Source organism: Nelumbo nucifera, chromosome 6, assembly GCF_055504915.1.
Source record: "Nelumbo nucifera cultivar China Antique chromosome 6, China Antique-T2T, whole genome shotgun sequence".
Classification (NCBI taxonomy): Eukaryota; Viridiplantae; Streptophyta; class Magnoliopsida; order Proteales; family Nelumbonaceae; genus Nelumbo; species Nelumbo nucifera.
In genome coordinates this window covers 25,077,063-25,144,047 of record NC_142654.1, presented here as the reverse complement: position 1 = coordinate 25,144,047, position 66,985 = coordinate 25,077,063, and the positions used below count along the sequence as shown (strand labels likewise).

At 36.1% G+C, this 66,985-nt stretch overlaps 4 protein-coding genes across 6 annotated transcripts in view; all 4 read left to right on the top strand.

The window, feature by feature from the left end:
* SIC (hydroxyproline-rich glycoprotein family protein) overlaps positions 1-3,385 on the top strand; it is a 9,206-nt gene extending 5,821 nt beyond the window's left edge. Inside the window, exons 3-4 of one of the 2 annotated variants that reach the window (XM_010260850.3) lie at positions 1,201-1,513; positions 2,118-3,385. In XM_010260850.3, the coding sequence (XP_010259152.1) occupies positions 1,201-1,513; positions 2,118-2,827 (1,023 nt within the window). In that variant the 3' untranslated portion in view covers positions 2,828-3,385. Of the gene's footprint in view, positions 1-1,200; positions 1,514-2,114 lie in introns of both variants that reach the window. The other variant, XM_010260849.3, reaches the window with a different exon arrangement.
* Positions 3,386-6,384: 2,999 nt separating this feature from the next.
* Positions 6,385-21,716, top strand: LOC104598671 (transmembrane emp24 domain-containing protein p24beta3-like). Its single transcript, XM_010260851.3, has 4 exons — positions 6,385-6,799; positions 19,789-19,975; positions 20,117-20,224; positions 21,216-21,716. Exons 1-4 carry the CDS (start codon positions 6,584-6,586, stop codon positions 21,347-21,349), a joined length of 645 nt encoding a protein of 214 aa, XP_010259153.1. The 5' UTR covers positions 6,385-6,583; the 3' UTR covers positions 21,350-21,716.
* Positions 21,717-27,911: 6,195 nt separating this feature from the next.
* Positions 27,912-30,205, top strand: LOC104598672 (stem-specific protein TSJT1). The gene is made up of 4 exons (XM_010260852.3): positions 27,912-28,190; positions 28,951-29,191; positions 29,407-29,527; positions 29,773-30,205. Exons 1-4 carry the CDS (start codon positions 27,991-27,993, stop codon positions 29,958-29,960), a joined length of 750 nt encoding a protein of 249 aa, XP_010259154.1. The 5' UTR covers positions 27,912-27,990; the 3' UTR covers positions 29,961-30,205.
* A 14,295-nt stretch (positions 30,206-44,500) lies between these two features.
* Positions 44,501-53,539, top strand: LOC104598673 (Leucine-rich repeat protein kinase family protein). Of its 2 annotated transcripts, none has more exons than XM_010260853.3 (11): positions 44,501-45,351; positions 47,244-47,508; positions 47,971-48,133; positions 48,242-48,881; positions 49,022-49,448; positions 49,548-49,729; positions 50,831-50,990; positions 51,275-51,505; positions 51,593-51,943; positions 52,305-52,406; positions 52,717-53,539. In XM_010260853.3, the coding sequence occupies exons 1-11, from the start codon at positions 44,849-44,851 to the stop codon at positions 52,954-52,956; spliced, it is 3,264 nt and encodes a 1,087-aa protein (XP_010259155.1). In that variant the 5' UTR covers positions 44,501-44,848; the 3' UTR covers positions 52,957-53,539. The 2 variants fall into 2 exon arrangements, with proteins under 2 accessions (XP_010259155.1, XP_088746724.1); XM_088890598.1 differs by having other exon boundaries at positions 51,593-51,947; positions 52,309-52,406.
* The last annotated feature ends 13,446 nt before the right edge of the window (positions 53,540-66,985 follow it).

The following is a 66,985-nucleotide window of genomic DNA, read 5'->3' as shown; positions in this document are numbered from 1 at the left end:
GATAGTTGGTGACTTTTTCATGTGCCTTGCTAACTCCCTTGTGCTTTTCTGCCTGGCTGCAACTTTCCCTGATATCAACCTCCAACCTGAATGTTGCAACAAAAAAAAAGTCATTGAACAGAGATACAACTCTGTGTGTGTGTGTGTGTGTGTGTTTGTAAATCACGTAATTCTAAATGAAATATTCCAATCTTGCACCAGATATGTCAAACCAGGTTGTTCTAGTTCATTTTTCCCTTTTATTTCCAAGTTTGTTCTATTAGCAATTTATCTTATTTTCAAGTGGAGATGATAGAACCTATCTATCTTTTGGGTTCCATCTAGTTAAGGGCTGATCCGGGAATTGTTTGTTTTTGTATTTTTTGTCAAGACCTCTAATTTGGTTCGATGACATAGATTAGCATTTGCTTGATATGTTTGAACTCGCCAAATATTTGTTAATCTATTTCTATTTGTGATTGTTGGATGTGGTCTTACTCTGTGTTGTTTTTATGCAATTAATGTAATCAAGGTAGAAAATATCTCAATTTTTAATAATTCTTGTTTGGTAATCATTCTTCAAAGAATTTATGTTGCATAACAATTTTGAGATCATGCAAATTTGCATTTTTTTCTTTTGTGTCTGTGGAAGTTGGGATACTTATTTTTGGTCCAAAATCATGCAGATAATACTAATTACTGGTTTTGATTAATTGTTTGATGCCCCATGAGCTTACAATTGAAACAAGCAACTTACATTGGTTGAGTGCTACTTATTGTTTTGAGAAGAATATTTTTTATTAGCCGCAAATGAGATATAGTAACCTTCCTTCCTTAATGATTATAAGATGGAATTTTTATCTCCTTACACAGGCAGGAATGTGGGCAAGGGCAAAGTTTGCTCTTTATCTTTCTTTGAGAAAACTAGAAGGGTTTTAGCTACAAAACATATCATGTATGATTCTTGATTTCATGTATAGCCTTTGTAAAATAAGAAATAAATAAAAGGACAGAAAAAAATCTACATTTTTTGCAAAATCTTCATATGATGCATCCCTACTTTTTATTAAGAACTCAAGTATGTCTTATTTTCTTTGAGATAACTATGGCCATTACCAAGATATTTCTAATTTACATGTGTGGTTGAACATGGATACACAAACTGATGCCTGCTTTGACTTTTTTTTTCCTATTCTTTCTTTTTGGCAACCTTGAAATCAGATGGAGGAAGCAGAGAAGAGAAGAGAAAGGCTGAAAGCAATGCGCCTAGAGGCTGCTCAGTCTGAAGATTCTTGTAAGGTTGACAGTTCTACAGCACAGGGGTACCTATCCAATCCATTAATTGAACCAACTGCAACTCCACTGGCCAAGGAAAATTCACATGTTGTTTCGAGGTTTGATTATTACACAGACCCTATGTCAGCTTTCTCTGGTAACAAGAGAAGGAGCAACAGCAACCAGATGTCACAAAGTTATACCTCACCTTCTATTAGCAGTGGTTCTCCTATGACTAGGCCATCATTATCTCCTTCAGGTATAACAAAGTTGCCAACAATGCAGAAAGCTGATTTGCTAGATTGATTGTCAATGCAGAAAGTTGCCTGTTAATTTTTTGGCTTCTTCATAAATCTGATAGCGATTGTTTTATGACCAGACTTTTAGCTTTTTGTTGCCTTGTAATTTACTGAAAATCTGACAATATCTTACAAGATACCTGTTACTCAGAAAGTCTTGGGCCAAAGGCCTTCAAAAAGTTGATGGAATGTTATTTTGGGAAATGGGGAATCAGGATGTCTTGTCTAATTAATGTATAAGGGATTTGTCATTATAACAGAAAGGTATGAACATTTACAAGCATGAAAGTTAGAGACCTAAGAACATGGTTACTGAGGTGATTTTTCTAGTTCTGTAGACTATGCATTAACAAAATAGTGGCATATAAGTTGTGTTTTAAACAGATTTGCTGGGATCTTCCCATTTAGTCCTTCAGAACGTGCAGCACCATAGTCACATTCTATGAACTATAAGTTTAATTTATTTTGTTCATTAATATGTAATTTTTTTTTTTATTTGTATAGTTTAAGATGGAAAGAAGTTGTTAACACCCGAGTCTGAATGTCATTCTTCTGTTTCAGCAGGTCCGAGGAGCCCATTCATGTCTGTGTCTCCTGCTCATCAGTTCCAGGCTAATAATTCCCCTGATCATAGGACAAATGAAACACATATGGCCTTTCATGGTCCTGATTCTTGGAGAAGCCCAATGGGAATGACTAGTCCTTTCCCTGGTTACCGAGAAACTCCTGGGCCCCGGAACAGATCTCCTGGCATGCCTGGTTATGGCTTTCCCTTCAACTCACCAAGGGGTGGTGGTTTCCCCAGTCCTGGTCTTGGACGGGGTGGTAGCCCTAGTCCTGGTTCAGGCATAGGTGGTAGTTACCGCTTTGGCAACAGTCCCAGAAATCGAGCAGGATGGGGAGGTAACCCAAACGTTAGCTCAGGAAGAGGCTGCAATTACCATTTCAACAGTCCTCGTAATGGTTCAGGACGGGGTAGAGGAAGAGGGCGAGGCTCCCATGCTTATGTATCAGCACGGGATAGGCCAGAGCTGTTCTACAACAAATCCATGATGGATGATCCGTGGAAGTTCTTGAAGCCTGTGATTAGGAGACCAATTCTATCCAATTGTCAAGATACACCCGACTCTCTAAGATCTTGGCTTCCAAAATCAATTAATATGAAAAAGGCCAGAATTTCAGAAACTAGCAATGAATTCAGTTCGCAGTCTAGCCTTGCTGAATGCCTGTCTGCCTCTTTCGAGGAGGCGGCCAATGATGCAACTGGAATATAAGAGAGGTGGGTGTGAAGTTGTTTTTAGTGCAATCCTGTATGGTGAAAATATTGAAGCTCAACCAAATTTGATCTACTGGTAAGTGGTAACGTTCTTACCCTGTTCAATTTACCTGGGCAACCTCTTTTGTCCCTCTCTCTGGCCTTTGCCCCCCCTGGCCCATCTGAGGGTAAAGGTTCAGGATTCCATGGAGAAACCATTGCTTCTCAACATTGGCGTTGCGTTATGGAAAGGAGAGTTTTGGGAGAACCAAGAATGCCACTCTCTGGACGGAGATCCTTTACAAATTTTTAAGGGTGAAGAACATTTACTACGGAGTCAGTGGACCATGGTACCGATTCCTCCAAGAAGCACTGTACAGTGTACACCTTCGGTGTGAGGTTTCAAGTAATTAGAATTATGGGCAAGACTATGAATTTCAGGTTTCCGTCTTTATGAGAATGAATGCTCCCTAAATTGACTTGATTGGGTATCTCCAATCCTCTTTATAGTTGAAATTGGCTGTATTTTTGTCGTGCTCAGAAAGAGTGAATTAGGATTGATGTTTTCTGAAACAAATTATCCAACTATGGTTTATGATCCAAGTTTTCTGCTTGACAATTTGACATAAAGATCAAACACTGTTACAATGTAACGATGTGGTAGATTGCATGAAGATCAAATCCTCCAACTCTGGTTTTTATGATCCTAAGTTTTCCACGGTTTTAGCAGGAGACATGGGCAAGTGGACTTGGGATGGCCTGATTGCCTGATGTTGGAGGTCTGAATCTTCTTTTGACAGAAGCGGTAAGCCTGTCACTACACTAGAACAAAATGGTTATTAACATAGGTTTGCCTTTGAGGTTCAACAACCATTGAGGGAAAACATCACTGGAAGAGACGTTAGATTTGAATTGATTATGCAAGTAAAAATTGCCAGGGGTTTCTTGGCTGGTTCTATATCATTAGTGAATGGTGCATTGGGGAAATTGCGAAGAGCATTGGGAAACAATTTTAATATGCAGGGATAGATGGTCATTGCATTGAAATTGCCTTAATATACAAATTGGGAAAGTAATACCTATGTTGTGATACTTGGACGGGACACAGAACCGGTTGCGACATAGGTCAAACAGGCCTGACCACTGGGTTGATCCAGTGGTCTTGATATAATGAATAAAAACGTTACTAAAATATAAAAATACAAAAAAAAAACAAAGCACAAAATCTGAAATTACATATTATTGTATAACAATAAAACAAAACAATGTGTTGGCTCAGGTAGAGTTTCTTTCTTCATATTCATGTAGAACTCGGATAATTTATATGGCAGAAAAAGATGCAACAAAGACCAAGAAAACGCCATTATATTTATTTACGATATATCTATTTATACCATGTAGAGGTGTCAATCCGGCTCTGCTTTCCACCCTTGCGATATTTTGGGGTGTCAGCCTGGCATGGGCCCGTGCCATTGGCCAGGCTGGTCCGCAGGTTGAGCCTTAGGCCAGGCCAGGCAGTGGATCAAGTCAAGCCATATTTTTTTAAAAATGTTGAAGAAATATTGAAAATTTTAATATAAATTAAAAATAGACAAAAATAAAAAAAAAAAGATCTTAAATTTTTATTTTTTATGAATTTTTATGTATACAATTGTTTATATATGCAATAATAAAATTATATATATTTTATAAGTTGGGATGGGCCACGGGAGGCACGGCCTGCTCGGTCGTGTTGTGCCATGCCAGCCCATAGACCTACAACCCCAGGCCTAACATGACCCATACAATTGTGTTGTGCCGGGCCGGCTCAAAATCGTATTGGTTGGGGGCAGCATGACCCAATTTACACCTCTAATACCATGTTATCTATGCCATATGAAGTACATATTTTATTGTGAACGCCGTACAAATTAAGGCGGTGTTTTGTATGGCTTTCATTTATTTGATAAACAGTGTCATGTCATTGCTAAAACATCATTTATTCCATCATATTGATTTATGTGCGCATCAACCATTGGGGGACATTTCATTTTAAAGCTTTTTCCAACAACTGAGCGTTTATTCACTGTTCTTCTGATGTGGCGCCTAATGGCGCTCAGTTGTCAATAAATGGTTTATCAAATACTTTTCTCGGTTTTGAAGACAAATAAAGTACAAAAATTTATTTAATAAACGGAAGCTATACCAAATACATACTAAATCACTTATTTTGTTTTATCCTTTTATTGCTCTTACACTATTTTACCAAGACAAATACTCAGTTGTAACCTAAAATAGTATATCGGTTAAGGAAACAAAAATTCAAAGAAAAAATCAAAATATTTTAAACCAACAAGATACAAACAACTAAAATAATTAATTTGAATAATAAAACATATTCTACAACAAAATCAAAAAACATATAAAATAACATATCAATAAACCATCTTATCATGGCTTAAAAAAAAAACATAAAAATAATAATAATAACCATCGTATCATGTAGATGAGTCTCATGACCTAGTTTCTCCGTTCCAATGCTTAGGATGGCGTTTGATTCCATTGTTGTTATCTGAAAATCAGTGCTAGTCTCATGACCACATTGTTGAAATGCCGTTTGGTTCAATCGTTTGTTTCAGTTTGTGTGAGAGCCATTATTGGGGAAACTTCTTTTTAACAATCCTCAACACCAAGGCATTTTTTTCTTTGAGCTTACGTGACATTTAACTATGTTTGGTTTGAAGGAAAAAGTAGGGAAAGACAAGGAAACCTTTACAAACTTTGTATAGATTTTCATACCTCTCCTTTCCTTTCCCTACCTTTTCCTTCAAACCAAACATAGCAATAGTGCCCAATTGTGAAAAACATTGAAAAACATTTTTCAATCGTTTTTCTCATTTTTCAAGATGAATGTTGTAGAAAACATTATTAAATAAATAGCAATCGAACTAAACAACTCATAAATTATAAGGCATGCTTCTACTAATTCATTAATAGAAAGAAAATTTTGTCATTTCATACAACATTTGCAACAATTTCACCTTGGTTGTGTTTGGTTGCATTGCACTAATACAAATGCAAAATCTTGTTTTGGATTTTACTTTATTCTGCTTCATGTCTTAATTTACTTCATTTGTATTGCAATCAAACAAAATATTAAAACAAAAACAGGTCAGAATTTATACTAAAATCATTTGCACTATCATAATTTTGTATCAGTACAAATTTATTTGCATTGAAACTAAACACAGCCTTAGGCTCAATTTAAAAAGAGTAAGAATGCAAAACCTTGAATTTTGTATATATGTGCACTATACAATTTGTATGTATACTCTTTCCAAATTAATACAAATACAAATATAAATATGCAGTATAAATACATACAAAAATACAAGATTTTTCACTCTACATATTTTTATTTATTCTCCTTCCTTATAGTTTTGATCGGAATATAAGTTGTTATTTGTTTAGTTTTTCACTCTTTTGAAAAGAGAGGAACCCCATCCATATGTACTCGTGTATTTTAACAGGGGTATTTTTTGTATTTTCACAAGGGATGTGCCCCGTTTAAATTTGGATTTGCCCTAAACAACCCTCATTCTCTTTATTTTGGTTTCTATTTCTATTTTGTAACCTGACTTTTCTGACTCAACGTAGGAAGAGGAGGAGCTCTCCAATTAGAACCTTAAGAAATTTGTAACAGATCGAAATAACAGTTGGTTCTCTCTCTCTCTCTCTCTCTCTCTCTCCATATTCGTTTCAGAGCTCGAAGAGGTATCAGATTAACGTGAAATCGATGGGGCGGAGGAGGTTCGGATCCGTGGAGATGTTTCTGTTTCTAGGGCTTCTGCTTAGCTTTTTTCGCCATCTTTCCGCTCTTTCAATTACTGTAAATGACGTTGAGTGCGTGTACGAGTACGTGCTCTACGAAGGTGATTCTGTTTCCGGAAACTTTGTTGTTGTGGATCACGAGATCTTCTGGAGCTCGGATCACCCCGGCATCGATTTTACTGTACGCATTTCAATTTCCCTGATCTTTTTATGTATATATTTAACTGGTTTATTCGCTAGGGGTCATGTTGAATATCAGTTTCTATTTTTCCTTTTTAATAGTATGAAACAATCCATGTTCGTTGCTGATTTGCTATCGCGTCGAGTTGGAACTATTTATCCCCATGTCAATTCTTTTGCTTCCCCTTTTTTCTTCGTTTTTCTTCTTGAATTATTATACTGAAAATTTCATGCCTTATTAGGTTGTTAGTAATTATGTTTTGAGTTTTTTTAGCTTTTCCTTAGGCGTTAGTCTTTCTGGTTGAAATCTTATTACAATTATACTGCTCTACTTTGATTCCTGAAAATTCAATTTAAGAAAGATGAAGGGTTATAATAGGAATCGTAGAATGGCACAGTCATCAATAGCAATTTTAAAATTCTGAAAATTTGGAGTACAACCCCCCAAAAAGGGGCTATTACTTGGTGTTCAGCTAAAATCTCGGCAAGCGTGAGAACGCTGGTTCGAGTTTGGGACCAGCCGCTTTCTTTGTGCAACCAAGTGCCAAAAGGTTAGGTTTGTATTCAGTCCACCTCTCCCTAGACCACCCAGATGGCTATGACCAACATCGTGTAATGGACTTTTAACTGTCCCCCCTCCCCCGGCAAAAAAGAAAAAAAAGAAAGGAAAAATGACACAAAAACTTGGGGTAATATCTTTCCCCTTAATGGTACCTGGCATGTTTGCATACAACAAATCCCAGAGGCGCCATCTTTTTTTGGTTGAAAAGTTTAAAGTATTGAATTGAATAACTGAAAAGATAAAATTACAAATGTCCCTGTATACAGTACTGAATCATTGTATACAGGGATATACAACTTGATCTATGAGATGTTATGCACTCTGTTTAACTTATGTTTTGAAAAAGAGTTTACTTAATCCCCCTAAAAGTTTTATAAACAAGTGGCCATGAGTATAACCTACCAAACATTTTCCCCTTTGGATTCAATTTATGATCGAATATTCAACTGTTCCATTCGGTCCAAAGGGTCCAAAATACTCCTACCTCAAATAAACCCAAACACACCTGCTATCTCCTTGTCAGCGTAGGAAAATGCGATTCCCTGATTCTGGATGTGAATCATAAGGCACACATACATCATTGTCCGCTCCCTTGATTCTTTCCATGTTAAAAAGGCAACCTTTCAGTGTTGCATGGACATAGAAATGGGATTTGGAATCCGATGTGTGTCCAAGAGTCTGACTTAGCAAGAGATGAAAACATGGACTTGCAGACTTGTCCATGGAAAAGTTTATAATATTTAAACAATTCATGTTCTTGATTCTAACATTAAATACCTATACATACATCATTATCTACCCCCATGATTCTTCTGCTGATATTGCCCTTTGTTACTAAGTGACATTTGAATTTTGATACAAAAATGGATTCATCTTGCAGATCATCTGTTCTTTTATGTCAAATAAGCTAGGAGATAAAAAGGAAATGTCATGTAGAAGTGCCCTCAAGAATCCATGGAGTGTTGGACTTGGATGTATGTCCGACATGTTAGGTTGTCAATTTAGGAGAGTCCATGCAACACTGCCTTGGATGACACTCCCACCTTCCAGACTTTATGGCTGGGATACAGCCCAACTTCCATTGGTTCCAACATCCTAAACATTGACCTCACAGAAAATGTCCCCGAGTTCTCCAAAGCTCAAATTCTTCTGTTGCCTACCGCTGGTTGGGGTTGTAACAATTTGGATAAGCTGCAAACTCCACTAAAGACTCAATTGTTCAATCACTTAAACTCCTTCTGAACTCAGGACATGATGTTGCTTCATCATTGTGTATCTTATAGCACTCCACCACCCTCACTTCGTTGTCTTGTGCTATTGCAAAAAGAGAAGAAAGAGGTACTAAAACGCTACTCTCCAACCCACACATCCTTCCAAAACCTCACCCTTTCTCCATTTTCAACCTCAAACTTGACTCCACTTTGAAAAAGCTGATGATCCTTCTGTACTCCCCTCCACTGCACTGCCATATGAGGTGTTCACCTCACCAGGGTCGCATTCCAAATCATAGTTTTCAAGGCCCCAAGGTGTGACTAGGTGAGAAGGTGGCACACCCTAAATCCTAGGGTAATTCCCTAAGTTCCATAGCAACTGGTAAACTTTCATTAGTAATTATCAATAATCTTCATAAAAAAGGTATAAAGTTCATATTAAAACATAGAAAATCAACAAATTCGTGAGAAGAAAAAGAAGAAAGAAAAGAAAATTCAGAAAATATTGTGGTGAAGAATGCATTGATTGGACAAAATCTTAAGTTCTTCCTTGCCTATCAGTTCAAGTTTTGAAGTCTCCAAGGGTTCAAGACAGCATACACCAATGTGTGTGTTGATTGAACCCTAATGAATAAGAAAATAATAAAAAGAAAACACTTTATTAAGCCACAAAATGAATAATTTAGTGTAATAATGTCTATTTTATTATTATAATCTGAAAAATAAAGAATACAAAAATATTTTATAGTGCCATATAAGAAATAGCTAGGCGCTTAAGTGAGGTGACCCTCCATGGGCCTCATCAACTAGGTGCCTGCCTAGTTGTTGTCTTGACTATGTTCCATATTTGCTTGATATAATCTGTTTCTACAGACTTTCCAGTTCAGTACTGAAATGTCAGAACCATTTGCCCAAGGAGAGTTATGTTAACCTTTTGAACTGTCCTAACCCCCAACCCTCAGCCAGTGTGAATGCTTTTTAAGTTTAGACTCTTTGATTTCTGAGCTACAAGAATACCCCATATCATATTCTATTTTGATGAAATTATTTTTCTTAGCAGCTTGAAGCCATTTGACCTTTTCTGTTGTTATCTTCATGATTTCAATTGCTTAGTTATTGTCAGTTGTTCAACTTTACTTTCAAGGTTCTGTTCATTTTAGGTGCATGTCAGCCAATTCTGTGACTATTTTATTTGTCATTGCAATTCTAGCCTGACAAGCCACTTCAGTTTTTGTTCCTTGTTCAACAAAAGAAGCTACTGTAGGTGGAATTAGTTACAGGATTTTTGCATTAACTTTGTTTTTAGATAGGTGATTTTTGCATTAACTTAATCTGGGTATTCTGCCTTAATCTGATTGAACTCTGAATAACTAGCATTCTGACTTAGTTACTTTTGATCTGGTTTTGGAATAATTATCTAGACAGCTTAGTCATTAGTCAAAACAGTTATAGACCAAAACGGTATGGAACTTGTCATTAAATCTAAGTGCTTCCAACACTTATCACCTATCTATGTTGTACCAAGGTGGTTGGTAGTCCTAAATACCATACTAGTGTGGGACTTGAATGACTGAAAGATGAGTTTAGGGTAGATTGGGATGAGCCTAGAGGTGATTTTAGGACTAAAAGCAAGGATTGGTTAGGTTAAGAGAAGTCTTGGAGCTTATGCAATAATTACAGATTTGTCGCCATTTACAAAATTGTGAAAAGTTTCAAATTAGAGAAAATAGGTTCAGCATTGGAATTTTCAATGAAACTGTATATGTAGGTTTGTCTAGGGTGACCGAGTTTGGTATGATTTGAATTGCATTTTGTACAAGAGGACAGAAATTCTGTGGTATGAAAAAAAAACTCAAAATTTAGGTAATCTAGAGTTTCAGGTGGAGATTTGGGATAAATTTTGGTAGACTTAACATTATGAAGATCTATATGGGGTGTCCAAATACGAGGGCAGTTGGAAGTAATTTGGCAAAAAAAGGATGAAAACTGCCAAAGCAAGATTTTTTTTGGTTTTGGTGTAAATTGAAGATTAAATGTACCTGGATCAATTTCAATCCTTTAGAGATGCTGAATCAACTCCTTGGTTGAAGAATTTGATAGCTGTCAATGATTTTTTTTTTGGTAATTAAGAGCTGTCAACGATTGTAATGGTTGTTTGCAAAATTAGAGAGAAGAACTAGGAAATACAGACTCATTCCAAGATCAATCATCACATGTTTTACTCAAAATACATACATATACTGATATTTTGTTACACACCTTTATATAGACACTTTAGAACTAGGAAACATTGAAATTAAGGAAACATATTAACTTCCAAATGGCTAGCCAATGGATTTGAAACTTTAAATACAACTAACTATAGCTAGACAAATCAAGCTACAAAACTGGACCCCGCAGACATTTAAAATGACCTAAATGTCCTGCTGTCTAAACATACAGAAAATACATGAACACCCAAAAAATTGAAAATTTGACTATTTGGCTCCTTTATCAAGATGCTTATGAATAAGTTGATTGCCTGGGAAAATGCATCATGTGTACTGGCTTTTTAATTGGCTCCTGTTTACATCTTCTTTTGCTAATGCATCAGCTACACTGTTGGCAGATCTTGGGGTCCAATAAAAGATGCCCTTAATTCCCAAGGTTATCCAAGCTGCATCAATCAAAAATTATTTTGATGACATCTCTGTATTGGACCAGAGGCTGTTTTATAGATGCTTGTTAATTTTTCTTGTAGATTTATAGTGTGAATGTATTAATTTAGAAGAGAAAAAGGAAGAAAAGTAGAAGAAAGAAAAGAAAACACAAGTTTTGAGAGGGAAAAAGTGTGGGGCATGCAGCCTCCTATTATTTATATTACCTCATAATACACCAAAAAGATGAGCATACCCCTAGTCATGTACAGCAAGGAAAATACTCCTATAACTTCCCACTAAAACATGGAAAACAGTAATAAAATCTGCCCCCAAAACTGAAAAATAACATATAGCTTCCCCCTCAAGCTGAGCAGAGATGGTAATCATACCCAGCTTGTCTAGAGTATGCTCTAGCTTAGACTTTTGTAACACCTTTAATGAACAAATCTTCAAGCTGCTGATCAGTCTTAATGCAAATTTCATCAGACAATGCCTAATTATCACAGTCTAATACTAGTGACTTGTCAAATGATGCCTAACTCTTCAAGCAAAGATTATGATTAAAAAAAAACTTCTGAGTTCTGAAGTGTCATGTGACATTGGCTCTCTATGCTCGGCTTCTGCATTGGATATAGACTATTTCTTTACACTTTCATGATACCAAATTTCCACCCATGAAAGCACAATACTTGGAAGTGGATTATCTTTCATCAAGTGACCTTGCCCAGTATATGCATGTTCAAAGAGGAAATCAAATGTTTTTTTTTTATCAGTAACTCAGAAAATCGATTTCAATAAAATTAAATAAAGCAGTACAACCAGAAGTTGTGAAGGAAACAAAGAGGACACCAGATGTCCAAACCCACAAATATTCATATAGGCCCAAAACATATACTGTCTTCGTACCCCTTGTCTAGCCAAACTATCTGCCAAACTGTTGGCAGATCTTCTAACCCAATTAATTTGAATCAGCATATCCCTGGAGAGACTTTTGAATCTTCTAAGGCCATTCCTTAGGTGCCAAGAGACTCCTTCCCCGTTTCTTTAATTAGTCCACAACTGTTGTGGAGTCACCTTATTAGCCTTTCTAAGCCCAACCGTTTTGAGAGAAAATCAAATGTTCTTGATAAAAAGAATTGTTTTTTTTTTTCAATTAATATGCATGCTGAATGGTATATAAAACCAGGGAACTAGGCAAAGCTAGTTTTTTTTCCATGAAATTCTTATGACCTAGGCAACTAGGCACTCCACTGTTGCCCAAATTTGCATAGACACCTTGACAACTATGCCTCGCTCAAAGTAGTCATCATGTCCATTAGGTGGGCAATAATACTGTTGCTCCACATATTTGCAATATTATTATCAACTCATATGTTTCTTTTTTTGATAAATAATATCACATTTCATTAAGATCAAGAGAAAGATACAGTCCTTTGGAGAGGCACGAGATGCCGCCTCTCCAACACAGAAAACCCAAAAAACAAAACTATAAAAACTATAACAAGGAGTACATGAATGCTACTACAAGATTACAGTTTAGCCCAGAACAGTGTTTCCCTATTTGTCCCTTGTTTTGCCAAAGTATCAGCAAGAGAGTTCGCTGATCTTCCCACCCACTGTACTGTAACAAACACGTTTCTTGTCAGCCATTTATACTTCTTTAGCTCGTTCTTGTAAATCCATGTAACCTTCTCTGAATTATTTAACCACCCCACTACTTTTTAGAGTCCCCCTCAATCAGCACCTGCTCCATACCCAATTCTTTTGCAAGAAAGATTCCTTGTATGGTGGCTAACAATTCTGCCCTAACAGAATTCCCAACTCCCAACGGGCCAGAGTAGAGAAGGATAACCTCTCCAGCCTCATTTCTTAAAACTCCTCCCAGCCCAGAGGGCCCTGGGTTGCCCTGGCTGCTCCCATCAAAATTCAGTTTTAGAAAACCTTGTGTGTGTGTGGGGGGGGGGGCAGTTTGTAGAAACCCTGTCCTTTATGGAAGAGCAGCTTGCTACTGCTATCCAGTTCCTCCGTAGGTCATTAAAGGAGAAGGAATGAAATAGTTTCATAGATTTTAACCAATGTATTGCCCTGTTTAAAATGCAATCCTTCAATGCCTGGCTGCTCCTTTCCTTCTCTTGGAATAATCTTGAATTCCTTTCTTCCCACACCGTCCAGATCAACGCTGCTCTTACACACCTACACATTCTTCTTCCTCTTTTATGGGGCCATGAGAAGGTAGATGAATTGAATAGCAAACTTTTATCTGTTGGCATCTCCCACCTACACCCAGATAGAGATAAAAGCCATCCCCAAAGCTTTGTAGTGACATCACATGATAGAAATAAATGATAACAATCCTCACCATGAGATCTACAAAGGGCACACCAGTTAGGAGAGATACAAATAAAGGCTCTTCTCTTTTGTAGGTTATCCATGGTGTTGACTTTCCCATGGCACATTTCCCTAGAAAAAGCCATTACCTTAGGGGGGGACCGGCCTACACCAGACTTCTTTGGAAGGGAAAACCTGTTGAGGGGAGGTATTACAAAGTGACTTAAAAAAGGAACCATAGGAAAATAACCCTTTGGGGGTGAGGGGCTCAAATCCTCTTGTTTGGCAAAGAAGGATCCAACCACACTTTTTCAAGGAGGCAAAGCAAATTAGCCAAACAAATAACTTCCTCATCCCTTAACCCTCGACGAAAACCCAAGTCCCAAGACAAGGCCGAAAATTTAACAGAGAAGGAACTTTGAAATTGCCTTATTTTTAAACCAAGAAACAAAAAACAAGGAAGGAGAAAGATCTTTAAGAGGGAGATCCCCAACCCAAGTGTCTTCCCAAAAACGAACAGAAGTCACGGAACAAGTATCATACCTGACACAACTGAGAAGCTTTGGGAGAATTTTGTGGATTGCACTCCACGGTGTTGCCATGTTAGCCCTTCTTGATGCACTAACATCCCATCCATTCTCTGAGCATCCATGAATACTCTTCACCACTTCACGCCAAAGCCTCTCTCGCTCCAAAGGCCATCTCCATAACCACTTCCCTAGCAAAGTCTTTTAATCAAAATTCCTAAACCTAATCCCCCTTCCTCTTTGTTTCTACCCACAATCTCCCATCTGATCAAATGATCTTTTTTCCCCTCTCCTGGCTCCCAAAGGAAGTCTCTCATCAATTTTTTTTTTTAATTTCTTCGCTTCCCTAGGCGGTAACGTAAAGTAGGTAGGTTTGTAAGAGTAATTTTTCTTCCACACCTCTAACCTCTTCTCAAACTTTTCTATGACTGGAGTCCGGGACCTACTCTCACTAGGATTTGCCCCTAATGGAAGCCCTAAGTAGGTCATAGGCCAAGAGGAAGTAGAGCATTCAAGGCAATGTGCAATAGCCTCACTCTCTTCATTCTCCAAATTAATCCCTGCCATGCAGCTCTTTTCTAAGTTGATTTTCAAGTTGGAAATTTCTTCAAAGGTCTTAGTCAACTCCTTCAAGTTTCCCACCTTCTCACTAAAGCCTCCATCTCAAAATATCATTAAATCATCTGCAAACTGAAGATGGGTAACTGGAACTTGGTTTCTGCCTATTCTCCAACCCCTTATGACCTTTTCCCTATCAGCCCTAGTGATAATTTGACTAAAAGCATCAGCTACCAAGGTAAAGAGAAAAGGTGAAAGGGGATCCCCTTGCCTAATGCCCCTACATGCTAGAAAGAAGTCCCTAACCACTCTGTTTACTAGGATGGAAAAGTGACAATTACTGATACAACCCATCATCCAACTGCACCACCTTTCCCCAAACCCACAATTCCTCATCACCTCTAACAGAAACTGCCAATCCACCAGATCATTGGCTTTCTCTAGGTCCAGCTTACAAGCAAAACCTCTTTTCCTAGATCTCTTCATTTCCTCCACGCATTCATTTTTTTGTACTCTACATAGGGGGTGCAATTACACCCGCTCACTCTAGAGATCCCCAATCCCAATAAAACAAAAACTACACACTATATTGTAATGTAAATAATCTGAAAATACCTCAGAACAACTTTAGAAACTGCTTAGTAAAACTGCAAAAAATTCCCTCTAGTATTTCTTAGTTTCAGTAAAACCATATGATCCCTTCTTGGGCATTTATCTTCAATGAATCTTCAAAAAACATCTAAAACCAGATAATTTGATGCAGATTTATCAGCTCCTTCAAATCTCCATGCAACCTGCTCATCCTATAAACTGCATGAGCTTAACTCAGGAACCTACTTGAGCTTGCTTTAATACCAATGTGTTTATTTCTCTTGTAGACTTAGAGTGTAAATGTATTTATTTAGAAGAGAAGGGAAGAAAAATGGAAGAAAGAAGGGGAAGAGAGTGTAGATTTTAGAAAGGGGAAAACTGCAAGGTGCACAGCCTCCTATTATTTATATTATCTCATAACACAAGGAAAAGACAAGTATACCCCTCACTGTGTATAACAAGGAAAAGATTCATATAACCTCCCATTAAGGAATTAAAAAAAAAAGAATCTGTCCCCAAAATGACTTTATATGAGGAAATATAAAATGGACTTTTATTCAAACTCAAAAATTAAGAAAGCTAAAAAATAACATACATTTTTTTATCAGTTGAAAAATAATATATATTTCAATAGAGATATTCTTGGAGAGGATGAATTTGCCACCACATATCAATATGATGCCATCAATAGAGAATGGAGAAAATACTTCCAAAGTTTTTACCCATTGGGTGACCTTTACAGAAAAGTTTTCCATTAAGGCTTTTTTCTTGTAGCTTTTATCTTCATAATTTCTGTTATTCCTTCGCAAACTATCCATATGGCTACTTCAGTGCCCATCCAGATATTTGCTTCTTTTCCTATGAGGAGAGAAAAATGAAATGCTGTGTTTATAAATAATTGCAAAAGCCCTTTCGGTGAGACTAAGAGAGGTTCTACATTTGGTTATATTAGATGAACAAGGGGGGTTTTCATAAAAAAATGCCAAATTTTGGATCAATGCCTCATTGTTAATGAAGCAGTGGAAGATTCATGAAAGTCAAGGAAGAATGGCTTTTTTTGCAAGTTGGATTCAGAGAAGGCTTATGATCATGTGGATTAGTGATGTTTAAGATGGATCATGTGGAAAATGGGTTTTGGTGGGAAATGGATCAGTTGGATAATGGGTTGCCTTAGAGCTGCTTACTTTTCAGTCCTCATGAATGGTCTGCTTAGAGGCTTTTTAAGGCGTCAAAGGATTTAAGGCAAGGAGATCCCCTCCCCACCTGCTTTTCGTATTGGTGGTTGAATTCATGGGCCGTCTATTTAAGCACACTGATGAAAAGGGATGTTTTAGAGGTTTTAGGGTTGGAAGTGATGTGAAGATGATTTCCCATTTGCAATTTGCGGATGATATCATTATTTTTGGGGGAATGCAGAAGTCCTCAGGATGTTTGATTCTTAAAAGGACTCCTTGCTATTGTGGAGAGAGAGTGTGAGCTGAAGATTAATTTGGGCCAAGTGTAGTTTAGTGGGGGTTCATCTAGAGAAAGGTGAGTTGGTGGAGAGTGCTAGGGTATTGGGGTGTGAAGTTACAGATAGGCCAATTAAATGTCTTGCTTTGCTGTCGGGTGGGATTCCAATGGAGTTGTCATTTTTGGGAGGTAATCATTTGAAAGATTTACCTAAAGTTTATGGCTTGGAAGAAGAATTATATCCCAATGGGAGGAAGGATTACCCTGATTAAAGCTACTTTTTCTAATCTCCCAGTTTACTTCTTTTCCTTATTTAGGGTCCCTATGAAGTTAATAAAGAGAAATGAAAAAAAAAAATATTTGGTATTTTTTGTGTGAACCAGGGAGAGAGAAGAAAGGCCATTTGGTAAATTGGGAAATTGTTACACAGGGTAAGGAGTGAGATGGTCTAGGTTTGGGGAGATTAAAAGAAAAGAACTCCACTTTGTTAGGGAAATGGCTCTAGAGGTTTCGAAAGGTGGATAATGCATTGTGGCATTTGGTTGTTGGTAGTCCTATATTGGCAGTAGGGATCTATTTGTCATTATTGGTAATTCTTTATTTTATTTAATTCTCTAATCAATCAGATCCGAGTTATCTAAGTTTAGACACTCCATTCTTTATTTTTCTCTTATTTAGAGCATCCTAGGCTAATCATAGTTATCAAAAGTATCCATGGGATGAATCCTAATGGGTGGGACTGAGTCTTCCAGGAATCACACTCTTAGAATTCTGTAGAAAGCTATGGTGTCCATTTTGCCTATTTTCACTTAGCATATTTGATACAACCCTTAATTGGGGAATAAGGTGAAGTTTTGGGAAGATCTTTGATAGGGAGACTCACACTTTTTTCCCTCTTTCCCTAGACTGTATAGCCTCTCCTTGTTCAAAAACAAGTCTATTGCTGACATTGTGACCTCTGATGGTCATATCTCTTGGAATTTGGGTTTGAGGAGAGTTTTACTAGTGAGTGAAGAAGCTGAATCCTTGGAAGTGCATAATTGATCCTTGTTTGCTTCCTTTTTTCGGTTTCCGATAAAAGGGTATGGTCTCACTGTTCATCAGGCAGTTTTCTGTTCATCTTTCACTAAGGTCTTTGTTTCCTCTCTGTTCCACATCCAAATTAATCCCACCCCTTTCCCTTGGAAAACTTTGCGATTGATTCTGCTCTCCACCCCTAAAGTTTTCTGTTGGGAGGCCACTCTCCAAATCATCAGCATGTATGATAGACTTCAAAGGAAAACGAATTGGGTGCTTATCCCCACATGCGTGCATTCTTTGCCTCAAGATCTGAGAAAGTTCTAACCATCTTTTTCTTTCTTGTCAATATTCTAGCCGAATCTGGCATCATTTCTTGTCCTTATTTGGGAGAAGTCGGTATGCCTCACAGAATACTATTGAGTTGTTGTTCTGATTATGTGGATTGTAAAACTAAAGATTGAAGTTGATATGGCATAGCGTAAGGGCAGCAGCATTGTGGAGTATTTAGAGGGGAAGAAATGCTAGGGTGTTTGAGAATAAGGATGATAATGTGGAAAACTTAATAGAGCTGATCAAAGTCAGAGTGGCATATTGGGTGCTAAAATGGAGGAAGAAGTGATTCCCTGTTTCCATGAAACTACAATTAATATTATCTAGCATCATACTCTGATACCTGATTTGATAATTCATAACAAGGGAGAGATTGAGAGCCATTCATTAAAAAAAAAGGGAGAGATTGAGAAGGATGTCATCCATAGAATTAGAGCAGGATGGGCAAAATGGAGGGGTGCTTCTCTGGAGTTTGTGATAGGCAAATACCACTTGTATTAAAAAAGGAGAATTCTGTAAAACAGTTATGAGGCCAGCTCTGCTGTATGGAAGACAATGTTAGGCAGTCAAGAAACATGTCCAAATAATGTGGCAGAAATGTGTATGCTGAGATGGATGAGTAGAAAAACTGGCAAGGATAGGATCAGAAATGAAGTCATTTGAAGGAACCTAGGAGTAGCTCCAATATGTAATAAAATGAGAGAAAGTATACCTAAGGTGGTTCTGTCACGTGCATAGAAGACCATCAACTGCACCTGTAAGAAGTGATTATTTGCAAGTTGAAGGGGCTAGAAGAGAGAGGTAGACCAAAAAGGACATGGATAGTAGAAGTAAGAAATGATTTAAGAGCCAATAATTTAACAATGGACATGACATTAAACAGAATGAAATGACAAAACAGGATTCATGTAGCCGACTCCATATAGTTGGGATAAGGCTTGGATGATGATGATACTCTTCATTAATAGATTTGCTATTGTAAGGCATCTGTCTAGTGTTGCTATACATACCAGAAAGGCAACCTTAGATAGAACAGCGGACCATCATATTCTTGAGCTTGGAAGTTATTTTCAGTTGTGGGTAGTGTTATGTTATAGAAGGATCTCACCAAGAAATTACCAGAGTTATTCCATCCTTGGACCTTCCTATCTACCTGGTCAATACCAAAGTTGGTATTTTGGAGTTTCTGGATTAGTTTAACCACAGGCCAATCTCCAAACCATTCAAGTTCCTTCTAACCTGTGGGCCCCACTACCATGTAATTTGGTCTTACCTAATTGTCCACATAATCTTCCTTATTCTGTGCTATAGCAAACAATGATGGAAAAGTCTCACATATAGGCCTCACATCACACCATGTATCTATCCAAAAGCTTACCTTTTTACCATTCCCAACATCATATTTGATGCCTTTGATAAAATGTTAGTAAGTTTTTTCAATCCCTTTCCAAAATGGATAACCATAGGAGAAATTAACCTCACCTAAATCCCACTTCATGTGTCTGTGTATGTTTTATTTTATTTTTTCTTCTGTATTTAGAAGTGACTACATAAGCTACACGGTTGTTCATTGGATCTCCAAAGCCACTTCCCACTGCTGTTCAATCATGCATTTGTTTTCATTATCTATGTGTCAAAGAGTCCTTGTCTTATTCATGCAATATCAATTTATCGAATTGTTAATGTTGTCTTGTCCAATTATGCCTGCTGCAATACATATATTTTAAATATATATGGATTTACTATTAATCATAACCCTTGGTTTCACACAGGTGACAGCTCCTGGGGGTAATGTGGTGCATACTTTGAAGGGAACTTCAGGAGACAAGTTTGAGTTCAAGGCCCCACGGAATGGAATGTTCAAATTCTGTTTCCATAATCCTTATTCAACTCCAGAGACTGTTTCTTTTCACATACATGTTGGCCATATCCCCAATGAGCATGATCTTGCTAAAGATGGTTAGTTCAATTCTAGAATCTTGTGTGAAGATCTACTTGCTGGATGTTTTGCTAGTTTTTCATTATTCCTTTATCTGAGGCTAATGCTTATAATTCGATTTCTACAGTTTTATTCCTGTTAACTTTTTATTTCTTTTTCAGAACATCTGGACCCAATAAATGTTAAAATTGCCGAGTTGAGAGAAGCATTGGAGGCTGTTACGGCAGAGCAGAAGTACCTGAAGGCACGTGATGCTCGGCATCGTCATAGTAAGTCTCTCACTCCCCCCTCCAGTCTGAAACAAATTTTTTTATTCTGGAACACAATTATGCTAATATCAATATATCATGTTTTCACTATCAGCAACCATTAATTGCCATTACATCCCCATCACCCATCTTTTGTTTCTGGTGGAACACATCTTAAATTATCTTCATTTCCTTGATTGCAAGTACAATGTAGGTATAGCCCCTCTATAGTTCTTTTGTTTCTTCTTTTGTTTCTTTTTTTTTCTCTGGGGAAATAAGATATATATATATATATATAGCCATTAGGCGGATGTAGTCTTTCTCTATTAAAAGCTAGCAAATAGCCTTCTCATTCTTGTGGTACACATGCGGGGGGAAGGATCCGTATGCATGGCGTACGAAGATCCCTCATATACCAAAATATGCACATAGGTAGGTTGTCAATCAGTTCTATTCTGCATCTTCATTTTTATAGGCCACTCAAAAGGATGCAATAAGTTAAATGTGATGTTCATCCTTCTACGTCAATTTTGGCATTGATTTCATGAGGACTGACGAAATCAATGCTGTAGATCAAGGTTTTTAAAACTGGACCGGAGAGGGAACCGTTCTGGGATCTGGTTTCCAGGTTGAATGGTCCAACCGTCCGGTCCGAACAAATAGCCCACTCTGACAGAAAAAATAATAAAGGCCAAAAACCGTTGTTCGAGTTGACAGTTTGACTGCCTGGGTCAGTGGTTCGTTGACCAAATCAATGGTTTTTGGCCAAAAAGCGGTTTGGGGGTAAAACGGACCAGTTCCCGGTTTCTCTGGTCTGACAATCTGGTTCAGTCCGGTTTTGAAAACCTTCTGGCTGACTGTGCTTAATATCAATGGAAGAATCCTCCTGAATCACAGTACCGTTGAATTGAAGAGTTGCTTGGTTATTGTTGCTATGTTGTTACTATTGTTGCTGATGTTATTATGCTGATTATGACAATGTTCATGGGATCTTTGTTTGTTCTAATTGCAGCCAATGAGAGCACCAGGAGACGTGTTATCTTCTATACACTTGCAGAGTACCTTCTGCTAATTTGTGCAAGTGGACTCCAAGTGGTGTATATCCGCCGTCTGTTTAGCAAATCGGTTGCTTACAACAGAGTTTGAGTTGAATCCACCCTAACAATGTTCCTTGTGTTTATTTAATGACTAGAGAAAATTTTGAGCTAAATTATAGAAGTTCATTGTATTAATAAATTGAAGTCTTGGGTCATAATCTTTATTTCTTTATCCGCGCCTCTGTTATGTACTGCCCATTAGCGTTTAATTGATTGAGGAGATGAATTGCTCACCCCTCTTTATCAGTAAGCCTGTAATATTTTCAAATACTTCACTCAGGCGTCAAGAAAATTGAAAATCGAGACTGGCGGGAACGAGGGCAAGCTGATTTACCTTGCATCAATACTTGTTGGTTTGATATGGTCCAACGTGTTTCAGTTTTTGGTGATACCAATATCTTCCAGTTTTGATAAAATTCTTCCATATCTACCTTGTATCTGTATGTGTTGTGTTTGTATCAGTCCAGATCTGTCAATGCTCAACTGCCACAAATGGTTACAAAGCTCATATTCAACTGTTACAAATGGTAGCAGATCCACATCCAACTGTTTGAAACTGCTGCAAATCCTTAACCATCACAAAGCACTACAAACCCAAACTCAGTCATTTCAAATTGATACTCGATAGTTTGACAAATTGTTATAAATCAATTGATATGGTTTTTTTTTTTATTTTTTTCTGAATCAAGACTTTCCATTGGAAGGGAGCTTTGGCTCCGGAAAGGTTACAGAGATAACAGGACTTAAAAACCAGAATAGAAAAACAGAAAGGAACACAGTTCAAAAACGAGAAGAATAGGATAAAACACACAATTAGGCACTGAAATCCAGTCAGAAGCTCTTGAAGCCAGATCGGGCACTCCTGCTGTCCTGCACCAGAACACCCCGATCATTAAAACCCCTTCTTGCCAACTCATGAGCAACTCTGTTTAGGGACCTTCTTGTATAGTTAAAAGAGAATGGGAGCTTGTCAAGGTATGAATGTCCTTCACCAAAAAGAAAGCTTCTGAATCTACTACCTCCAGATTTCGAGCCTTAGCAGAGCATTGATTAGACTTAAGCAGTCAGATTCCACAAGAACCTGTGAGCACCCACACAAGCGAGCTAAATTTAGACCCAAAAAACCTCCAACCGTGTTCACCTTTACAGCACACCAAAAGGAAGGATCCATCGAGAGGGGCCAGGATTAGAACTCGGGCCTGGGGGACCGATCTGCTTCTTTGACAAAATCACCATTGAGTTCGAGACCATCCTGTTCAAGAACAATATATCATAATTAACATAATGATTAGTGTTCTCACTTTGAAAGATAATCCTATTTCTGGAATTCCAGACTGTCCAAAGAACTGCATCAGTGTAGATCAGAAGCAAAGGTTTTTGGTATTTATCCTTTGAACAGCCATTGATCCTGTCAAAAAACCAAGAGGGAAAACTTGTGTCTGCAGGGATGATCAAGCTTTATTTTGAATGGGGAGACAAGCCAAATATTCTTTGCATGGTCACAAGCGCATGGTGCATGAAACACCGTTTCAGGAGCTTGTTTACAAATCGGGCACAGCTCATTTGGGGTTAGGCCTCTTTTATGGATGTTTAAGTTAACAACAATCCTATTATGAGCACATTTCCATAAAAAAAGCTTTGATTTTTGGTTCCACTGACATGGACCACAGAAGACTCCAACAGGATTTGAAATCCACATCTAATCTCCTATGAGAGGGGCCTGGAGGGCAAGAGGATTTGGCTAGAACTAGAAGGTAAGCAGATCTCACAGAGAAAATACCCTTTGGATCTACAGCCCAAATAAGTTTATCATCTATTTCACCTTCAGCTAAAGACAAGCTGAGAATGGTATTCGCAAAATAGTTTGTAAACAGGCTCCTTATCAGGGGTGGCAACGAGTCGAGCTTTTTACGAGTTGCTCGAGCTCGGCTCGGTTTCAACCGAGTTCGAGCGCAATTCACTAGCTCGATTATTAAACGAGCTGAGCTCGATCCTACTAGAGCTTGCGAGGCAGCTTGAATATATATATGATGAGGGCGGATTTGGCCCTCCAATGATATTGTGACACATGGCACCTCAAAACAACTAGGTGACACCCGAAACCACTTAGGCAACAACTTGACTTAGCCAAGTTGGTGGTGTTCGACCTGGCAGCCCAAGCACGACCTGGCAGCCCAAGCACGACCTGGGGGCCTGGCACGGGTGCCGACCTGGTGGCCTTGCCCAGGCGCGAGCTGGTGGCTTGGCACGGGCGCCGACCTAGCGGTCTGGCCCAGGCGCGAACTGGCGACCTGGCATAGGCGCGAACTGGCGACCTGGCACAGGCGCCAACCTAGCGACCTACGAGACGTGCTCGGTGTCAAATTCGGCATGCATATCCAAACACTCCCATGATCCTTAGAAGTTGGCTCACGTGCCAAACGATCCGGAGGGTGGTCAACGTGCATGGCAGTTGCCTCAGGGAATCTCGTACCACTTAGACAATTTCTCATAAATCTCGAATATGGTGCGTGAAGCCCACGCCAAATAATGCCTATAAAGGCACCAACCCCAATGGCATGGGGGTGGCAAGTAAGCATATTCTAGCTCTCATACTTTTGTGATTTTTAGTTTGCAGTCTATTATGAGAGTACTGACTTAAGCATTGGAGTGACCTCGTCGGGTTAGCCACCTCGGGTCCTCTAATAGTGGTTCATCGTATGTCTCAAGAACTACAAAGCTTAGCAATTAATCCAGCTCGCCATCAGGCAGCTTGGCCTTCTGGTCAGCTTGTCACCTAATAGGCAGCTTGGCACTCTGGTCAGCTCGGCAAACCCTTAAGAAGAAGTCAACATATATACATGAAGAACTTCCCATCACTCGAACTCTCTTCTTTGGACTCAAGAAATTAGCCGAGTCTGAACACAGAGCAATGTCGTGGTCATTCATGGTTGACGGCATATTATTTCAATGCAAGGTTCAAACTATTGATATGCTCAATATTCTGGTATGGGTGTATCAGGTGAATCAATACAGCTTTTGATGCATTTTTTTTTTCACAACCGGTTCAGGGGGGGCGATTTAAGGCTCCTCCACCCCCTGAACTGGTCAAACCCCCGATACACCTACTGTAGGAACATATCGGAGGGGTCCCAAAACAATACGTATTGGCTGATACGGGCCAATACATGTCGATACTTTGAACCTTGTTTCAATCTAATCGGAGCTCCAAAGAACAGTGTTAGAGTTCTTTAACTTAGAACAAGAGGAACCAGCAAATGAAGAAGGAACCAGCTAGTGACTTCCTTCATCCATGCATATAAAAGCATATTTTGATAGTTATCTTAAAATTGCTTTTTAATACTCTTTGCATATCAAAACGTAATACCTTTCTATTTATTCCCTTTTTGAAGAACTATTTCATTGCAGCGTTCACTTTCTGTGTTTTGTCTCTACAAATTGTGATATGGAACTTCATCAAAGCTTGAGGATTGAAAAAAGTTTGGCTAAGTTTGACAGCCTGGGCTGTTAGTAGGATTTTTCCCACATGACAGGTTACTGCAGACTAACCCTGTTCATGGGCAGCCCATCGGGCTCGACTTTGCACTGCTTTGGGTTGGGTCCTTCAAAATTTAACAAATAAACCTGGAGCTGAACTCGGCTCATAATAAACAGGTCTAATTCGGAGTTCAGACTCCATGTAAAGTTGCAGTGCTACATAAGGATTACCTTAATTATGAGCTATCAACAGTCAAGCTTATTTATTTACCCATTCATTCACTTGGTTTTATTTATTTTTTGACTTATATATTATCTTGTTTACTCTTTTATATGGAATGGTTCTATGTAAGTTTGGTTTTTGTAGAATGTTATTGGTTGATAATGAAATTTGAAGAACATTTTTTTTATACACTTGATATTGAACCAAGAACTAAAGCATCGGTATCGAATATCATATCAGATAAATTGGATTCAGATATGGATATCAAACAATACATTAATTAAGAGTCCAATACATAGAACATATGAACCTATTATATTTACCCTAATTATTATATCAATTATTTTCTATTCTTTTATTTTTACCTTTTAACATTAACAAAAAAGGTTAACCAAATATAAATTAAACTATCATTTAATAATCTATAAAAATATATAATTTTTATTCAAAATATATCAAATCTATTAAATTTTCTAAGATATATTATGCAAATTCATAATTTTTAATTACAAAAATAATTATTTCATTATTAAAATTTGAACTTGTACAAATTTTTTGAAACTAAAAATCATTTTTTCATATGAATGTAAATTAGTGGATTTGATAGATTCAATTTAATATTATATTCTTGAATATTTTATAAACAATTTTTTATTGTTTTTGTAAATGATAAATATAGTGCTATTTAATACAAATTAAAATATTAAGTAATAATTATAAAAATATATATAAATTGTAAGATATATATGATGCACGAACTTATAAATTTTAAGTACTAAGATAATTATTCTATTGTTAATATTTTATTTAAATAAATTATTGGGATTAAAATCATCTTTTGGAATGGGGATCTGCTCCTCATAGAGTGCACCTCACACGGATCTCACAGTCCCATCCCACAGTGTATTAGGAACATCTCCCCATGAATAACAGCACAAAGGACAGGAGATGTTCTCGATACATGATGGGATGGGGTTGTGAGGTGCGCTCTATGAAGAGTAGATCCAAACTCCATCTTTTGATGTAAATTTGGATTTAATAGATTATTTATTCTATTTATTTATAGAATACTAATTTTAAATATTATTTCATTTAATTTTTAGTTGAAATTGTTAATCATAAACATGTATTATTTGCTTGGATGAATACAAAAATGAATAAAAATAGTTTTATTTCAATGAATACTGCAAGAGCAAGAGGTGAGATGACTTAGTGGTTTATAGTGATGTTAAGAGTTTACAGTTCATCGTTAATTGGGTTGATTCAAATCACACTTTAAGCATTAATAAACTTTTTTCCCGGGTGCCTAACCATTCCTACTTAGAAATGAGTCAAATGACAAAGCCCAATTTCGCGCATGGTTTTATATGCTTTCAACATTTTATAGAGGTGTCTTTTGTTTTTTAATTATTTTTATTTTTTACTTTTTGTTTTAAGATAAGACAATTATTATTTTTGTTGAGTCAATATGATTAATGTATTAAGCTTTTTTTCTTATATTTGTATTTTGAAGATTTTAAAATATTTTTGTTACTTTTAGTCAACTCATTTAACATATGAAAATATTTTTTAGACAAGTTACTAAATGATTCCATCATAAAAAAAAAATTCTACTCACACTACAAAATACTGCATATTGGAAAAATCAGGTATGGATTGAAGAACATTCCCACATACTAGCATTGGCCAAAATGAAAAATCAATAATAGAATGAAGCATGGTAAAAAAATGAAAATAAAATAAAAAATGCACGCCTGATCTTACATGAGAATTGAATTTTTTTTTTTTTAAACATAAAAAATACAAAAAGAGACAGCCACATGATCATCTATTTTTTATATTACAGCGTAAAAATTTATTATTAATTAAATATAAATATGACGAAATAGCTGTTCTGAAACCCTTATATTTATTATAAAAAAAAAGAAAGAATTAAATCTCTGTCCTCTGAATTCTGACTCGGATCCTTCGTCACGTGCCAGCTTTCCATCTATGATTCCTATCCTTGTGAAAAGGGTAGGTGCCGCCACCGGGAGTGACCTACACTCAAGCACGCGAGTGAGACTGAATCTGCTCCTCACATAGGGCGTCATACACGCGCCTAACACGCATATCCTACCATGCATGCATTGAAAACATCTCCCGTATTTGTAAGTAATTTTTTACGGGAGATGTTCTCAGTAGACGGTGGATGTGCATGTGAGGCGCCTAAGTGTGAGGAGCAGATCCCGTTCCCACGCGAGTACAATACGTATTTCCGACGAGGGGACACATCATCCAAAATCTTGAGTGTGGGCCCGCGGAACTCTCCAGATCCAGTAGCCATACTAGGTGATCATACAGCGTAAGCATATAACGACTGTGCAACACGCGTCTCGCAATGTGGTGTTTAACTCATCGCACAGTGGCTTTAGATGGACAGTATCATACAGATATTGCACGCTTACTCAGTTTGTTCACCGCCCGTGGTGGAAACTGAAAAAGTGGAAATCAAACCGTACACGTTTACTCAAAGCGGATACTTTGACCGAGTCATTGACTACACCGAGTCACCGAGTTTACTCGTCACCAATGTTAATTATTACCCTGTGGATAAGCTTTGTGATTTGTTATTGGTCAAACCTTGCCTGCACGGCTGCACAGAAATATATGCTTTGAAGGTTAATTTCCCAAAATGCCCATTGCGATTCAGTCAAATTGTCATCCTTAGCTTACTCACACGTATGCACCCCAACATTCAATTGGCGATCACACGCTCGACGCATTGCAAACCCTACACGTGTCTTTAGCTCCCAATCTGCCAACAGTTCAGTGGCACTGTGTAATATTGTCTATGAAACAAGGGTGAAGTTGGAATTTTAATGTCTCAATCTCCGATTCTGTGGACTTTCACTCGAATCGCTCCTGAAGGCTGAAACAATCGTACCCAATATTATATAGTTGGAGAGCTTATTTTCTATCCGCTTTACAAAGAAGACTCGAGCGAGAAGATGCTGGCGGTGTTCGACAAATCGGTTGCGAAGTGTCCAGAGGGCCTGAAGAGCCCCCATTCTGGATCGGTTTCTGCGTTGAAGGATGGAGTTTTGGTCGATTACTTCTCCTCTGTTAATCCGGGTTCCGTCGCCATTAATCTGGGGACTGCAGGTTCCCTTGTGTACACCACCGACAGACAGAACCCTCTCCTCCCAAGGTAACTCCAGATCCATAAATTTGGTTTTTGATTATATGTTTTATGGCTCGGATGATTTGTTCTTTGTTTTCTTTGCTGTTCCATGTGTTCTGTGGTGCTGATTATCTATAGAGATCAAGTGGGTAAGAGTAAAATCTAGTTCCATTTTGATTATTTAGTCTGTGAACAAATGAGAGGACCCATCTCAGAAATTTTGTTCTTGTGTACATTCTTTGCATAAATTATGTGGTTTGGAATGCCTTTTGGTTTGGGTTTGGATGATCAAACCATGCCTAATAAGAAAAGTTGGCATTAGAGATTCTTTCTTTTAGATCTCATTGTCTCCCTACCAAAAAAATTACATCCCAAATTATGATACCTGTATTTTTCATGTTTGATCGATGCAAAATCAAGTATCAAAAAAAGATCAGTGCAAAATCCAGTATGCTTAGTTCTGTTTTTACTTGATCGATCTCTACCAGATATAATTAGTCTATTTTTGTATTACTAGTCGTACTTTGTTATTAGTAGCATCCATATACACTTCCTACAGTAATACATTGATATACTGATTCCATACACGAATGATCTGCAAACTGTAAGCTGTTTTGCCCCAGTTCGATTGCATCTCTTTCTATAATTCTTTTTATTGGGGGGAAAAAAATCTTACTACAGGTTAAGAACTTCTATAGTTGAGAAACGACCTCTGTCCGATAAATCGAAAACATTACTAGAACTTATCAACAAATTTCAATGTCACCCCTTCTCTTTCCTCTGCCAGATTATTTGCTGTGGTGGACGATATATTCTGCTTGTTCCAAGGACATATCGAGAACATTGCTCTTCTGAAGCAACAATATGGATTAAACAAGACTGCGAATGAAGTCATCATTGTGATAGAAGCTTACAGAACTCTCAGGGACAGAGGGCCTTATCCTGCGGATCAGGTTGTGAAAGATCTCAATGGGAAGTTTGCATTTATCCTCTATGACTGCTCTTCAAAACTCACCTTCGTTGCCTCTGTGAGTAAATCCTTAACCACTAATTTTGTTTTTCAGTTTATAATCCTCTGTTTGAGTATTATTATACGGATTGGGGCTAGGTTCCTCACTTCCTCACTTTTGGGGCTAGGTTCCTCACTTTCTGATTTTGCTCCTGGCTGTATGTTTGAGTATTATTATACGGATTGGGGCTAGGTTCCTCACTTTTGGCTTTTGCTTTATTTTCCTGAACTCAGGATACTGATGGGAATGTTCCTTTCTTCTGGGGAACTGATTCTGATGGCAATCTTGTTTTCTCGGATGATGCGGAGGTCGTTAAAAAAGGCTGTGGGAAGTCTTTCGCACCATTTCCCAAAGGTATATAATGATTTATTGAGTGTTCACCAACATGAACCACTCCGACTTCAGTGTTTTGAGAAGTTGGAATCACTCCCAAAGGAAGAAACACGTTGATGATGATTTGCTTTCTCACTTTGACAGTGAGCTGTTGAAGTACAACGTTGACAGAAATCCCATAAACTAAATATATTTTGTTACAAGTTTTTCTGCAACTGCAGATTTTTCTTGTAGCTTCATTCTGATTTTCTGTTGATTCTTGTTAGGATGCTTCTTCACATCCTCTGGAGGCTTGAGGAGTTATGAGCACCCTCTGAATGCGTTGAAGGCAATGCCAAGGGTTGACAGTTCAGGCCAGGTTTGTGGTGCGACTTTCAAAGTTGATGAAGAGACCAAGAAGGAAAGTAGCATACCAAGAGTTGGGAGTGCTGCAAACTGGTCCTCACAGATTTAACTTCACAATCTGCATTTCAAATAGGCTCTGTTATCTTTTAGCCTTTGGCTTTAATGTTTTAACCTGTTGTCTGGAAGTCCTCTGCTTCAGTGGCTCAGGACTCCGTTAAAATGTTTTCCTAAACTTCTGAGTAGACATATTATCATGAGGTATAATGGCATGGTGACATCTCTGACTCATGTCGAACATGTTGGCTGATGTTGTATTGTGATCTGAGGAACTGAAATGAACTGTCTTTTCTAGCCTGTGTCTGTGTATAATAATATTGGAAGATTTTCAGAGTTTACACCACACAAGTGATGTGGTAGTAGTATATTGAGAGACCATTTTTATATGATGCATGGTGAATGAGAATTTAATTTCATCGCCGAATGCTTACATATATGCATTGTTTTCCCAACTCTTTGATCATCAGAGATAATCTGACAGAGACGATGGCTATATAACTAGAACTATTTGTTTCTGGATACTTGTGCTAGGATGAGTTTTATATGGAAAACCTATTTGGTGGTATCCCAGTCCCCTGCAACAATTATGGTGTCTGAAAGGTCTGCATGTGGTTGAATGATTGGGTTTCCTTGGTTAACCTTCAAATTTTGGAGGTGAAGGCTTTAGTCTCCGGCTTCCACTCAATAAGATTTGGAAGCTTAGCCATGATGTAGCTGTGCTGAAGCCTAGCCATATTGTGGTCAGGATTGATGCTGAAGCCTGAAGAAAACGGAGGAAAAGGTAAAATCTGCCCTTATTTTCTCTGTTTCCATAAATTAGATAATAAAGACGCAATCCTAAAACCCTAAAACCTACCTTCTTGGGTGTTCTTGTGAAGTTGTAATAATAATTTCTTTCAAATTCTGTGAGAAATCCCACCAAAATGGAGTCTTGAATTAGCAAATTCTGACCCAAAGCAACTACCTACAAGGAATGTGATCTTCTCCAAGATTAGCTTGTAATCCCACAAGCTTCTACATCTCAAGTTCTTTCTTACCCTTTTCTTCTTCCTCATCTATTACTAGCGTTAGCTTGAGTAAGAGGAATAGCTCTTCTTCTTCGTCAACCTCCAATTCATCGCTTTGTTCAACTTCTTTCTTGATTTTAAAAGATAGGTCCTATTAAAATGAATTCTTGTGATTTTGTCTTGCGACAGGGAGAACCCACTTATAAGGCCTTACAAGCTTCCTTCGTGAGGGTCCGAATTGCCATGCAGTTCAACAGCAGCGCCACTAAAACAGTCAATTTCCACCAATGAGCATTGCGGCCCAGCTGCTGCAGGAGGGAGAGTGATAGCTTCACCGTCTCTCATTTGACTCAGTCTTCGAAGAGAATTTAAGGGATCACACTCCCCGAGTTCCCTTCCAAGCCAAAATTTCAGTTCTCCATCTCCGGATAGGACATTCAGGGTCTAAACTGAACCAAGGAGAAAAAAAAAAGATACTACATTCATTTGATATTGGGGAGAATATATAGAGAATACATAGTGGAGTCCAGCTAGTTCAGCTGGCTAACAAATTGTACAGCTAAGTGTAACGACCTAACGAACTAGTTTGAATGTGAAGCACAGAACGAAAATGATCTCGACTTAAGGCTTTGGTGAATATATCTCTTGGCTCAATCCAAAAACTGATGTGTGAAGTAGCAATGGTATTGGACCAGATATGTTCTCGTATGAAGTGGCAATCGATCTCAATGTATTTCGTTCATTTGTATAACATAGGATTAGCTGCGATGTGAAGTGTGGCTTTGTTGTCACAAAAGAGCAGTATGGGCTGAGAATGATCAAGGCCCAAATCAGCAAACAATCGTTTTAACCAAAGTAACTCATTGGTGCTGGTTGCCATAGTTCAGTACTCTACTTCTGCTAAGGAGTGAGAAACTATGGTTTGTTTCTTTGTTTTCTAAGATAGGGGAGAAGAACCAAGAAATGTGATGTAAACATGTGGTTGATTTGCGAGTGGAAGGGAAACCTGCCCAGTCCGAGTCACAGCGAGCTCACAAACGAAAGTCACAAGTGGAGGATAGTAGAATGCCATGTTCAGGTGATGACTTCAAGTAACGGAGGACATGCATGGTAGCATCTAAATGATGTTGGCAAGGATGACCAATGAATTGGCTGAGTGTATGTACAACGTAGCTGAGGTCTTGTAATAGTCAATAAATGATGTTGGCAATGATGACCAATGAATTGGCTGAGTGGATGTACAGCGTAGCTGAGCTCAGGTCTTGTAATAGTCAAGTAAATGAGAGGTCCAACTAGGTGTCTATATTGATCAGGATTAGTTATTAGGGGCCCTGAATCTAGTGCAAGATAACGTTGTTGTTCCATTGGAAATGAACTAGGCTTACAGCCCAGCATACCAACTTCTTGAAGGATATCCAACGTGTACTTATGTCGATTAAGAAATAGCCCAGAGGAGGAACAATATATCTCAATGCTATCGAAGATGACTGAGATCCTTGATGGGAAAACAAGTACTTAGATACTTCTTGAGGTCATTGACAGCTAGAAGGTTATTACACGCAATGACTAAATTGTCTACATAGGCCAATATTGCTAAGAAAGACCCCGAGCTGTGTAGAGTGAAAAGAGTATTATCAACCAAAGACTTATGAAAGCCACGCTATTTAAGAGCATGAGCAAGCATGTCAAATCAGTTTTGTGATGCTTGTTTGAGCCCATAAATTGACTTATTCAATTTGCAAACCCTTGTATCATCGGAGAAAGAAGTCCAGGAATAGGGACCGTATATACTACCTCATAAAGAGAACCATGAAGGAACACGTTGTTCACATTCATTTGGTGAAGTTCCCAACCATGTGTAGAACAAGGGCTAAAAAACAATGCACTGTGACCAATTTTGCAACAGGGGCAGAAGTTTCGGTGTATCAATGCCTTCTGTTTGTGTGTATCCTTTGGCAATGAGACACTTTGTAGCGCTCAGTGGTGCTATTCGGTTTGTATTTGATTTTGTAGACCCACTTGCATCCAATGGGTTTCTTGTCATGTGAAAGCTTTGTTTGGGTTCATCTATTAGTGTCTACAAGGGTTGTCAATTCAGTTATCATGACTTGCCTCCAACATTCATATTTATGGGCTTGTTTGTACATGGTAGAACTGGAACTTAGAAAATTTGATAGGGTGAGAGGTGGAGGCTGGAATGGTAGGGCAAACATAATTTGATAAGTGGGTTGATATGTGTTTATGTCTAATGGGTTGATTAGTAGGGCCCAAAACAGTGGTGGGTCATTAATGACTCTATTCATGGGTTCAATTCTGTCATGGGAATCTAAGCCTTCATATAACCTGAACGGGAAGAGTAACAATGATGTTTGTATTAGTGGGCAGTCCAATTCTGTCATGGGAATCTAGCCTTCATATAACTTGAACACAACTCAATCATCAATTGCTGGTACTAGAATAACTGGAGTTTGGGTGGCTGAATCTAAGGAAAGAACAACTTGATTGTGCTTAGAAAAAGGGAACAAAACTTCAAAAAATTTAACACCACGTGAGACGAATAATGGTGTGTCTTTAAGGAGCTGGTACCCCTTTTGTTGATGGGGTATACCAAAAAGAGGCAACACCTAGAGTGAGGGTCGAACTTATCTCGACCATGGCTTGCTGTGGCAGCATAAGCAAGGCAACCAAAGGTCTGAAGATGGTCATAGGGTGGTGCTCAACCATGTAGAATTTCAACTGGCATCTTCCTAGAAAGGATGGGTATGGGAAGATAATTGATTGTATATGTTGTTGTCAAGATACATTCCCCCCAAAATTTGATTGGCAAACTGGCCTGAAACCGCAAAGCTCTGGCAATCTCTAGTAGATATTTGTACTTTCTTTCCACTACCCCGTTTTGTTGTGGGTTTCTACACAAGAAGTTTGTTGCATGATACTATGCTCGATCAGGAAATTTTTCATGGGTCTAAACTCAAACTCCAAACCATTGTCTAATTGTACACAGTGAACATTGGCATTGAACGGAGTATTCACCGTAGCACAGAACATTACAAAAAAGAATAGGCTTCTGATTTACATTTCAAGAGATACACCCATGTGGCCTGAGAATAGTTATCAACAATTGTCAAAAAATAGTGTGCCCCTAAAAGAGATGGTGTCTTGCAACCCCCCCCCCCCCCGCCCCCATAAGAATAGTCTTCACATGCCTGCAAGTATCACACCATATACTACTAGATATTGTAATGTGTAGATCTTTAATAGAGGCTAACCGATCATACGAGGCATGATCGAGTCTAGCATGCCACAAGTTGGAAGTTTGTGCACTGCTTTGTAGAGCAACTATTGAACCCACTAGTGCTAGGTAGTATAGGTCATCACATAGGAAACCCACCCCAATCACCTTCTTGGAGGTCAGGTCCTACAATGCATAGAAAGTTGGAAAAAATATGGCAGCACAATTGAGATGTAGTGTGAGTTTACTGATAGATGCCAAATTGCAACAAAAACGAAGTATGAACAAGACATCCTATAATGTGAAACCTGGGTGGAGTGATACATCACCCTTGGATTGAATGGATAAATTGGTCCCATTCGATAATTGAACTATTTGCATTTCTAGCTTATCAAAACCATGAAGATTAGTCTTGCATGGTGCCATGTGACCAGTGGCACCATTGTCCAATAGCCAACCATTAGAGTGCATGAACCAATATAATTGTGCAGCCTTACCAGCAAAATTGGAGAGTATAGGCTTTCTATCATTGACAAGATTGATCAACTGCTAATATTGCTCATATGAGAGACCATTAATTGGAGAAATTTCAGCATCTGAATTGGTGATCCAGATTTTGGTTGGAAGGTTTTCCTGGTTATTTTCCTCTCGACATCCCCCTAGCTTCCCAATTTGTTGGATATACAAACAGCTCGTAGCAATGGTCTTTAGTATGTCCACCTTTGGGTGGCACTGCTATGTTCATGGTTGCATCATCAATCGTTTGTCCCTGCTAAGTGGTCAAGATTTGATGATTTTCTTCCTGAAATACTAAGGCATAGACCTTAGCAATGTTTGGGAGAGGCTCCATGTTAAGCACACTGGATTGGATTGCGCTGAATTTCTCACTTAGGCCAAGGAGAAACTGATAGACGTGCTTTGTTTCTTTCTCAACAAAGAATTCCTTTGTTGCTCCACCGCAGGAACAAACTGGTGTGCCTGAGAAGGTTGCAAATTCATCCCATATGTCTTTGATCTTGGTGTAATATACTGCAACTGGGAAATTTTCTTGTCTTAGTAGTGAGAAAAGCGTTGTTCCAAATCCAGTCAAATCTCATAAGCATTCTCAATGTTTGCAATACTCTGGTGTAGTTCTCGAGCAATGACATTGAAGATCCATGAAATCACCACTGAGTTGCATTTAGACCAAGCATACCATTCCGTTAAATTTGAATGGTCTAGTTTCTTGATTGTCTCATCCACAAACCCAGTTTTGTTCTTGACGCTTAAGGCAAAAATCATAGCACTCTTCCACATTTGGTGATAAAACCCAAGAAATTGAGATGGAGAATTTCAATGGAAGAAACAATATTTTGTAAAACCGTGACTCAAAGGCATGTTAGCTACAGTATATATACAAGTTACAAGGCATAAAATTAGGCCCTAATAATAATCACCTACCTAATTTAGGACTCTTAATTATAGAGAATATCACTAGGTCAAAGATACATATACATCTTCCTATTAATACACCACTGTCAATTAGGACTCCTAATTATAGAGAATATCACTAGCTACATTCTCAAATGCTTTAAGGTTACTAGAAACATGGTGCGACGCACCACTGCCAATAATCCAATTCGACAAATGGACCAAGGAAAATTTCTTACCAGACAGTGCATCATGGATCATGTTTTCTGAATCACCTGCACCTAGCAGTGACATTAAATGGTCAAGTTGAGCTTGTGTGAGAGACGTCATCTGTATAGTATTGCTCGATGCTCCCACTTCTTTAGTAACGGCACCTGCTCGGCCCTGGATTGCATTGGTCGTCGCTCCTCTGCCTCCGCGATTTCCGTTGCCTCGTCCTCGACCACGACCTGCTTTACCTCCATTTCGGTTTTTCCAATGTTTTGGGTACCCAATGATCTCGAAACAATGAGATTTGTCGTGTCCAGGTCTTTTTCAATGACCACAGATCACGGGTAGGTCAGCAAAATCTCACCCTTCTCCCACCTGACTCCTTTGATCTAATTTTTCTCGGCTTGCAAATGTAGCAGCTTGCATCCTTAGATCTTCGCGTTACCCCGCTTTTAATTGCAATTCCCCTCTTGATATCATAGCAAAACAGCGAGTGAGTGAAGGCAGTGGATCCAGACTTATAATATTTGATCTAACAGTATCGTATCGATCATCAAGACCCATAAAAAATTTATACACTTTTTCATTTTCCCTTTCTTCCAGCATATTGATCAACGTTTAGCACGTCGATCCACACACACAAGTGTCGGTTTTAGTATACTGGTCCAGCTGATCCCAAATTCCCTTCAATTTAGCATAGTAATCTGTGACACTTAATGACCCTTGCTTGAATTCATTTAATTCCCCTTTCAACTGGTACATTCGGGGACCATGCCCTTGATGATATCTCTATTGAAGTTCAGTCCACAACTCCCAGGACTGTCTGAGAAACTCAGATAATACACAGATGTGGGATATCGACGGGATCTTGGAGGAGGCAGATGAGTTGTTGCCAATCATCACTTCAGACGTGAAATCATAAAAAAATGTTGGATTAAATGAGTGTTTCGACACACACCAAACCTCACTGCTATGAGTCACACAACTCGTTTTCTTCAACGGGCACACACCCTCTGAACGGATCAGTGGTGAAGATCACCACCGCTCTGATACCATGATAAAACCCAAGAAATTGAGGTGATGATCAAACTCAAGAAATTGAGATGGAGAATTTCAATGGAAGAAACAATATTTGTAAAACCGTGACTCAAAGGCATGTTAGCTACAGTATATATACAAGTTACAAGGCATAAAATTAGGCCCTAATAATGATCACCTACCTAATTTAGGACTCCTAATTATAGAGAATATCACTAGGTCAAAGATACAAATACACCTTCCTATTATTTGATAATTTTCTCCCGTTAATAGGCAGGAGACCAAGATCGAACCGGGGGTGTTGGAGGGATAGAGATAGAACATTGACAAAGGATTTGAGAAATTCTTGCTTCTGCTAGAATTTCCGATTTCTAATGCCATCTTCTTGCTCATAGAAAGGAGAAAAAAAAAGATACTAGATTCATTTAATATTCGGGAGAATATATATAGAGAATACATAGTGAAGTCCAGCTGGTCCAGCCGGCTAACAAACTGTATAGCTAAGTGTAATGACCTAACAAACTACCTTGTACGTGTAATACAAGGGGCATTCTACAATGCAAATTGTTTTTCTTGTTGCTAGTTCCAAAATTAAATCAAAATCATTTTGTTTGAAAACATATTGTTTCATGAAACAAAAACACAAATAACATATTCTTGGTTTGTGTGTTTTTGTTTTCGAAACTGAAACCCAAAGCATGTTATTGAATTCGATTTTAAAAACATGTTTTCATCTGATTATTTAACATCATATTCCATAAATCATATAATTTCTATACTACAAGATTTGTTTTAAAACTCATTATTTTGTTGGTTCGTTTTTTTTTCGAAAGAAAACCAATTTTTTTCCTTTGAAAACAAAGACAAAGTTCAAGAACATGTTTTTGTTTTTCTTTTTCTTTCCCAATATGACAATTTCAAAAGCAAATGAAAACTAAGACGTTTGTAACAAAGCCCCAATTCCCAAACATTTATGTTATAGAAAACCCCATGAATGGTGGATAAATACAAGGCAAAAACAAGGAAATCTCCCTAAGTTGGTTGCAGGCGGAACAATTATATCCTTTGCCTTGTCCATTTTTTTTTTTCTTTTTTAAGATGTGTTTGTTTGCAATGTAAATAAACATGCACTGATGCAAAATCATGACAATGCAAATGATTTGAGTGTAAATTTTGACTTATTTTTGTTTTAAATTTTAACTAATTTTGTTTGACTGTAGTACAAATGAAGTAAATTAAGACATGAAGAAGAATAAAATAAAATCCAAAACAAAATTAAACAAGAATTTGCATTCTCAGACATTTGTACCAGTGCAAATAAACTGCAACTAAACATAACCTTATTGTAATAGGCCTAATTTTCTTTGATACTATATTTGGTTTCCTAAATCAATAAACAAAAACGTGTTGTGTACATTTTTTACCCTGAAAGAGCTTCAATCTCGTATCATTACATTTGATAGTTTAGTGCTTCAGCCGACCTCAACCATGGGAAGTATGAGAAGGACTACATCTTGTCATATTTGCTTTTCCTCTAAAAGGAAGACTAGGACTCTTGTTGCCCACTCATCCAAAGAGGGCATGGGTTATATATGGGCTTAAACTTTGAAGAATGGTCACTAAAATCGAGACCAATGCTATATTTGTCTGGACTCTTGGAGGTCCGGTAGGGGTCCTTACTTGGTGTAATAATAAAATCTCAAGCTGGCAAAGTGCAAGAATGCAGATTTAATTACCCCTCCCAATACCCTAGGTAGCTGGAACCGGGACACCTTACTCTTGGAGGTCCAGGCCTCTAGGGCTATTTGATACCAATGAGATATGAGTGATTATGGGCTTCAATGGGCCAGATGGAATTTTAATTAGAGGTGGACCACCTTATTTTTCCCTTACATGGATCACATCATATACTTTTTTGGAGCGGAAGGGTTAACGAATGACAATTAGGCTCTATTTGGGGAGAGTGCAAATGCTGATTAAGTGCATATATAAATTGTGGTTCTGTTTTGCTGGCGTTTAGTAAAAATGCATGTATGTATTTCAAGACATGTTTGCACTTAAAATGAGAGCAAAATTTACATTGAAAAAAAGATATGAATCTTTACATTCAAAGTTGGTCAATGTTAAAAAGTTATTTTCTACTACGCTTATCTATTACAACTAAAAATCGTTTGGCAATAAATTAAATTTATCATTACAAAATTGAACCAACTTTATATTTACATGAACCAAAATGCACTCTACATATTTGTGTTTGCACTCTTCCCAACTCTTGGATGTGTGACCTACTTACTGCATGATAAGCCTAACATTGAAACCCAAGGTTGAATAGTTGAATGGAGTTTGGGTCTCCTAAAAGCCAAAATTGTGCACACACCCTGACAGCACAACACCGACCTGACCAAGTTAAGCAGTTGACTGGTGCTTGCCGAAAAGGATTAATTCCCCAATTGACCAAGTTAACCAATTGATTAAAAAAATTGACATGATAACCTTTCTTTCCACCACCTAAGAATCAAGATTGCTCTAATAGGAAGATCTCTCTCTTTCTCAAATCATGGTTACACTTTATGCATGCATGGTGATATAGGGCGAATCACCTAACTTCCCTGTTGAACAAATCCGATGTATGAATGCTAAGGCGGATAAATTGATTTGCAAGAGATGAAGGACCAAAGTACCTGGGGTTTGGCTCCGGATTGTGCACTCTAATGCTTAAGTTAGTTGAGCTATTAAGTAAAAAAGTATAAAGATTCATACAGAAAGAGAGCTTGTTTGCACTTAATCGCACATGCACCTTGTGAAGGCATAGAGGTGCCTTTTTATAGGCTTCAGGGGTCTATGAGCAATGTCCTAGAGATCCGAGAATGGTAAGGCTTATCGGCTTGTCATCTTCGGGGCACATTCTATCGACATTGGTGATTTTCCTCATCCAGTCCCCTTGAAGTGAGCAAAACTGGGGTCATCCCTGCCAGGTGGGCGACGCGCTGCAGTTTATATCGGAACCAATAAGCGTGCTAACATGATAAGGATAGCCTATCACGTACACCAGTCCCTTAGAGGTAAATTAACTACTCAAGTCATTGGATGCCCATGTCGGGGGAGGACAAGCCGGTACCTGAAGTCATTAGCTTTCTCCCTCGAGGTGGCGTGCTTCATTCTGCCGTGAAGCAACCCGCTGATCTTCCATCGGTCAAAATACAGTTCAGACTGGTCAGCTTAGGCCAATTTGGTTGGATGCGACCTACTTACATGTAGTTCCAATGTATTACAAAACGGTTTGGACTCACCACGTGGCTCTATGTGATTGGAAGGCCAAATCACCCCTCATCACATGAATTGACGAGGAGGAGAAATAATCATACTTGTAGGAACAAAGGACGATGATGTTGTAGGGACCGAAAATATGATCATTCATACATTTCATGTTTACTTCTTTACAACATCATCCTCCTCCTTCCCTACTTTTTGTGGGGTTGTCATCAAGTAGAGAAAAGTGAACACAGATAAAAGATTTTACCAGTAGATTCTTACCCCCAACGACATCTAAAAAAAGACGATTACCCAATGTTGATCCAACCATATGAGATGTTGGAAGGGATAGATTTGATACGGCGCTAACCATTTTTTGTTGTATAAATCGATCATTCTCATTCGAATACTAAAAAATTAGGGGTGAGCATTATTTAGTTAAAATCTAAAGACTACACTGAAAATTTCAATTTTGACATTTTTGATTTTTTGTTAATTTGGTTTGGTTAGTTCATCTTTTGAATATTCAGCTTTAGCTTTGGTTTTTAAAATTAGAAATTTGGTTAGTTGAATTAATCAAATTTCATTATATAATATAATATATTTATTTATTAATGTATAATATATAATATATTTTAATGAAATTTGGTTTCATTACATATATTATAATATATTATTGAAATTCGGTTTTAATCAAAATAACCAAAAATTTTGATTTTGATTATTTTGGTTTTCTTATAATTTGATTTCAATTCGTTTTTTATTTTTTAATTTCAGTTTCTTATGACTTTCAATAAATTCAGTTTAACCGAATAAACTGAATGGCCACCCCTAGGAGTGATCATGGGTCGGGCTGGGCTTTGCACTTATGATAAGGGTTATAGCTTAGACCTAGGCTCGGCCCAGCCCAGGGTTCTGGGCCTATAGCATAAGCCTTAGCCCATGTCTGCACAGGCCCGAGCTGGGTTGGGCCTGATTCTGGGCCAATGTCTTTCATATATAAAACATTGCATATCTATAATATTTTATATTAAATGACATAACATGTATATAAATTTTTATTTTATATATTATATAATATAAAATATTACATATAATATAAATTATACATGTCATGTTATAATATTTATATATAAAATATATAATATAATGTAAAATAACATTTATATATATGTATACATTATACATAAAATGTATAAGTTTAAATATATGCAAAGCGGTAGCTCTAAAATTTGCGGGCTTGACGTGAGCCTGGGCCTAAACACAAAACCCAGGCCCAAACCCGAAATTTTCGAACCAGGCTTGTGCAGGCCGGACTGAAATGATCACCCCTAACCACCTTACATATTCTCACGCTTGTCAGTCCGATATCTCACAATTACACCAACTAATGATCCCTCCCCATCTAACCAGGTTTTATATTGGATTTTAATTTCTAAGAAAATCATTCATTTTCCTTCCTTTTGTTTTTAACCGCCATGTTTCTTTTTATTATTTATCATATACTGCACCCATATACACAACGTTGGAGACACTATTAACGGCAGCACACTTGAATGATAAACACCAAAAATGAAGCACATGAATCGATTAAACGTAATAAAAATAGTACCTTACATAAAATTGGGTTTTAACCATGGAGGAGTGCGCTACTAATGTTAGTGAAGACACTAATCCAGTCTAATCTCTATTATAATTATCTTGGTTTTGTAGCATTTTTTCTGTTTTGCATTGACCATGAAAATTATCTCTTTAGGCTGTGTCTGGAAATTATGCAAATGATGTGTAAATCTCGGTTCAGGGTAAAGTTGTACTCTGATTCGTTTTTGTTTGTGTTTGATATCATTACATTTATGCATTGACAAATGACAGACCAATGCATATTTAAATTGATAATAAGATGTAAAACTACATCAATAAGAAGGAAGTAAATTTACATTTAAGTGGGTTTTTGATAAAAAAAAAACATATGTTTTATTAGAATTCATGTTTACATCCATTATGGTTAAAAGTCTGTTTGGTAAGAAGATAAATTTGTTAGTGCAAAATTAATCCAACTTTGCAATTTATATGAACGGTCTTACACTCTATATATTTGCATTCACACTTATTTGTATCGTTTCCAAACGCAACCTTAGGCTCTGTTTATAAGAAAATATTTGTATTTTTACTCTTTATTGATCGGAACAGTACAAATACAAATATGTAGAGTGCAAAATCTTGTATTTTTTGTTATTTTGTATGTATTTATGTTTATACTTCTTAAGTTCAGTTAGGAAGAAGTATAAATTTAAATATGTAGAATGCAAAACTTTGTATTTTATATTATTTTGTATGTATTTATATTGCATATATTTGTATTTGTATTTCTTCTAAACTTAGCCTAATATAATACAAATATGTTGAATAAAAAATATAAAATACAAGGTTTTACACTCTGCATATTTGTATTAATATTCTTTTCAAACTGAGCCTAAAAAAATATTTCACTTTTAGGTTTTTTATCTGAAGAAAAAGGAGAAAAGACGAAGAATTACCGAGATCAGTTGGTGTAAATATTTCAACACTGATCGGTTTAAACGAGTGAACTGTTTTTAAGTGAAAAAATATTTATGTCGATTTCATTGATATTGTATTTATGTAAAATTTCATCGTAAGTGGAATTTACATCGATAAAACTACGTACATTCAAAACAAATGCCAATAAATACAGATTGGGAGTAAAGTTTTACACTGGTCACATATTTATACAGAAAATAAACGCAATTAATCTTAATGTAAAATAAGTGAATTTTAATATTAGAGTTCATATTTGTGCCCATCACAACTAAAACCATTTGACACCAATGCAAAACTAAATCAATTTTACATTTTCTTTAATAAATGCAAATTTTGGCTTTCAAAAGTTATTTTACTTTACTTCATTTGCATGTACATGAACTAAGCTGTGTTTGAAAACTATGCAAATTATTGTGAATGCAAATATGTAGTGTAAAATGATCCATATAAATTGTAAAGTTGGATTAGTTTTGCATTGACAAAATTACCTTCTTATTAAACAAACTTTTAGCTGTAATGGATGCAAACAAGAATTCCAATAAAGCATATGTCTTTTTTTATCATAACCCATTTGAATGCAAATTTACTTCTTTTTTATTGATGTACTTTTACATCTTATTATCAATATGTCATTTGTCAATGCATAAATGCAATGTTGTCAAACACAGACAAAAGTAAACAAGAGTGCAAATTTACCCTGAACCGAGATTTACACTCCATTTGCATCATTTTCAAACATAGCCTAAATAAAATAAAGCCTAGAACAAAAGCAAACCACAATTTACAACCTTATTTTCACTCTCATACTTCTACACCGGTATAAATGAAATCATATTAAGCTAAGGGTAACTGCCACGTTATATTTATGTTCATACTCCATAGTCCATATAAGCCGACATTTTGACACCATATTACAAAAAATAAAAGGTTTGTGAACATGTATATTAAAATTTAACTACTTGAATTCACTAACATTAGCTACAAATTAAATCAATTAATCAAATTAAAATCTGTTTATTTTTCATTAATTCTCTTTTCATTTCAATTTCAACTGTTTGGTTGGATAAAATTGGAATCTCATTCCCATTCAAAACAAAATGACATTCCTTCATTTGAGGGAATGAACGGGAAATGCCATTCCATCAAGGATAGAAAATGAGATTCTAATTCCGTCCAACCAAGCAGTTGAAATTGGAATCGTCCATTCCGACTCTAATTCCAGACCCCAATTCCTGCAAACCGAATAAGACCTTGATTCCAAATCTGATTTCAACTGCAAACCAAATGGACCCTTAAACTTTCATAACACCTTTTGTATGATTTTAACTAGTAAAATTTTGGAACCGAGTTTATATGGTTATGCTATTAGCGTATTAGATTAACTTAAGCTCGTAGGTTGAGCCTGGGCCTTATTTATGAGCCACTCTAGGGTCTAGTCGGTTCGTTGCTAACCGCATCCGCATGTCCACGTTTCCGTTTTTCACGCATTATCAGACTGGCGATGATGGAAGGAACATGGCCAGCGGAGCGTCACTGCCTGCTCGCTTTTTTCACTAATAAAAAGGATTTTATTTGAACATTTTTGATTATCTATAAAAAATGGATTTGATTTGAATTTCCCAACTGTTTAGATTTCGAAGGTGGTTTGACTAAACTGCCCTTTGGGTTATTGCCTATGCTCTGTTGGTGTGTGGGATATGGGATCCAATCATCCAACAGAAACAAGGAAGAAAAAACCGGCCAGCGCATCAAAACAGCAAGGATGAACCCGGTCGTCGACCTTCGTGGACCAACCCGGTTTCCAATCTCCTATGTCCCCTCGGCCCTCTCCTTTTGTTTTTCACTTGAACCGCTTATTAAATTTCCATTTTACTTGTTCCTTCCGCCGTGACTAGGGTTTCTACTTTTTAGTTTCTGCGACTTGCAAGAGCGGTTTTTTAGTATTCGTTCCCCCGCTCTGCAGGTCTCTTTTCTCTCTTTCTCCTCCTTTAGTCTTCTCCTGTATCTTTTCGGCGGCTGAAACCCTAATCTAATTTGGTTGTTTATTTCACTTCTTCGATTTATTTTTTCCCTTTTTTATTCATCCATTTGGTGAAACCCTAACCAAAACCCTAGTTTTATTCAGGAGAAGAGAAAGTTACTTTTCTTGCTCCTATTTATCTTTGATTGGTTATTCTTAGACCTCATTCTCTGTTTAGTGGTTTTGGGGTGTCTTTCCATCAGTTTATAGCAATGCAAGATCCTGGATCTCAAGACATCGTTTCAGATGATGGAGCGCAGCCTAACGAAGACAGTGTAGCAGAGAAATCTCCAGCGGATGAACCGGAGGGTGAGAATTTGGACGACGAGCCTGTTCTTGACGTGTCGGGTAAAACGTGGGAGCTTTCTCTCTTTGATTCTTCCAAGAATTCAATAAGGGGATTGTATTTGTACAGAAACGTTTTTAACTTAATTCCTCGAGCGCTTGGAGGGCTCGAGCGCTTGAAGACCCTGAAATTCTTTGCAAATGAAATTAATTTGTTTCCGTCCGAGGCCGAGAATTTGGTTGAGTTGGAATGCTTGCAAGTAAAAATATCATCACCTGGACTGTCAGGTCTGCCGCTGCATAAGTTGAAAGCTTTGAAGGAGCTGGAGCTCTGTAAAGTTCCCCCGCGCCCATCGTCATTTCCTATTCTGAGCGAGGTTGCTGGCCTGACTTCCTTGACTAAGCTATCTTTTTGCCACTTTTCTATAAGGTAAGTGTATTTTCTACGTTTGTGGTAACTCAAAGAAACAGGAAATATATTTATTTCTGGGATGATAGAAACAAGAAAAATTTTACTGATATAAAAAAGAAAAATTTGGGGTGTCAGATTTCTCTCGACGGACTAACATATGTGTGCATGTAATTCACTCTCAACATGTATGCATTTAAAGCTAATTTACAATCATTATGTATGTATATAAAGACAAATAAAAAAGATGCATGTATATAAATCTATATAGTGTGTACTATATACTTCGAAAGTTCTATTATGAGAAAAGTTAATTCCTCAAAACATGAAGATAAAATACAAGAAATTGGAAAATTTCTTATTCGCTTAACTATTAATTACAATTAACACATGTTTGTGACTAGTAGTCAATGATATGCTTGCTTTTCCTGTTATTGTCGGATAACTGGTTTATCCTGCTCGCCAAAATGGCCACACAATTTTAAAAAATAGAAAAATAAAATATGAAGTGGGCACAGGGATACATATATAGAACTCAAAACATACCTATATTTTTCAGAACTTAGAAACAATCTAATTTTTTCAAGGATAAGAGAAATTTAAGGTTAATGGGGTCCATAAAGGGTCTGCATAAATGGGAAACCTCTATTGTTTTTTCCTAATTAGGAGAATTTGCCAATTTATTGTGTTCCTAGGTTTTTAGTCCCCCCATTTTTTCAAATGTGATAAGCAGTGCCGCATAATTACATGGGCTTATCTTTAGCTGGCTTCTCAGGTTAGTTTTGATTTGATGAACAGTGAAGTTGTACTGTCTACACACTTGATTGGTGTTCTGAACTTTCTGTAATTATGTTTTAGAAGTTATTTATTTTTCCTGGATTTTTTATTAAAGACATGTCTGTATTGGGAAGTATTTTGAGATGCATCTTAAAGTCCAACCGTATTGTGCGTAATGAGTCTAAACCTATGATATCCTGATACCTATACAAGGGAAGTATGCTATGATGAATCAGAAGGTCCAATTGAATTTTGTATAATGACTCTAAACCTATGATATCCTGCCACCTTTTCAAGGGTGCTGTATTGTTTTGGATACTTGGTGTAAATTCCATATCCAGCTCTGTCACTGCCATATCTCTATGTTCATGAAAACTAAGGACTTCTGTGCTTCTGCCTAATTTTTGCCCTTTATTGTAAAAATACAAAGTAGGGGGTTCAGAAGTTGACTAATAAATCTTTTGGCTTCCTTCTTGGTTTGATTAACTCTACTGTAATCAGATATTATGGTAAATGGTTAAGGGTGTAAGGTATGGCACCTTCAGCCAGACTGTGTTGGGAATCTACATGGCAGTGGTGTGCATATATCTTATTATTAAAAGTTCAAAACCATTAAAACTAAGTTACCAATAAAAAACTCTAATTTCATACCGGATTTTTGCCTGGCAACTCAGTTAATTGCTAAATTTTGTTAACTTCCAACTAATTCGAGGTTTACTGTAAAAATAGAAAAAAAGAAGAAGCTGTCTCAGAAATCAATTATTTCTCTTCTTAACTTAATTAGCTCTAAATTTAGACCATACTTTTATAATATTATGAGGAACTCAATTAAGTTATGGTTGTTATTTAACTTGCAACTGATTTGAGGTTTTGAGTATTTCAGACTTTTCAGTATAGTGTCTGGTGAAAGCCCTGAGATATGTGTGGTTTAGGGGTAGTTTAGATATGCGTGCTTTTATTATTGTTTTTTACTTTATTTGGTTTTATTCTATTTTTGCTTTTGATGTGTAAGGTTTTCTTTTTTTTTGTTTTGAAAAACAGAACCATTCATGTTGGTGAACATTCCCTTAATTTATGAAATTTCCTTAGATTCACCCTGCTGTAATTTAATGCAGTTTTCTTTCCTTTTCCTGTAGATACCTTCCTCCGGAGATTAGCTGTCTTAGTAAGCTGGAATACTTAGATCTTTCATTCAATAAACTGAAGAGTTTACCTAATGAGGTCACTTTCTTAAGTGCTTTGAAATCACTGAAAGTTGCGAACAATAAATTGGTGGAATTGCCCTTAGGGTTGTCTTGCTTGCAACGTCTTGAAATCCTGGATCTGTCTAATAATCGGTTGACTTCATTGGGCTCTCTCAATCTTGCCTCGATGCACACCCTCCAGAAATTAAATCTTCAGGTACAGCACCAAAAATGATAAATGTGATATTCTGAGCCCTTTTCTAGATTCTTATTTGTTCTTTGATTTTCATAGGTTGAATTAGGTGCTTAGTGCCCGACTTTTTTCACCATTTATAGTTTACTATGACCCTTGATGTTTCTATTGTTTGGAGATGTTATCATTCTGTCATTGTTGGAACTGAATGTAATTTAGATGCATAAGTTCAGCAGGGTGATGGTTGTGTATTCCTTTTATCAGACTCATTTTTCTTTAATTCTTTTTTAGTATCTTGTTTCATTCCTCTTGTTTAAAAAAAGCTTGAAATGCTAATTTATTTTGTGCCTTGAGAACTTTTTGTCAGTTTTGATAACTCTAAGTTCATTCATTTGAATCTTTTATGTCATTTCTTGGTATCCATTTTTGAATTATGTGGATCTAACGTTCTTTTTGGTGTCCGTAATTCTTGATTACTGGTTGTAGTACAATAAGCTTCTTGATTATTGTCAAATTCCTTCATGGATATGCTGCAATTTGGAAGGGAATGGAAAAGACACATCCAATGATGAATTCATCAGCTCTTCAGTTGAGGTAGATGCATTTGATGCTGCTATCAAGAAGGTTGATGCAAGTAGTTCTTGTAATGGTATGTTAACAAGACCTGTTTACTGATTTTGTGTCAGCTTTTTTTTGTGTTTATGGTGTAGATTATGGTTGTATAGCTGAATTTTTGATACTTATGAACTTAAATCAGGTTCATCTGGTACCTCTTCCAGTATGTTGTCTGAGGTCTCATCAAATGGTAGATGTTCTGCTTCACGAAGGACGAGAAAAGGGTCAAATTGGCGTGATTGTTTGCAACAGAGAGCTCGCCAGGAGCGTTTAAACAATAGTAGGAAGCTGAGAGTTGAAGATCATGACCAGATAATGACTACAGAGGTTGCTATGAAACGCAAACCGTGCGAACTACATGTGGTTGCCTCTGATTCTATTGCTGAGTGTGCATCAAACATTGTAAAAGATATTGATGAAGAGAACACAAGGAGAGTTGCTAAGGAAATCAGTTCAAGTAAGGGGCCTTCTGGAGATAACTGCTCGTGCATTGACTTTGATGGTCAAGATGAGGACTCATCATCAGAGGTATCCATAAACATTTCAAAGCCAAAAAGGCATTCAGATAGGGATCTTGACAATCCTAAACCTAGCAAATCTAGGAGACCTTTCCCTGATCACTCAAATTTGTCCTGCAAATATAGCAGCATATCATTCTGTAGCATTGATGATCGTCTACCAGATGGTTTTTATGATGCAGGGCGTGATCGCCCTTTCATGCCACTGGAGAATTATGAGCAGGCTCTATGTCTTGATTCACGGGAAGTAATTCTTGTGGACAGGTAGCACTTCTCCATGCTTGTAATATATTTAAATTCCTGAAATAGTAATATCATTTAATCATTCTTAGCTGGAGATGTAATGCCTTTAGTTTTATGGATCTGATGAAACTATTTGCTTCATTTTCTTTGATATGCTTCAGAGAAAGAGATGAGGAGTTAGATGCAATTCTATTGTCTGCTCAGGCATTGGTGTCTCGTTTTAAGCAGACAAGTGGTTCGGTTGAGGACAGGGATCATGATGCTGTTGATAACTTGCGGGTAGCATCATGGCTTGCTCTATTTGTCTCAAGTTGTTTTGGCGGTAGTGATAGAAGTTCTATCATTGAGAAGGCACGGAAATCTGTATCTGGTTCAAATTATCAGAAGCCATTTGTATGTACCTGCTCATCTGGGAATAGTGATGATAATAGGACACCAATCAAACACGCTTCAGCAACGTCAGATTGTAATTTCATTGAACTTTGTGAGAAATCTCTTCGATTTATCAAAGAAACACGGAATTCCAACATTGTTCCTATTGGGACTCTGCGTTTTGGTGTTTGTAGACATAGGGCAGTGCTTATGAAGGTGATTCTTTTACTGGACAATGTTTCAAAGTGTTTTTTTTTGTTTTTGATTATTCTCCTATTTCAACCATTATGTACTGAACAATCTTCTAATTTGTAGTATCTATGTGATCGGGTGGAGCCTCCCATTCCTTGTGAGCTTGTCAGAGGCTATCTGGATTTCATGCCACATGCATGGAATGCCATTATTGCCAAGAAGGGTGATTCAGTGGTGCGTATGGTTGTTGATGCATGCCATCCAACTGATATAAGAGAGGAAACAGACCCAGAATATTTCTGCAGGTGATTTTCTCTTCTTGTTGCCTTTCTTTTTCTCTGTGTGGACGCATTAGAATGATTTGATACTCTATAACATGGAGAAGATTTTCTTCTTTTTTTGATCTAATGAATGATATGTGGGATTACAAATTTTATTTGCATATCTTTGGGTATTTCTATAATAATGCCCAGTGATATAAAAAGTGTGAATAGGTGCACAGTTGCGGCGCATTTTAGGGTATGAACCTGTGCCTAGGCGTGCGCCTGGTGCACTTTGTGCCTCATCTGAGGTGTGTGCGTTTGTTAATTGTTGTGCTCTTTTTTTGTATTTTTGAAGCATGGAGGCTGAGCCCGGGGGCTCCTCCCTCAGACTCCCATCCAAGCCCCTTGAGTCAAGCCCAAATCTATCCTTGTTGTGGTTTTAAATTCTTAATAATTCCTATAAAATAAATGGTTAGTACCACCTATTAGGTAATGTTCTTTCATTTTTCCTAACAAAGGATATTTTCTAAAAGATAAATAAAATTGTAAAACCATTTTTTTGGTAGGGATTAAGAATTTAAGACCCAACATGAATTTGTTTAGTCTTGCCTCAAGGGGTTTGGTACAAAGGTGGCTTTAGAATGAAGAATGAAATATATTTAACATCATATTATCTATTTAAAACAGTGCAGTTAGGAAAAAATAGATAAATTGAAAGTTTGATGTACTTGAATGTGTTTTATATGTTATCTTTGATAAGCATTTTAAAATATTTAGTTTAAAATTAAACTTTGTGTTTTTAATTAATATTGTTTTTAATATGTTCTTAATTTATTTTTGATTTTTTTACATATTTTTTGAATTATTTGATTTTTTAAAAATTATGTCTTGCTTTGAAAAAGCGCACGCTTGCTTTCCACCTTCACGCAAAATGCACTTTGCACTTTTTTATTCCTTGTACTTTTTATTAATAGACATGAGTTTTTGATAGTCTTGTAGTTTGCAGCTGCTATCACGAGTTAATTTGGCATCTCATTTCTTTTCCTGAATAACAAGTTTCTGTGTTTAAGATAGGTGTCCATAGATGCTTCTACAAGTTGAAGTTCTGGGAGATTTTTCTGATGAATAATCTTTCTATTTTAGGTATATTCCTCTGAGTCGGCTACATGATCCTCTGGATAGCAAAATGATTGATGACTTGAATTGCTCTCTCCCTTCTCTGTCGTCACGTGATGAAGTTGAAAAAAAAGCACAAACTTCTCTTATCCAGTGTAAATTTGGATCAGTTGAGGCTGCAGCAAAGGTGTTTATCTTTCACTTGGCATTACCTTGAGATTATATTTTTTTGTCATTTTATTCATTTATCCTCAATTTCTATTGGACACTGGTTGTGGTTGACATCACATAATGAAAAGGGAATTTTAGAAGAGTATTGGGGGGTGGGAATTAGATCTTATACCATAATCGTATGATTTTTCTTTACTTTGCAAGTGTGTTTATTTAGTTCCTTTTGATAGTCTGTGCTTTTCTTTAAAATTATTTCTCCTCTAAGAGTCTAACTATGCATCCCTGTATTGAATGCTCTAGGTTCGTACTTTAGAAGCATGCGAGGAATCAGTGGAAGATGTGAGAAATTTCGAGTACACTTGCTTAGGAGAGCTTAGGATGTTAAGGGTTCTAAACAAACATCCCTGCATTGTAGAAATTTATGGACACCAAATCTCTTCCAAGTGGGTTTCTCCATTAAATGGAAGTAAAGAGTATCGTCTATTACAGTCTGCAATTGTGATGGAGTACATAAAAGGTGGTTCCTTAAAGGTAATTTATCTCTTCAAATTTTATTCTTTTCATTTTTATCTTAATATGCAGTTTGAATTCATATTGTTTTCTGGGCATATGAAACAGAGTTATATGGAGAACCTATCAAAAGATGGTAAGAAACATGTCCCTATGGAGTTGGCATTGTTTATTGCTCGGGATGTTGCATGCGCCTTGGTAGAATTGCATTCTAAGCATATTATTCATCGAGATATCAAAAGTGAAAACATCCTGGTTGATTTGGATAACAAGAGAGCTGATGGCAGTCCAATTGTCAAGTTATGTGATTTTGACAGAGCAGTTCCTCTTCGGTCTTTCTTACACACATGCTGTCTTGCTCATGTTGGAATTCCTCCTCCTGATGTTTGTGTTGGAACACCTCGCTGGATGGCTCCTGAGGTCCTTCAGGCAATGCACAGACGGAAATTATATGGACTGGCAAGTTTTCACCTCCTAACTGGTTTACTATTTTTTGTGAAACAAATTGTCAGCTTTGTGAGTACTTAGAACTTGTTTGGGATGTATGTCAAGGCTTTAGGTATCAATTTGTGAAACAAATTTCCTCAAACCAACATGGTATCTTGTTGCTCAGTTTAACAATACTTTAATAATTGACATAAGTGCAATTATTTTGGTGAAAAAGAAAAGTCGGACCTAGAGAGTGGTTACACTGACTAATGACTGATACCCTGGTACCTGTACATGGCATGCCTGGCATACTGTAACAAATCATACTATAAAAAGCTTGTGTATGTCAAAAGTTCCTCAGATGATGACGTCTTTCTTGTTGTGGTTGCAGGAAGTGGATATTTGGTCATATGGGTGCTTGCTCTTGGAACTTTTGACGCTGCAAGTTCCTTATGCAGGGTTGCCAGATTCTGAAATTCATGGCCTACTTCAGGTGTTGTTGAAATTATATCATTTCTTTCCTTTTCAGTTGACACCATTTTTTTCAAACTTTTTTTTTTCTGAACCTTGTTTTCCCCGTCATATTTGCCAAAACAGCCATGTCTTGAATACAAATTCTATGAGAGCCCGACAGGATACCGACCTGCAGGCTTCCCCTTCAAATTTTCTTGGAATACTAATGTTTTCCTAACCTATGTTCCAGCGTGGAGAATAATGTAAACTTTTGATATTTTTGTGTCAAAGGGTTGGACTAAGGCATGCTCTTTTCGTTTTTCTTTTTTTTTTTTTTCCTGTTGATACAGAGGGGCAAACGACCCCGACTTGCAGATGAACTGGAGTCACTGAGATCTTCAGATGAGCGGCAAACAAGTAGATTGAGCTCATCTTCTGAGTGTCCAGAAGGTGAACAAGAAACAATGAGACTCCTTGTGGACATCTTCCATCAGTGCACCAAAGGGGATCCTGGTGATCGTCCAAATGCAAGGCATATATATGACATGTTGCATGCTCATTCCATCTCTTTAACCAATTCAACTAGCTAGGAGAAAAAGTAATTGACTTGACTTACTGATCTGGTCCTGTTGGTAATCCATTCCTGTCCAAAATTTTGTAGCTCCTTACATCTAGGGTGCTTCAAGTGTTATAGGATGCTGGCCTCGTTACTTATCCCAGATTCGGCCTCAACATAGTGGCCCCAGTTGGGCTTCTTAGCCCCACGTCCCCCCTCTTTTCTCCTATAAGTTCTGAGCGGTGAGCACTAGCTTATTTATCCTGTCTAACTTGGGTGGGCGGGAGTTCTTTTCTTTTTCTTTTTTTTTTGTTCTTTTCCTGTTCTGTGTCATAATTCTATGTAGTTCGAGTTCCTCATTCAACAAGTACTCCCTGTTGTACTGTAATTGACGATTGTAATTGCAATGTGACTGATCAAAATTTCCGATCAGATGTGGCACATAAACATTTTAATACATAGGGATGAAGTGATAGCATAGCACTCATTGTAGGTTAAGGGATTTGACTATGATGAGAAGGTGTGTATGTAGGGAATTGTATTCTGCATCCTCTCTTCAATTTATCATGCAGTTGTGCTCAATGTCAATGCTCACTCTTGGGATCTATTTCAAGGAATATCTTTCTCCAATTTGTATTACTTTATTTCTTTCCTTACCCGGACAAGATGGTATTCTACGAGATGTGGCACATAAACGGATTAAATTTGAATTGAATTAGAAAATCTGATATATGAGTTCGATTTGATACCTGATTGATATTAAAAATTAATATTTTGAATTTTATTAAATATTTGAATATTTAATTTGATTTGAATTTGACTAATTAATTATTTTAGGTAATTAATAAATGTATAAAATGAATATTATATTATATAAAATATATATATATATATGAGTTCGACTTGATACCTGATTGATATTAAAAATTAATATTTTGAATTTTATTTGAATATTTAAATTGTTTATATAATTTAATTATTATATATGTAAATTATATAAAATATTTAAATATTGTATATTATATATAAAAATTAAATGATCCGCTAAATTTGGATATTTATTGAATTCAATTAGGTCATATCTGTATTTGACTGATTCCATCCACATTCCATTTATCCGAATTATGTTAAATATTGAATTTAAAATTGAAATCAAATGTAAAATCATGTGGCCTATGGCCTAATTGTCATTAGCCTTCAAACACGTTAACTCAAAGATGCATTTGAAAATACATTGGTATGGGTTGCAATATATAAGCCAATCTAATCCATCCAAGCCCACTCATTTCGGCTAATGGGTCAGAGATGTGATCAAGTAAATTTTGGTCTTAGGTTCGGGCAACCCTGCTTGTAAAATCTCTAATTGGTTGTAGGTGAGACTAGGACTGCAAACAGTATCCGTTTATCCGATTCCGAATTCGAATTCGATCCTATTAAGCATTGTCCGAATTCAATCTGTTTATAATTGGATCAATATGGATGGTCTTAATGTTGAATTTTCATTAAATTGTCGTATGTTCAAGTTTGGTACAAGTAATTTTCAATTCATTTTGTTCATAAAATATATTATTAAAGTCATTTTTAACTCATCTTATTAATAATATATAATATTTTGGTTATTTTTAGTCTAATTTATTTATACTAATATCCGATTATAATTTGAATTTAATTTGAATCCACCAGATATTCAATAGATATGATCTGGTTCAAATTCAAATGTTAACAAATCAAATTTGGATATGCCTATATCCAATTCGATCCGATCCATTAATAGCCGTAGGTGAGACCCGGGATTTAGTTTGCCTTCATCCAGGTTCTCCCTCTATATCTCTGTCTATCTTATCTAAAATATCAAACATAATGGTGTGTATCGGTGGCAATTTTTTTACCCAATCCACCCATTAATTAGCGAGTTGGGTTGTATTCATTTAGCCTGTGTCACTAGCGGTTTGGGTTATCTAATAAAGGGTTATTTAATGGGTTGGGTTGGGTCATGGTTATCCAATGGGTAATCCATATTAACTTTTATTATTTCAAGTTTTCTGCTTTCCTCCCCTCATCTCTCGGTCATTTTTTTTTTCCGTTTGGATGAAATATGACAAATTTCCGTTCAGCACCAAACTTTTACTATTTCCGTTTGGATGACATATGACATTCAACCAATGGGTAATCCATAAACATATTTCATTCAAATTTTAGAACATTAATCGGGTCATTTTTTTTTTCGTTCAGCACCAGCTTACTATTCCCATCCAAACATTAAAAAATTGAAAACAATAATTGTTCTTTACTTTTATCTCTTGGTGCATGTAAAAACCAACAATTTTTCATCTTCCTTTTCTTTTCACTTGACTTATGATGGAAGAGTCATCAGTTGGTGTCAAATAGACCTGTTAATTGGCCGAGTCATGCTGGATTTGGATCAGGCTTTGCCTCTTTATTAATAGAAAATGTCCAGTCCTGAGTGCAAGCCTGACCCTTCTATAAAGCCCAAGGCCCGATTTGAACATAAAACTTTTACCTATGCTGTAATATTATCAAGCTGGGCTCAAGCCAGTTGGAGCTCAAAATCATGGGCCTGCAAACCCAATAAAGAACAGGCTTGGCTGGGCCAATCCGTCAAGCTACCAGCCCATGAACAAGTCTAGTGTCAAATGAATCACTTCTTGCTTCTTTGTCAAGGGGACGGAACCACTCTCCTTTCAATTACTGGAATCCTTCAAGTCCTTGCTTCTCAACGCCTTTCTCACTCATGAATGATAGATTCATTTCTTGCTAGTTCTCTTCAACTTTGTCATTTTACGGTTTACAATGCTTATTTGTATTTTTTGTAATTTTTTCTTGTTTTCTCTCTCTCCCTCTCTCTCTCTATATATATTATTTTCTATGTTTATTTATAACTTTTATTATATTTTCTTGTATTTTTGTTTTTTATGTTTTTTTTTTTTATAATTTTTTGTAATTTATGTTATATGTTTATATAATTTATGTTATATTTTTTATGTATTGTATGTAGGATTAATGGGTTGGGTGAATTGAATTGGGTTAAGGCGGTTTTGGATTGAACCCAACCCATTTAAAATTTCCTAAATGGGTCATTAATGGGTTAGTGAGTCAGACGGATTGAGTTAAAGCAACACAAATCCAACCCAACCAAACACGTCCAATTGCCACCCATAAATTCATATGATATATTTTGATTTTTGAGCTTCACTTTACAAAGTAAAAAGATTTAGAGGGGGTCTGGGATTTTGATAGGGTGGTACAAATCCTTCCTTACCTAATCCTGAATGACCATAAAGAAAGAAAAGAAAAGATTCAATGTTACTAATGTAAATTAAGTCAATCTTGTAAATATTAATTTTCATTTGTGCAAATATTCAAAGTTATTCAATTATTTATTATAATTAAATTATTAATTACTAATTTACAGAAATATATAATTTATTTAAAATTTTCTGATCCATTAGAAGTATAGAACTTCTAAAATGCATATCATATCTGATGCAACTCATAAACCACAATTACTAAATCATTGTTCTGTTTTTATTATTTTTACTTTTCTAGATCACCAAAAAATAAAAAAATAAAAAAAAAACATTTTGGACATAAGTTGTTGATGGATCAATTGATTGGATGCAATTTTCATAGACCAATCTTATAGTTCTTTCTTTCACTTACATTATTGTTAAATAGTTTATCTTTGGTTTTTTTTGATCTATTAGTACAAGCAAAAACATTATAGATCAGCATTTTAAATACCAATAAATGTGGATTTGCAATTCAAGAATTAAATGCAAAAAATGCTTTCTTCCTCTTATTCTTGACCTCAATGAACTTTAATTTTGTTTTTTTATACAAGATCTCAAGTGTTTTTGCATATGGGAACTCTCTCATAGGCGTTTCGGATGAAAATGAAAACCTTGAAAGTGAGAAAATTTGAGAAAGTGAAATCAACAAACATATATCATTCCATCAGAACATGATCATATTAGTCAATTTTAACCAAGGTTTTAAAATCGACCTAAAAATAGAACCGCTGTGGCCACTGGTTTTAAAATCCCCTTTTACATTTTCCCATCTCATTCCATTCCAACAAAATCAAACAATGGAAAGTTAGATTTTTACACTTTCCCATCACATCCCATCCCATCTTTTCCCATCCCACCCAAATTTTCCCACAAACCAAACAGAGCCTTACATCATTGCACTATCAGATTAGAGGTAGGGGTTCAATTTGAAGGGCTAGGCGAGAGCCCAAGCCCAAGGAAACCTAAAATTTAAAATCTAGACCATATTTGCAGGTATTCCTATTTTCACCAATATTTCTAGAGTATGGAAATTTTATAATATATAAAACATTTCTTTATTCCAATTTAGACAATCTGTTGCATAGTTGATGTTTATAGTGAAAATCATTCAAGATGGTTATGTTTTGTATGTGAAGGACAATCTTATGTATGTGTTTGGAATAGCTTTTGTTTATTAAATAAACGTTTGTACTCGATTTGTTTCCAAAATCGAGAAAAATACTTGATAAATTGTTTATGGACAATTAGGTGCCACTAAGCACCATTAGGCACCACATCAGTAGAAAGTGAATAAATGCTCAACTATTGGGGGAGGCGTTAAAATGAAGCTTCCCCCAATAGTTGATGCACACATAAATTAAAACTCACTTTTGTGAATATCAATACATACAGATGAATATGATTGGAAAATGTTGATTTGATGATGATATGGCAACGTTTTGATAAAGGCCTATCACAAACGCTCACAGAACAAAACACACACTTGATTGATAGTCAATTGATTTATTTTGGTAATTCACTATTGCTTTTGAGGCAATGATATACATATACTCCGAAAACATGGGAATCCAATTGCACACTGGGAATATCTCACCATGAATTTAATATACATGTATGGGATATATTCCCAATGTGTGGTGGGGTGCTTTGTGAGCAGAGTTTTTTCTTAGTGGAAATCCGGGATCGCTTTTGACATTTTCTTAAAAGAAAATAAAAAAAATCTGTGTATATTTAAATATATGCATTTGCATGTGTAAAATGAATGATGAGATAATAGAATTGACTAAAGTAATGGCCATTTGGATGTGAGTTTTAGTAAGAGATGTGATAGAACCTGTGGGGTTGTTAGGTTTTTGGTAGAGGAATTATTTGGTAACAGGAATTGTTGGAAGAGTTTAATAATTTTTGAATGTTGCCTTGGTGATGTGGCTTAAGGAGATTTGATCTGCTCCTCACATAGCGTTTTAGCTGTACGTTGGAAACATCTTCCATACTTGTGTGTTATAATCATGGAGAGATGTTCCCAATATATGGTGGGATGTGCTGGATGGTACACTCCCCGAGATCAATGGGTTAGTGACAGGATGCACACAAGGCCTTTGGACACATAATGTGGAGAGTTTGCCTTTCTGTGGTTTGAATTCATGCCTTTCTTTTCTTTGAAAAAAATAAAAGACATAAAACTGTGCCTTTCTCATTATGAGTAGTGCCTTATGATCAATTCCATATAAGTAAAACCTATCTGTTGTTTTATATTAGGGTAAATTACAGATAGGTACACTGTACTTTGGGGGTAGTGACACATAGATACCCTGAATTTTCAAAAATAGACACATGGGTTCATCCGTTAGTATTCCGTCAGTTAAACATTACATGATGTAAAAAATATCCTTCTCGTGTATTTTTAAGATCATTCTACGGAGTAGAATCATCACCAAAGAATGCCATCGTCAGAAAATTTGAATGTATTATTTGCTGTCCATGTAAAAATGGCATCGCGGGGAGACAACTGGTTACCTGAAATGATATCAGAAATACATGAAAAAGGTATTTTTGACATTATGTAATCCTTAACTAAACAACGTACATAAATATATTTTTGAGAGTTCAGTATACTCAAGTATTGCAATTGAAAGTTCAGAGTACCTGTCTTTGACTAACCCCAAAGTATAGGGTACTTGTAATTTACTCTTTATATTATGATCATCTTCACTTGGTAAACAAGACTATTTGCGCTTAAATCCTTTGGTTGTGTGTTTGGTTGTTTTTGAGTTGTTTTTGTGATGTGAGATGAACATCCATTTGATGCGGTCCTGCTTCTGCGTAATACTTTGTGGGCCTTTTTTTCTTGAGAAAACATTCTAAAGAAAGAAAAGGACTAGATTTGGAAAGCTCTGGTTTGAGAGTGAGCAACAGATCATGATGAATTGGCAGCATCATCATCTCTCTTTATGTTGCGCAGTAGAGTAATTGCTCTAGACTGACTGAGACTCTGAGGGTACCCCACTGTTTTCCTCACTTCAATGAACAAATGAACAGCTATATAAGGGCTGCCCAGTGCCCCAATCAGAGCATTCTATTGGATCACAAACAACGATGCTTTGGTTTTTTGTTTATAATTAGTTGGAACCTTATAGTTCTTGCTTGGACTTCAAAATCTCTATTCTCTTTTCAGCAATGCTTAGGGTGTCTCAACCCTTTCTTCCTGCTTTCTAGTTTCTTTCACCTGGGTCGAATGGGAACATGAAAAAGAAGTGAGGCCCGGGCCCCTTCATGAGAAGCAGAACAGCCTGCATAGCCTGCTCTGCTCACCAATAGATGGCATTTGTGCAGCTATGGCCTATGGCTATGTGTGTATCCTTCCAAGGGAAACTAGAAAGAGACAAAGCTACCCTCAAATGGTTATGTGTTTTTACAGGACCACCCAATTACCAATTGCACTCCAATTGGACCACCCTACTCGACCATCCTTCTTCCAACTCCACTCTATACACTGACTGTCCTTGATAGCCTTCTGCCACAAAATTAAGGAATTATCAAGCACTTTCGACCATTTCCATTTTCTATATAGTACCCCATATATATATATATTGAGAGAGAGAGAGTATGGACCATGGACTGCTGGTGGGACCACTGTGGGAAACCCAACTAGAAGTAAGTCAAGCCCCATCCAATATAAAGATTAATTTTTGTGCAATAAAAGAGAACAAAGTGTTCAAAACTTCAAATAACATCCTAAGATAGAAGCATGGGAAAGAAATAAATCTTTCCATTATCAAATACAATGCAAGACTAAATATTTATACTCATACAGGACTTTGGTTCCTTGGGTTTGGTGCAAATCATAAAAGCAAAATTAAAATTAAGATTTGTATTTATATTTTTACTCTATATTTGTCTTTATATTAGTGTATATATATATATATATGCATGTTTAATTATATGCATGCAATTATGTATTCATGAATGTATGTATCCACATTATAATAGCATAAATAACTTTATGTACAATAATCTTAAAGCGGCATAAACTATGCCATTATAGCCAATGACCCATTAGCTTAGATGCATAATTTGTAATATCCAGGTCCTAAACCCAACCCACCCAACCTGAGGTAGAGAGACTCCATCAACGACGACACAAGGACAAGACAACCAAACCATGGCGATACTGGGCCTCTGGAGTAAGAGCCCCCCCATCCGAACCCAAATCTTTTCTCCAGTGCAAATGTATTGTTGTGATAACTACAATTTATTGAATTTTGAGGTTCAACCGTTCAACCAGACCAGAAGATTCTCTGCAGCACCAATATTAGTCCATTTATAACATCTTAACCACTTATAATCAGTGGGAATCATTAATCCTATTCCCCAAAGGTAACGAACTAACGATGGCAATGTGCCCAAATCATTCTCTCTCCTAGGGTGGGGGACTTTTCACCGTCGAATTGGTATCATATGGTAAATGGATGGATGATATATCATGGGGTATGGGTATTCACTATATTCTGATCTGACGACAGAAAAAAAACTCATGATCGATCACGTGAAGATAGGCAAAATACCCTATCTTTGTACGTCATCGTTGTCATTGTGAGTTGTGACATGTGACAGAAACAGAATCTAATTTGCTGACCCCACATGTGATGGACCCTGACTATGATTTGATGGGCCCCAAAGCAACGGTTTGGATTCCTTCAAGGGAGGGAGGGAGAGAGAGAATCAGAAAACCCATGAAGACCCCAAGCCCCAAGACAAAGACAAAGATGCAAGCAAAAATAATCTTCATTCCTCCTTCCAAAGTTGGTAACGAAAAGTGATTAAGTCGATGTGTATGTGGATACCATCTGTTATCACAGAGAGATAGACAGACAGACAGACATGAAGTCAGTGACCTACGTACCTGCCATGAAGCTACGCAACAGCTAGATGGCTATAAATCCTTGTAAATAGGTACAATCCAAGAGACGAAGAACATTGTCCACATAACAACTAAGAAGACTAGTTCTCGTGACCTCATGTCACTATCAATTTCTTACTATATTAATATGTGTTTTCTTTTTCAAAAAATTTCCATCAAAAAAGAATTTGGAAATTGGAACCTCCGACTACATGACATATTTGCTTTATTTATTTTGTTTTTACATAAACGGGTGGCTTAATGTGAGAAAAGTACAAATACAGATTTGTACAGTGCAAATACAGGTTTGAAAATACAAACCTTTATAACTTTTGTGTAAGCAAAGATATTCATGTCATCTTCTTAGCATCTAACACCCAAGGTTTAAAGTATTGATACGTATTAATCCATATTAGTTCATACGTATAATGCCGGTAGCTTCCCAATACACCCTTATAGAGGTTGTATTGGGTCAGACCACAGTTCAAAGGATAGCCGGGGATTAAATTGACCCTCTGAACCAGTTTTTTTTTTTAAAAAAAATAAAACATAAAAAAGTACCCATAGTATTGGCCTATGTCCATACTTTGAATCTTGCTCACACCTAAAAGATAAAAATAGATTTAACTGGGACATTTTTCCAACCTCTACCATTCCGATGAGCCGATGATACAGTAGTTTAGTTGGTCACTTGGCAAATATCCCTCCCTTTGAATGTCAATGATGAGCAAAGCTTTTTGTTTTTGGGTATAATTAAACTCTAAGGGGGTGTTCATTTTTTTGGGTTTTGAGAGGGGGAAAGTTGGTTAATGGGAATCAAATTCCCATTGACCAAGAAATCCATGTTTTTTTTTTTAGATTTATGTGGGGATTAGGGAAAGTTTATTTTCTGGGGTATCACTTAAATAACTTTCTCACTTAAGGGAAAGTTGCCAACACTTGAATGAAACAAAAATAACCCTTTTAATAACAGATTTTTATGGTTAAAATGGTCATTGCCTTATTTACCTGAGAAACATGAGAACAAGGATATACATACACCCGTATAAGTATTTCCTAGGAAAAGCTTACTTAAGTAATTACATTTACTCAGATAAATAACTTACGAAAAAGTGAATAGGGCCTAAAAGATAATTTCATTCCAACCATAAGTAGAAACAAGGAGACCAAAATTCTGGCATCGAAAAAAGGGCAGCTTCCCTATCAATCCACTTCGATCTGACTGCTGTAACCATGGGGAAGGAGAAAAAAAGAAAGTCATTTGAACCATTCAGGTCCTCATGAACAATGATATTTTTGGGATCTTTGACAGAAAAACAAAATGAACGAGACAACCCTTTATCAGCTCCAAATATCTTCAGCCGGCCACTTTTGATCTGATCTATTTGGACATGAGCTTAGAGTCTTACTCTCACTCAACACCCAAGCTTCAGAGATGTTCAAGGATTTTAACACAGTAGCAGCCTCACTCATAGTATAAGTTTCTGTAATGAAAAACAAAACAGAACTGAAAACAAAGACAGCTGTTACATCAGCAAAATTATATTGTTTTTCTGACATGGAAGTTTTTGTTTTCAAAAATAAAACATTAAAACCAACCATGTTGTAGAACCCCCCCTCCCTAAATGGTTAAAACCTAAGGCTGTGTTTGGTTTGAAGGAAAAAGGAGGGAAAGGAAGGGAAATGTAGGGAAACCTTTACAAACCTTGTATAGGTTTCCTATGTTTTCCTTCCTTCCCCTACCTTTTCCTTCAAACCAAACATAACCTAAAGTTATCTTATTCTATGGAAAAATCCATAAACCACCTCTTATATTTGTTATAAATACTAAGACATCATCCCCTCGCAATAAAAGATAACTATATAAAAATATATACATGAACTATTTCAAATTTAACCAAGTCGCTCAAATTTGACTAAATCGTCCTAACCTAGCTTGAGCCCAAGCCCAACCGAGTTATGTTGGATTGAGCTTGGGTTAGGATTGAATTGATAAGCTTGGGTTGGGCCAGGCCCAACCCTGAGGCTTGCACCTTTAGGGTTGGGCTTGATTTACCTTATTGACTGACATAGCAAGACAAAAACCACCACCATTCACTTATTCCACTCTCAATTGCTGGCATCATCTAATTACACATGACATTAAAGTTTTAAAGTTTGAATAGTATCCCTATTCAGTTTGACTTTAAATCAAATGGATGCCCATTGTGGTTTTCTTTTAATTTATGTAAATGTTTATTAAAAGGTCCACTTCTCAAGTAAAAAGAAAGTGAAAATGTCTTATATATACATCACTTATTTTTAGCTCAGCCACCAAATATCTCTCCATAAATTAATTCTATTAGTCAATATAATCCAATAGTTCCTGTTCACTGAAAATTTTTAAATGCAAATATCAAACTTTGAATTACGTGCTAGCCTTTAATTGGTCCCAAATTTTAACAGTGGCACATTTAGAGGGTAAGCTTAACTTCAGTATGAATGGTTTTGGTCTGTCATAAAGCCATTAATTTGACCATGTTAAAATCCAGGTTATTCACCCAAAAGTAGGATATTATTGATATTTGGTTTATACATCCAAAACTCCACAAGGGCATCCTTCATATTTTTCCTATTCCATTATTAAAGTTAACAAATATCAGATATCGAAGGATTAGGATAAAACGGAGGGAGGTTTTAGTATTTTCCCCTAATTCTTAAAATGATATAGCAAGTTATAAGGGCATTATATTTATACTACTTATAAAAGTGTGAATGGGGTATTAGGTTTTTGGATTTTTTTCACTAAAATATCCTTCTTCTTGAATTTAATTCATCTTCATTGAGAGGGCAGAAAAATATAATTAAAATAATATTATTATGTACATTCAATTACTTCTCATTAAGGATATGCTTGGTTTGAAGGAAAATGCAGGGAAACCTTTACAAACATAGCCTAAGTCTCACATTTAAGGCATTAAATAAATCTCACACACTCTCTCTCACTCATTGAATCCAACATTTATACTTTTGTTTCTCATCGATCATTAAATCCCACTAATAAATTCATACACAATAATTATTAATAGAATAAAATTTTATGTTTTAAAATAAACCTAGAAATGAAACCATATTTTCCATCTAGGTGGTGGGTAAGTAGTTCAACCATTTGGCTCAAATGGATAATTCCATGATGTTATAAATAAATAATATAAATTTAGACAAAAATACAAAAAATTATAAAAATAAATAAACTTTGAAAAAAATGGATAGATTTCTATTATTATGTACTTGTCATGTTAAAGAAGATAAGTATGACAAAAATAGACATAATTTTATTAATGATGACTTGGAATATACAACTTAAAACCGATGAAAAATAAAACCATTTTCCTATCTAGAGGGTAGGTTAGTGGTTCAACCTTTTAGGCCAAATGGGTTAACCAATGATGTATAATTAAAAAAAAATTAAAATAGAACAATACAAAAAATATGAAACAATTAAGGGCACATCTATAATATTATACATTAACCATATAAACAAAAATAAGTGTGATAAATAATAATTATTTTATTAATGATATAAATAAAATAAAAATTTTAAAAGTAGTTTGAAAATGAAACCATTTTCATATCTTGATGGTAAGTCAACGATTTAACCTTCCGGGTCAAATGGGTCAATCTATGATGCCAAAACTAAGTAATAAATATTAAAATTATATATAGAAACTCAAAGAAAAATATAAGCTTTGCATAAAACATTTCGATACATTTCTAATGTTATATAATATTCATCATTTTAAACAAAAATAAATGTGAAAAGAAGAATTACTTTTATTAGTGATGAAAATGGAATACATGGTGCAAAAATCAATCAAAAAATCAAAATGTTTTTTCCATCCAAGTGGTGGGTTAGTGGTTCAACTGTCCATGTTAAATGGATCAACACATGATGTTATAATTAAATAATAAAATAAATAAAGTTCTAGAAAATGTAGAAATTTGTAGATAAGTTTAGGCAAATTCTATAATATTATATATTCATCATAGAAAAAAGTGTGATAAGTGAAAATTATTTTCATTAATGATGGAAATGGGATAAAACTTAAGAGAAAAAAAGAGCAGTAATGTACATTACCTCACTAATCACGTCAAATGGTTCAATGATTTAATTTGTTAGGTCCCCGTAGGTAAGTGATTTGCTGTTAAATGAACCTATAATCTTGAATTTGATGGTGGATTGGTTAATCTAATCAATTGATTTGACCATAATATTAAAAACCAATATCCAAGCAATATATTAGAATTGAATTTCCGCCTGGTAAATAAGTAACTTTTATTATGTCATATATTAAATAATAAAAAAATAAAAAATAGAATGTTTTGTACATTTTATAGAAAAATTTGAACATGCATTAATATTATATATTCTTTGAATTAAACAACAATATGTTTTAAAAAATGAGAATTAAATTTAGTCCCTCTCTAATTTTGGGGGCACAAAATGATATTTTAAACCACTACTTTTTTCCTCATTCAATTCTCTATCATAAAGTCTTATATTTAGGGTATTAACTCCCACTCTCTCATTGAATTTTATATCTAAGATATTCTTTTCACCAATAAACTATATCAATTATATCTAATCAAGTCTATTGTTCGGATCAAATGGATCAATCCATGACGTCATTATTAAATAAAAAATTTTAAAATAGAAATGAATAAAAAATATAAAAATATTGGGCACATCTCTAATGTTTTATATTAATCATTTAAAATAAAAGTAAGTGTAAAATAATAATTATTGTTATTAATGTTGGAATGAAATATAAATTTAAACCAATAACAAAAATATTTTAATCTTAGTGGGCCATCAATTCAACCTTTTTAGTCAAATGTGTCAACCCTTGATATCATAGTTAGGTAAAAAAATGAAAAAAAAGAGAAAAAACACAAAAAAAAATTATGTAATATACAAAAGTTTTGTAAAAAATCATTAGGCACTTATCTAGTATTGTATATGAATCATACTAAAAATAAATAAATGTGATAAATAATAATTGTTTTTATTGATGTTGAAAATAAAATATAAAATTTAAAACTGACCCAGAAATGAAATCATTTTCCTTGTGGCAAGTCAATGGTTCAATCTTTTAGATTATATGTATTAACCCTTGATCTCCTAATTAAATAATAAAAAATAAAAAATACATAAATATATAAAAATTATGAAAAATATATAATACTCTACAAAAACATTAGGACACATCTCAAATATTTTATACTAATCATATTAAAAATCAAATTAACACAATAGAATTGTTTTGAACTTTTTATTGATAATAGAAATAAAATACAAAATTTAAAACTAATCAAAAAGTGAAATTGTTTTCCTGTTTGGCGTGGTTGATCAATAATAATTCAACCTTTCAAGTTAAATGTTTAATCCATGAAGTCATAATTAAATAATAAATTAAAAGATAAAAACACAATATGTATGTATGTACGTAGAAAACATTTGGGCACTAATATTTTATATTAACTAACCACATTAATTAAAAAATAAGTGTCACGAAGAATAATTGTTTGAATTGATGACAGAAATAAAATACAAGTTTAAAGCAACTCAAAAATGGAATTGTTTTCCTATTTGGTGGTGAGTCAACAATTCAATCATTTGGGTCAAATGTGTCAATCCTTGATGTAATAATTAAATAATAATAAAAATTAAGAAAAACGAAAATGCACAAAAGTATAAAAATACAAAAAAAAATTATAAAAGCATTTGAGAACATTTATAATAGAGCTTTTTACAAAAAATTTAATAAAGTTTCATGAATTTGCAAATTTCAACACTTTGAAATATATTACGA

Coding starts and splice junctions, on each gene's coding strand:
- LOC104598671 (XM_010260851.3), top strand. CDS start 6,584: ATGGGGCGGAGGAGGTTCGGATCCGTGGAGATGTTTCTGTTTCTAGGG. Junction 6,800..19,788: donor ACCCCGGCATCGATTTTACT/GTACGCATTTCA, acceptor GGTTTCACACAG/GTGACAGCTCCTGGGGGTAA. Junction 19,976..20,116: donor GCATGATCTTGCTAAAGATG/GTTAGTTCAATT, acceptor TTTCTTTTTCAG/AACATCTGGACCCAATAAAT.
- LOC104598672 (XM_010260852.3), top strand. CDS start 27,991: ATGCTGGCGGTGTTCGACAAATCGGTTGCGAAGTGTCCAGAGGGCCTG. Junction 29,192..29,406: donor AACTCACCTTCGTTGCCTCT/GTGAGTAAATCC, acceptor TCCTGAACTCAG/GATACTGATGGGAATGTTCC. Junction 29,528..29,772: donor TTTCGCACCATTTCCCAAAG/GTATATAATGAT, acceptor GATTCTTGTTAG/GATGCTTCTTCACATCCTCT.
- LOC104598673 (XM_010260853.3), top strand. CDS start 44,849: ATGCAAGATCCTGGATCTCAAGACATCGTTTCAGATGATGGAGCGCAG. Junction 49,730..50,830: donor GACCCAGAATATTTCTGCAG/GTGATTTTCTCT, acceptor TTTCTATTTTAG/GTATATTCCTCTGAGTCGGC. Junction 51,506..51,592: donor TAAAAGGTGGTTCCTTAAAG/GTAATTTATCTC, acceptor CATATGAAACAG/AGTTATATGGAGAACCTATC.